Below are 72089 nucleotides of genomic sequence, written 5' to 3'. Positions count from 1 at the left end.
CCTGACCAGGGGCATTGGCCTGCAGTGGTTGCCTTGCTGCTGAAGGAGAGGAGAAAGACTACTAAAGACTTTGCTTCAACTTGTGCTTTAAAAAGATCCCCAAGGGCTTGAACTGAGCTTGCCCCCTGAACGAAGTCCCAGGACCAGTGGACTTCCCCCCTCAGCTCCCCAGAGTCTTTAGGAAGTGCCTGCTGCTGTTGTTGGGCCTTCTGAGGGACTGCGTGTCGCAAGGAGCTGGAAGCGCGACGCAAGGAAGAGAAGCGTGCCGCCGTCGGAGCCGCTGTAGTCGCATCTCGCAGCGAGTGTCGCCGCTGCATCATCGCATCAAGTGGAAGCGTCTCGCATCATTCCGGAAGTCTCGCAACGCCGAAGAAGCGTGTCACCATTGCAGCCATCGTAGCTATCGCATTGCACCGCATCGAGGAGGAAGCGTGTCGCCATCGCAGTTGTCGCATTGCACCGCAACCAGAAAAGTGCCTCGCATCCACAGAGAAGCGTGCCGCCGTCTGAGCATCTCGCAGAAGGGGTGTCGCCGCTGCAGCATCACATCGAGCGGAAGCGTCTCGCAACGTCGGAGAAGAGTGCCGCTGCCAAAGCCGCTGTCGTCGCATCTCGTCAAGGGTGACGCCGCTGTAGCTGACGCATCGAGTCGAGCCTTCTCGCAACATCGGAGAAGCACAACGCATCTGGAAAATCCCGTCTTTATTTCTTTTGCACCAAGAACTTCAACGCATCTGCATCGCTGCAACACTTTTGTTGCCCTGCGTGTCGCATCTAAGGTACATTGACTTTAAGTGTCGCATTTAAGAACTTAAGAGAAACTAAGCAATCTTCTACCAACTAAGCAACCGTATTGTGTATTTTTAATCGTTTAATGGTCTTGTGATAATCCTATATAAAGAATCCTTATTTTTAATATAAATACCTGTGTGGTGTCCATTTGTAGTGTTGTCACTTGGTTACTGTATGTGTTCACAAATGCTTAGCCTATAACGCTCTGCGATAAGCCTTGTCTGCTCGCGCCAAGCTACCTAGAGGGTGAGCAGGGGTTATTTTAGTAGTGTAACCCCTTACCCTGACTAGAGGAAAGGTTCCCTGCTTGTCACAAGTACCTACCTGTGCCAACCAGAGAACCCGGATTCTAACAATATCACACCCCGGCAAAGGTAGCAAAGTGGGGTGGTAGGGTTGGTGGCACATGTAATAAGTGTGGTTTCAAGGTCGCTGAAATTATTCATATTTTTTTTCATGGCACAAATTGGATGCATTTCTGCAGGAGATTGGGAGGTTTATGGGGTTAATTATTGGCAGGCAAGGTCGACTTACTCCAGCGTTGATTATTTTACATGTGATTGATAGCACAGAGGACAACAATGTTTCGAGGCAAGAAGTATATCGATTATTTTTGGCTATGGCAATTGCCCGCCTATATATTGCGTCAAAATGGTTACGCCGGACCCCACCCCCCCCCCAACTTTTTCAATGAGGAGAGCAAGGCTATGAGCAATCTACCATATGAAAATATCTCTGTATAAATACAAAGGGCATAAGAAACCTTAATGGGGGTCCAGGATATAGGTCCCAGTTAATACTTGTATGGAGGGGGGCAGCAGGGGAGGGGGGAGGGGGGAGGGGGGGAGGTAACGGAATCGAGGGCCTTTGGGTGGTTGTGAGATTTCATCTGCTGGCTTGTTCAAATCCTTGGCCATCACTGTAGATATAAGATCTCATGGCACCATGAACATATTTATCTATTATGCATTTAACTTTAATGATTGGTGGATATCTTAAGGGGTGATGGGAATGCTGCTTTTATGTTAAGGCATTTGTGCCTTTATGATCTTTCACTATATGCATGAATCAAAGGGAGGGAGAAAGAAGGGGTTGCGACTCACTCAGCTTCTTTAACAAATGTCTAAATATCAAGTTGTGAGTGGATCACTGGTCCTGAAAGAACCAAGGTTAGCATCAACAGTTCGTAGACTGTTAAGAAACCCTCAATCACGTTTATCGCAGGTGGTATTGCAGCGGTATGTTCGATTATCCACTTGTGCTTAACAACGTGACAGCATCATCATTGGGTTACTGTGTGCTTCCTCCACCCGGAGGTTCTTGCCTCTGGTTTTTTCAGTAGTGATCGTAGTAGTGAGAATGTACAACCGTGTGTGGTGAAGTGATCCTAGTGAGTGCAAGTTAAAAAACTCGTAGAACCAGTCAATAATTTTAATAGAACTGGGTTCGAGTTTGTTAAAAACGCTTTACGTGCAAAGGCAGACGCTTTAGGGTCTGGTGCACTATGTGAAAATGTCCAGAAAAGAGGTTGACATGTTTCAGCCCTATCTTGTGCCCCTAAGGGTCACGCAAAGCGTTTTTAACAAACTCGAACCCAGTTCTATTAAAATTATTGACTGGTTCTACGAGCTTTTTAACTTACACTCACTAGGATCACTTCACCACACACGGTTGTACATTCTCACTACTACGATCACTACTGAAAAAACCAGAGGCAAGAACCTCCGGGTGGAGGAAGCACAAAGTAACCCAATGATGATGCTGTCACGTTGTTAAGCACAAGCGGATAATCGAACATACCGCTGCAATACCACCTGCGATAAACGTGATTGAGGGTTTCTTAACAGTCTACGAACTGTTGATGCTAACCTTGGTTCTTTCAGGACCAGTGATCCACTCTCAACTTGATATTTAGACTTTCACTATATGCACCATTTTTGATCGGGTTTAAGAACAAGTGTTAGCCTGTGGGGTATTATGATGATTAATTTTAATTAATTGTTGGAGCTATTCTTAATGCCAACAATGGAACAAAAGATTTTTTGATTTTCTGCTGCTGATTTATATATTAATAACTTAAATTGACATTTTGGTACCATTTGTGTCTGCTGTATATTGTTTGTCGGACAGATCATGAATTTGAATATGTCGATATAGCATTTACGATGTGTTGTCTAGATTATGTAGTAGGCAAATTATGTATTACATATTGGAATGTCTGCTGTGTATATAAATACTGATATAATTTATGATTAAAAGTATTGAATAAATTTTTTTTTCCAAAGGGAAAGGTTTACACAAGCACAATAGGAAGAGTGCTCTCATTAGAAACTAGCCAATTCTCAGACTATGGTTCAACACACCTAGAAGGAGAGGGCACATTCCAGTGCGTGAATCACACCAGGGGACCTCTGAAACATTTCTAGCAGATGTTCATGAGCCAATTTATGGGGTGGGGGGAGGAGTAATGATCCTGCAAGGATTAAACAGACTTTCTTGTGCATTTACGGACAACTTTATCACGAGAACCATCATATGGGCACTTTTTTCAGAAACTACACTCACATTACATCAGAATCAATTAAAACCGTTCTCTCAATTTCACTGTGAATGGGGTAACTAACAGGATTTATATTCTCTACAACTGTCAGGCAGCTGTGAAATATTGTTTAGTCTACAAATTCTCTAGGACCTTTTCAGTTCAGAACAATTTCATCACAGACTCACTTTGGTTTTCAACTGTATTGTTGGAAAGGGCATGAGTTTGTTAGCTTTTTAAAGCCAAAAAGTCGAGCATTTCAGTAGTATTGTCTGATCACTTTACTTTAGATGGAATACCATAACCTGGTAAACATCATGTCAAAATGTATACTACATTACATTGGTTTCTTTATTCAAACTGGCCCAAGTGAGTGGAAACCTAGCAGATATTTGGCCTATGATAGCATGAATTTCCCAGCCTAGCGCAGAGAGGTACACACTCATGACTTTGGATAGATAAGGGTTACTTGGGGCACCCATAAAAAGTTATGTTTATTGATGTGTAGAAGGGGTTATTATATTTTAGTGGGGTAATTACTAGAAGGCACTGTTCCAGGGTCGGTATGGTTGAAAGTCAACCAAGACCGTACCTCAACAAGGGGAAAGTAAAGAGAAGGGTCTATGTGTTAGAGGTCTAGGATGGGGTACTCAGGATGGGGGGGAGACAGCATAAGTGTCTCTTGTTGCCCTCACACACCCCGAGGGATGTCATGCTTCATCATCGGGCGGTGCTCCTCGTCGGGCCGGCGGTGCAATGCCCTACGGGTCCCCCGAAGGGTCTCTTTAGCGGAGATCTTTTAAGAGAGCTGCCGATTGGTGCATGCGGGTATGTGGAGGGGGAGTACAAGGGTCGGTAGTGGCTGTGGTGTGTGCAGGAATAAAAATACCTAAGGGTTACCTGGGAAACTAATTTAATAAGAAGGCACCCTTGGTACACTAAAATACGTGAAAAAAATTGTTACTAATCAAAACGTGATGTGTTTAGTAGTAACTGAAAGTACAGGTCAAATGGTCGACATGTTTCGCGCCTATTAGTGGTCAGAGTGATCCATGGCGCTTCATCAGGACCAGTAGAGGTGAAGAGTGTGGGGAGAGATCCCCAGACTATGTGTAGTGGGGGGGTAAAAATATTACCCTCTCACTTGGTAGATAAAGGGGGGGTGTGGAGGTAAAGTGTCTCCTAAACAGGTAGTGTGTGCAAAGAGGAGTCTGTTGTGCCCCCTTTATGTTAGACCTAAGATAAGAGCTGGAATTGCTCCTTGAGTTAAAAAGCGGCGTAGGAGGCCCACACCATCTAGGGGGGGTTGCTCAGGTGACGGCACTGGAAACCTGCCCTGTCCAGACGCCTGCTCGAATTTTAGTTACATATATTTCATCTTTTTCTAGAAAGGCAATGATCATAAATAATTATAATAATTGTTCTGAATATGCATTGGCATGATCACGTTTACATATAAAAAAAATGAAGATATACTGTTGAAAGCATCAATAAATTATAACCGAGTTATTAGAAAAGAATTGGAAAAAAATGAACTAGAACGTGTAGAGAGAACATACAAGAAAGTCAATATATAGGAATTAGGTGATGCATTCTCCGCAGTGAGAGTTAAACTGTCTGGATTCAAATGTGGATATGATCAGAAGGAGAAGGGGTCTGAGAATTGCACGCAGGAAATACAAAATAAGGTCTTAAAATTAACAATAATTAACAGATGACAGAAACAGTAGACTATAGTAAATCCCAGATTTGCAGGAAGTATTCCTCCACGTTTTGATTCAGGGTTGTGAGCAGAAAGACTGGCTCACTGAAAGGATCTCGCCTCTCCAAGCGAGACCTGGCTGCAATATCTTTGTTGGGACAGAAAATAACTAGGGGTTTGCTTGCAATATACTGTGATGAAAAGTATGAAGGGCTGTTAGTAAATCCCTAAATAAACCACTATCATGGGTAATCAATCCCCCAAGGCCACGCTGGAGCAACTAGCCTTTCAAACAAGTCTTGAGAAAAGCAGATTTTTTTTTTAATAGAGACTGTCCTGACGTTTGTCACTATTTACAGGACATGTGCTTGTTATCAGAGTCAGCAAACCTAGCCTGCTTACCCAGACCCGGTTACACCTGTGGCCTGCTGTGGTGTATGTGAACTACGCGGTCTAAAAGTGCTTGCAGAAAAAACGTTGTGCAGTTTAGAAATAAATGCCTCATTGCACGGATTTTGCCAGGGCTAGTAAGCATTTTTCTTGACAAGCTGCTCCACTTGTAGTGACACCCACTTAAAGAAGACATCGTCTACTCAGGATTGGGAAGTGTCTTGTGCTGCTTGAAGTAGATCAAAACCCACTGAAAAGTTACCATGTATTCTTTCTGGGTAAAGATTTTCAACTGCATCCACCGAGCCAGCACCGTTTCCAGCGTCTCTGCAAAGAGAGAAAATGTCAATTGAAGGATCCAACAGCATTTGTGGTCCTCAGGTTCCGCATTAACCATCTAAAGGCAAGGGTTCCTGCTCAACAATATTCAGAGAGACAAAATCTCTTGGGGTAAAGCTATACCTATTAGTGTTTTATAAGTCCCCATGCAAGTGTTACAGTATGCTGAAGCTGCACAAAAGTCTTCAGTAATATCCTGCTAACTGAAAACTGCAGTTGGCTTGACGCGGGTCTTTACTACTCTAGCCTACCTGTGAAAACATTGCATGAGCTACAGATTAATCTCAACATAAAGGAGTTTGTATAATGGAGTAAACCATAACCGAGTCAATCAATGGTTTTTGAGTGATAATCACCCAATCAGTTTCCAGTTAGACATGTAAGAGTACTAACAGATTAAATCGGCTAGAAACCACTACCGGGGTCTAAAACAAAAGTCTGCAAATAATTTCTGATAATATAGTAATGTTTCAACGGTGCTTTCAATTTCAAATAACTTTATTTTGGCTTATGCCATAACAGTAAGCAAATAAATAGAGATGATACATGGGCACAATAAAGTTATCAAATTGATCATACACAACCTATCCATGTCCTTAATTAGAGTCAATAACTCATCCCAATAAATTAACTACAACTGATGTCACACTACAAAATGCAGTAAAAATCATTTAAAAACTGTGCACCGTCTTAAAAATCACTTAGCAGCAATAATAACCATCCATTTTGCCCACATCAAGCCCAAGAATTTTGCAACTGCACAGACATGCAAAGGAGATGGATCAGTACGTAGTATTTTTAAAACAATCATATGGCTTGAGGCGCCCAGAAGTCTACACACTGGTGCAATCCAAAAAAGAACTAAATCTAGTATACACTGGGCACACAAATAACACGCTCCTGATGGTTTCTTTTTGGCTTACACAAAACTGACACTTCTCACTAGATACACCATCGCATTTTGTAGTAAATGCCTTAACGGGGAGTGTGCCCACTCTAAACTGATGGCAAAGTTACCTATCTAAAGGGACAGTAACCAAATCCTAATGTTGCTCAAGCACATTGGGAGCCTTAAAATTTAAAAATTCATCAGTAAACATTGTGTCCCCAACCATACACTCTTCCTGCCATAGTAGGGAATAGGTCCAATAGTATTTTTTCAGCACGCCTTTTGGAGATATTTTCTCGACCTCAGGATAGAGACCTAAATCACCAAGGTCAATCGCTTTCAAAAGCGGCCCTACTGAGGAGTACCAAGGACATTTTTTACCTTTGTCCAGCTTGATTATCTCTTCTAGGGCCGCTGCATAGTGTCCCAGTTTTTACATACCAAAGTCCATAAATAGAGGATGCAGGCAGGTTCTAATGGGGAGCGAAACCAGCTCTCTTATAAATGTATTCTCTGACTTCACAAGGCCTGTAATGTTAGCAAGCCCCTAGAGCTCAGTGCCATACATAGCAGCTCCTAAAGCTTTTGCTTTGTAGATTTTCAACAGGCCTATTATGAAAGGCACAATATTATTTTAAAATAACTCCAGTTCTCTGCCTATGCTTTATAGTTGCATTGTAAATATGCTGTCCCCAAGATAAATTGGGAGAAAGTTTAGTACCCAAATATAAATGAGTCCATCTGTTCTACTAGGTCGATCACCAGAGGTAACTAGCCCTTGAATTTCTTACAGTGAATAAATGCCAAACATTTCATTTTTGACATTCATCTCTAAACCACACTGTAAAAACACCAAAACACTAAAGCTTGCCAGAAGTTTTAAAACCGCTAGGAGCTTCAGAGGTTAATAGCAATAAAGGTAACTTACCCTTTGCCAGGCAAGGAGCATCAGCCTTGATTGTTAAAATATAGTGTACCAGGCTATCTACAAAATGAAGAAAATAAAGTAGAGGCCAGTACACATCCCTGCTAGACGCCCTTTAACACAGGAATCTTTTCAGTCTGTTGTCCCTGTGAGCCCAACCGAACTGGAGCGAAGTTACTCTTATGCAGTCTGACAGAGATATGTCAAGAGGCATCCCCATATCTTCCAAAACTGCCCAAAGCCTTGAACATGGTACCAAATCAAACACAGATTTGAGGTAGACAAAGGTGACATATAAATCACACTTACAAATCAAGTTCTTCTACCAATATATTATAGCAAATCTATTGTCCATGTCTTCGGTCTAAAACCTGTTTGTAATGGGCTAATACGGTCGTTACTTTTTACCCAATGTTGGATCTTTACTAGTACCATTTGGCAAAAAAAAAACTTTCTGCAGGTATTCAATTAAATTAATAGGCATATAATAGCTGGAAAGATCTTGTCCCCCTTTTCATACACTGGGACCACTTCCGCACCCTGCCAAGTTGACGGAATAGGATTGGCAATGACCAGTATATAATTTGGCCACTCATCTATATCATGGAGGTAGACATTTAATGGGATACTATCTGAGCCAGCAGCTTTCCTCTATAAAAGGTGGCCAGTGAATTAGAACATCATCCCTAGAGAAGGATGGCAAATTGAAATTAATCAGTGAGGTGTTCAAAGATATTCCACCCAAGTTTGAGACATCATATTATAGGGCTGAGAAGTGATTGAACCAATCTGTTGAAGTAACATTATTCTGGGGCTCAAGCCCTGCTGTAGGTTCTCTTCTGGCCACTCACTTCAAAAACCGAAGGGCATCCTTGGACACACAAGACTCCACTAGATCTCACCATCTCTTGTCATCCCACTCTTTGTGGCCCCACCCAATGACAACTTACACAATTTCCTGGTGGAAGCTATCAGAGGAGAGTTTTTCCTTTTTATGGACTCAGCTAGTACCCGTCTTGGCTTTCTTCACTCTCTAATAAACCAGCTACCCCCACCACCATACACCAACTTTTTACCTACACATGGGGCTCCAAAATGAGCGCCAATCTCCTCAAAGAGCTCAGAGTGCATTTTAACAACCTCACATTTATTCTTGGTCACATCTTTACAATACAGTATCTCAGGTTTCTCACTAATTACCAGCCATTTAAGGCCTTCAATATTTGATATTCTTAGTTCTAGTAAAGATTGAGCAGTCAACCCAAAACCCATTGACTAAATCCCCCATCTTAAGACTTAGAGGGTTATGATCACTCTCTTCCCTTCGTAGTACAGTCATATCATCAACAAGATGCCACAGATTCAGATCAACCATAACATAATCAATGCAGCTTTTTGACCTAGAATTGTCAAATGTATATGCCCCTTTACGATCAGATTTAGTCCTCCCATTTGCTGCTTGCTTAACAAATTCAATAGGAATCGCCTTCAGCTGGAGGTCAGCCCATGTCCAACTCTTAAATGGGGCAATCTCCGGCGGGGAGGGGTGTGAGGGGGGCGGGTAATAGCCCATCTTTAATCCTCCTCTGCTGCGATTTCAACCCAATTCCTATCAAGGGGCTCAGAAGTGGTGTTGAAATCACCAGCAAGAATCTGGTATACCCCTGGCTGTTGTCTAGCCAAGAAGACTTCCAAGGATTGAATCATTGGCAAGTCAGTCCCACCCATCTCCCCTCTCGCATAGATATTAAAAAGTGAGATGGTAGACTTCTACCGCAAATTACTTCAATACCTCATATATCCTCACTGTCGATTTTCAATTGTCGAATTTTGCACTTCAGGGAGGACTTAACTAATGTAATCAAACAACCCGCTAGCCTCCCCCTTTACTATTCTCTGCTGGAATAAACTATGTCAAAAAACCCAATCTATGAACAGGACTTATACACCAAGTTTCTTGAAAAAGCATATATCATAATTGACAATACAATTACACCACCACAGAAGTATCAGCTTAGCCTTCAATCCTGCAACATTCCAAGAAATTATTTAAGTTATTGATGGAACGCAGTTAATGTAGGCACCATTAAGGGGACAAAATGGTAGATAATCAGCACCCTCAACAGAGTCCGCTTGAAAACTCAAAGGGATAAGTCCTATCTGAGTATTAGCAGGAATAATTCCCCCGCATCTTGTTCCCTTTTTAAAAACAATTAAATGACTATTTTTCTGAGATACAAGCGTATCTGTAGATCTTAATATGTAAGAATTCTTTATGGATTCTTCCACCTTCTGTACTAATTGCGACCTCCAACTGCCCTGTTAATCTACTTGCTCTTTGCCCTCCACTCCCAGTAACACCGGATAGTTACACACACGTGCCTACACAGGCCCCTTTTATTTGTAGTTGATGCTGAGAGAAAGTACCTAAAACATCCAAGTCAATCATAGTTATCAAGCCCAGACCTAGTATCTGGCAAGTAGACAGTTTAGCCAGATTGCATCATTCCCCTTCCTCCTGCATCTTTATATTTAAACTGTATACTTAATTTTGTAGTGGGGGCAAGGCCGGATGTTTAACGTGACAAGGCCATCAATGATATGCTTGTCCCTAAACCTTAGTTCAATTGTATCAGAGGGTATTGCAGCATTGGAACATCTTCTAGCCGCCATAATGTCATCCCTGATGACTGAATAACAACCCCTGGTAGGTCTTATCCAGTGGACTACTTTGTTTTTTATGGACTCTTCGTCTTCAAAGTTCACAGGATCTGACAATTTGGAGACGTTAATCATTGCCAATCAAAACCTAGTCTTGAAATGGTTATTTAAATGATTCCTCCTCCTTAAACAGACCCCTTCTCTTTCACCACCAAAGGTTAGGGCAGTGTTTCTGTTTCTACTGCCGGGTCTTGGGACATCAGGGTTAAGCATCGGACTATGGGTCTATAGTTGTCTAGTTGCTACTTGGGTCAAATACACTGGCCTCAACAAGCTCTCCCTAGAGTTAATAGAGGCTAGTGCTAGTGTGGCAGTTGCTCTTGAGTTTCCAATGCTAGGCCTCAACAGCCCCCCCCTTTGTTGTGAAAGTATCTCCCATAAAATCAAAATCTGATAAATGTTACCCCTGAGAAGATCTAGCATCTGTTTTAACACTTTCACTGCAGCTTTCAGTTCTAGAATATGAGCGAGGCAGGTATCCATGTCAGAGGTCAATAGAGTAGGGTGTATTTGACCCATCCCAAGCGCTTTGTAAATTCAATGGACTTTCCTTGCCTGCTTGTTTATTTTAAAGTTTTGTACTTAAACCACATTGAAACAATATATACCAACAGGAATGCTGAATTCTTTTTAGGTTTCAAGGAGAACATCATTTTTCCAAGTCTATAGAATTTAGTCAGGTAATGGAATGAATCCTAACGTTTTTGCTCTATTAACACTAATGTAACAGACCATCTTGAATAGGTCTGAGAAGCGGTCGATGTGCCTGGCTAGCATTTAAAACATGAGACGAGTAAAACCTTTGGTTAACCCATATCCGTTCTTCGCCCAAGATATGTGAGTGTTCAGTCACAGCTCCCATCAAGACCGAGGCTTCTTATCCCTCCCCCTTCCTACTTTAGCATGTCTGACACTTGGAGGTTTACCAGTTGTTATAAAGAAAAGCCCTGCTTAAGTGGGGTTGAAGTGTGGCCATTTGTAACTAACATGGTGAATGGAGCTCAAAATGTTAAAAACTTCAGTATAACACATTTGTCTAATGCATGGAGGCCAGAATATTCGAGAAAACAGCCTAGACTAAAAGGGCTAAGAAGGCAGCCAAGACAATGTTTTCATCTTTTCTAGATTACAATTTGACACACATTTGATTTAGAGGACTAAAACATTACTTAATTGCACATATACCTCTTACTGAAGAAACATATTTAAACAGGCAGATTTTAAGATGCACTTTATTGAAACAAATCATGACTAGAATTGAAAAATGCAAATTTGTGCAATTATGCCAAAACTGAAAAAATAAAACACACACATTAGGTACTACAGTACTTCAGACCTGAGCACAAAATAGTTATTTCAAAACAGGCTTTCCAAATGTTTAAATGTAGGCTGCTGGTTAAGACAGAGAAACATCACTTTAAGATGTACTAAAGAGACTGGGGGAAGTTTTACCTCTGCCTGCTTCTCTTTTATTCTTCAGGGTCACATGGGAACAGATCATTGGATTGCCAACATGCATTTACAACGGCACCTTGGTGCGCACCCTAAGATTATTCTGTTCTTAATTAGAGCAATAAGGTACTGAGATTGAATTTCCTCTTCTGAAATGTAGCAGGCAGTATCAGCCTTTGACTACTAAGCCTAGAATCTGTTAATTCTGGATATATATGGGCCAATCAGCAAATGTGTAGATTTGGCAACAATCTTCACAACTAGCCGTAGTAGAAATATCTTCTGCTTTCATAGATTTTTTTCTCATAAGATCCACCAAATGTCTAACCCATAGGAAGTAGAAGTTTGTGCTAAAGTGGACATATCATTTCACTTGTCCTCATTGTGCAAATTCACTACTGAATGGGACTGGTAATTATTGTGCATCAGTAACCAGATGAAGACTGAAATAAAATGACTTGAAGTTGTTAAACTGTAATAAAACAGAACACACAGCTTTCATGTATCGAAATCCCCCTGGGTGAACGGTTTCACAAAATGGACAAATTGGGACAGTTGAGATAAATTTGATCTACTGTTTCCTTAGCACAGTATATCCTATCACCAATTCATTGCCAAGTTTACAAAATTCGGTTTTCAAGTAATGTCGTAGGACACTGTAATAAATATAAAGATTGTCAAAAAGCAAGAAACTGAAGTCTCTAAATAAGCTTAACAAAACAGCAAAGACAGATATACAAAAACGCTACACTTAAAAAAACTCAATGGTGATTTATAAAAGCCTGCATTTGTCAACAGCACTATTAGAATTGAAAGTAAAATGTCCTACACAGTCAAGTAATGCATTTCCTTTAAATCCACTCGCACCAAATGGCATACAGATAATTTATAATTCACAAGAAATAAGCAACTAGACTTTTTCATCAAACTTGTAAATAAAAATAAAAAATTACAAAAAAATAGCAAGGCAATGTTTGTTTTTCCTTCTAGGGACTTTCAATTGCCACACTCAAACATAAAGTGAACTTTTGAAGGATGAGGTATGTAATGAAGCAATATTTTGAGATTTCACAGTATTAATTTATATCGTACAAGAGTGAAACACAAGCGATATCCACCTGCATATTTCAATGCAGTTTTCCTATACATCTGGTACTATTTTTATTTATTTTTTTTAGGCTGGAGTGTAGGGTAGCACAAAGATCAAAGAACGGTTCAAAAGACAGGACCCAATCAATCAATAACACGAAAAATGTAATAAAAACAATTGAACATTTTTTTACAACGGCTAAATCACCTGCACTCTCCATGGGATAATAATTACATAATGCTACTACTTTGCAAATGGCTTATTGCTCTCCAAACCAAATGCAAAAAGGATATAGTACTGTTTCGCCTTTCATAGGAAATCTTACTTAATGCAGAGTAGGAGAAAACAACTCCTACGTGTATTCCTAATCTGGCAAAGCACACTCCCAAGGCCACACATACTCACCTATTTGTAGGTATACACACAATGCTTGTATGCTTTAATTTCAATGGATAGAGGAGATTGTTGTTTAATTACTACCCAAAACCTGCAAAAAAGATTCCCATTCAAAACTGAAAGGTGCGGTAAAGAGCTGAAAAAACTGTGTGGCTTTAGGAAATCACAAGTTGTAAAAGTTTTGTAGTGAATTAGAAATTCAATGGGGAACGCAGGCCATTTTTTCATACACAAACAGGTGCACTAACTTTGCTTACTTACCTTATCTGCTGTACAACAAAAACGGGCTGCCACAGGTACACTTACTATTAAATAGAGGCAACACGTTTTAACAATAAAATAGAGCACAAGAACCTTATTTACATAAGGAACTAGAACTGTCTGAACCAGACTTTCGGGAAGCATTAGTGTAGCTTGTTTTTGGCTCGGACAATAAACGATGACACAAACTAAGGTTAAGTCAAAAGTCACATTAACATGAGATCAAATATTTCCTCATCACATGGGAACTGTTGGAGTTTATAATAAAAACACACAAAGCTAGCGGTATCCCTCTAGGGCAGCACTGGATTTAACAGTAACCCAACGTATCTATTGGTGATATATTCCATTCACCACAAGTGTGCAATCTTGTTTAGCACCCGCCAGCACAATGCCGTTCCAGTAACTGGAGTGTACATGAAAAAAACAGCAACAAATGCACCACTCAACTTGTACAATGTAATTTAAATAAGTCCTTAAATAAGTCCATATTCTTCGAGTTTTTTTCTTTTCAAAAAAATGTCTTCTTTATTGTTCAGTTTGTCATGTGAATATTAAAACATCCAAAACAGCCAAAGCAGCCGACGCGTTTCGTCCACCTCTGGACATCTTCAGGGCAAAAAAGGATAACACCGTCTTTGTGTTCTTTCTTACTTTCTTCTCCCTCACTACTTCAATTTGTAGTATTGCAGAAAATGATGACACACTGTCATTTTAAAAATTACAATCCAATGAAGAAAGGTTGTCTGCTGAGTAGCTAAAATGAATCATGTCAATATAAGGGTGGTCAGGGTCGGTGTCTTTTTTCATCAGGACAATGATACGGAATCGGGTATCTTGGAGAGTGATATAGCTGCTCTCATCACTGGATGACTTTCTCTACAGGACCACCCTTATATTGACATGATTCATTTTAGCTACTCAGCAGACAACCTTTCTTCATTGGATTGTAATTTTTAAAATGACAGTGTGTCATCATTTTCTGCAATACTACAAATTGAAGTAGTGAGGGAGAAGAAAGTAAGAAAGAACACAAAGACGGTGATATCCTTTTTTGCCCTGAAGAAGTCCAGAGGTGGACGAAACGCGTCGGCTGCTTTGGCTGTTTTAATATTCACATGACAAACTGAACAATAAAGAAGAAATTTTTTTGAAAAGAAAAAAACTCCAAGAATATGGACTTATTTAAATTACATTGTACAAGTTGAGTGGTGCATTTGGTGCTGTTTTTTTCACTGTTGGAGTTTATACCTGCAAATGTAAGAAACAAAGCAGTTAGAGATTACTTCACTTAATACTATTTACTAGCACCACTGACGTTATTAAAATACAAAAAAGTGAAATAAATATGTTACAACTCATTTTCAAACACCGGTCCACAGATTAGCTTTTTATGAGAACGAAAGGGGGGAAAATAAAAACTGTATTTTGCTTCACTCCAACTTGGAGTGGGTAATCAATTTAGAGAGTATGGAGTGAAGTAAAGCTCCAAGAAAAATTTCAACCATGTACCAGAAATATATTGAGCAATTCTGGTCCTAGTGTATTAGTAAAATATTTATGCACTAAAATAAGACTTAGCAATATTGCCTCTGTTTTCACCCGTATTAAAAGTTTACACATCAAAAACTAGTAATGCAAGATTCTTCCTAGTGCATAGTTGTCTTAGCTATACATTTACAATTTTCAATTCTTAAAACACAAATGGCATGATTCAATGTAGGTCTATGAAAAATGCTGATAATTGCACTTTGTTAACTATAACTTGGAAAAAATTTAAGAAATGGAGCCTGTAACTCCCTCCCCTAACAGCAACGTTTAAAAGCACCTATCCACTTTTACAAAAACTGTCCAGTTTCAGCTTGTATTAAATACTGACAGAAATGTTCTTATACAACCAAGTTTCAATCTTCTAAGAAGGATCACTGAAAGGGACGGCAAGTTACTCTGAATTAGAGAGCTTTCTGTAGACACTGTGGATATAATTTAGCAACAGCACATTCAAAATGGCGGCCAAGGTCCCAGAGTCTGTCAGGAGTTTCATAGACTTTCCTCCATTGGTCAACAACCTCATCGTACTGATAGAGCGAATTCTTTCTGCTGGTTCGAAAAACTAGTTCTTCAACACTGACTTGAGTAGCTCGAACAAATAAATGGAGTTTATTCTTGAGGAGCAAGAGTTTAATATATGGATTAGAGGACTGGTCACAGGGTAGATCTTTTTTTCGAATCCACTTGTTCTGTTCAATGTCATATGCTTCTACTGTAAGGACACGTTGATGATTTCCTCTGGTTCCAGCCACATAGTAGATTGAATCCTTGTATACAGTTGCCATGCCTTGGGATCTAGGCACCGTCATTGGAGTCAGATAACCCCAATAATCTTTATGAGGATCATAACAGAGAAAAACCTCTCCTAAAGACAAGACAATAAAAATACATATTATTGCATAACTACAATAAGCATAATTGTAGGCATGTACAAAATGAAGCCGTAACCAGGAGTCTGCATAGGCAATTGTTGTAGCCAATACTATTATGATGAATCTACAAGTGCATACTTGCCACACTACCAGCAAGGGACATTACGTTTTAAATAAACTATTACAACCAAACACATACTCCAAAGTTTCAGGTTGTGTGGAGGTTAGTTACTATATTAAGCATTCTGTTTCGTGAATGATGGGAATAAAACCCATTAAATGAATTACACTGGTTTAATTTTTTTAATATTTGCATAAACATCGTGCTGCTAAACATTAGTAAGCCTGAAAAAGAACAGTAAAAATTACCACAGGCAAAGCCAATCTGTGTCTCCTATCCATTGGCTTTAGAAATGTTTTTTGCTGATGTTGTGCAGTGGCAGACCAAAAGCAAAAGGTTATTGCCAGTGCTGAACAGCATCAGTAAAAAAAAGTGCTGATGTATACATGTAATGCACAAAAAGGCAACCCAATCTTCCCTTTATGAATTTTACACATTAATTGCTTTGCCTCGCACATAGTGTTTTAAAAATCCAAGACGGAGCACCTGTTAAACAAGACACGTTTTCTCTCACTCTAACATGCTATATTGTTCTATACAAATATATTTTCATAAACAATGGTGCATACGTATGAGGCGGTCATAATCTCTGTTCTAGTACGGTAATAGTCTTTTTTCCAAATATCTTTTCATATTACCTGCAGTGCCGGGATGAAAATAATACAGTGCTTTAATCTATACTTCATTATGTAGCCTCTCCCATTCTAATCTGGCAACCATTTTGACCAGTGTTTGCGTTTCACTTCCACAACACATTTTCAAAAGTGTATCATGGAAAAAACAAGGAAAGTGTGGCGTAATCATAAAACGGTCCCAGGTATCCCTTTTAATATATTGAAGACAAAAAGTCTTTGAATATAGGCCGTTAATGTTATCTGTAGGCAAGCGCTAAACAGGAAGACCCACTTCAACCTCAAAACTTACTGCTGTTTGTACCATGGGCATGTGGGTTAAACACATTTCTGAAAGAGAAGTTCAAAACACCGAATTAGCTTTCAGGAAATGAAACATGCCCCTGGCGGTTATACTGTTGGGTGCACTCAGAAGTGCCATGACTGACAAGAGGAGAATCCGCAACTGGGTCCCAAAGCACCACCTCATCCCAAACAATGGCAAACAATATTACACTCACTGTATCTAAACATAAATACCTTGCTAATTCATGGTGCGGTTTGTTACCCATGGCCCAAAGGTACTGCAAATACTTGCAGTGGACGAGGAAGCAGGTGTCTGAGAGTGCTATACAAATTCAGACATCTCTACCCAAAACATCCTTGTAGAATACCTTGCATCGTGCCAAGATTGTCCTATGTTGCATATCTTTCTGTTCTAGGATTCAGAAACCTTCTGGAATGCTTCTTTTAGCATTTTTAATATGTCCTGTAGTTTTGCTATAAGTTGGTAAGGTTTTATCTCTCAGATATGGATGGAGGTCTGTTGATAAAGTCTTATAAGTAGCTATAATGGATGATCTCCGGAATCCTTGTCAATAGTAACGTATTCACATTATGTGTTTGATTTTTGTCCCCCTTCTTGCTTGGTCAAGGAAGGAGTATGATGGTGTGTGTAAATCACATTCCTCATTCCTTGTCAGCACCTTTGTTGCTTGAGGCACTTCTATTCCTTAGCGTAGAGTTGATGTTCTGTTGTTTATGAGAAGGACTCGCTTGTTTGATTCGATCCACAACTAAAACATGATTTGAAAAGAAAGTGTTACATTGGGATTTCCCATTCCTTTCAGAATTTCCTCTGTATTAAAATTAATATGGACAACTTTAGAGAGTAGGGAACAGACTCGTTAGATAACGGAGAGAGCCAACAACATGTTTTCTAAATAAGGTAATTCCATCAAATTTTTTCATTTGAACCTCCGTTCTAAAAAGAGAACATTTGAGGAAGCCTTAACCACTCAAAATACAGCTGTGATCGACTTTTCCCTAAAATTCAAGTGAACGGCATCCATAAAAATGTTTATGATTGAAGTGAATGTTAGTTTGCCTTCACCTAGGAAGGCAAAGTCAGTTTTTTCCTAATCATAAGAGGTTTTGAGAAAAGGGGAAATAAGATACCACCTGTGGTTTTGAGAATTATCGCACTGGAGGAATGAGTTTCACCGTTCTCAGTCAGTTAACTTTCTTCCACCTTGACATGGCACAATATGGCCATTTCTTTTTAACATTACAGAACTGGACTCCAAATTTTTAAAATGTAATAGGTTTTCTTGTAGACAGTACAGATAGCTCAAATGTATTCAAAACTCTTTCATGCAGTCTTTCAAATTGTTTTAATATCTACTAGGGAGTGTTTAAAAATAAGACGTTCAGAGCTACACAGATCTCTCAATTGCCTTGCAGTTGACACTGCTGCTCTTCCAGCGAGCAGTTACTTCATAGTCATGGTCGCAGACAAATTAATCTGTTTCTTCATATAACTTCCCTTTCAGCAATGGTTGCCGCTGTAGGAGATAAAGCAATGGGACTTGTTAATGTCCGGAGTAGAAACTTTCATTATTTGCTTTTAAATATATCCAGAAAATCATCTGGAACCACCACCATTAAAAGCTGTCCCCGGTAACTTGGTTGTGGAGGCTTGAATGGGATTCCCCAGAAGGGATAGTCTATGTTTTTTCTATGTGAATCTATTCATGTCTTTTCTTCACAGAAAAATAAAAAGTGGATGTTGAGGTTGTTTGGATCACCTGCTCCCACAATTACTCATGAGCTGAAAATTGTCTGTTTATATAGAAATCCTCTTCCTTGCCTCCATATCTTCAAAACTATTTTTCAAGGTTCTGCACAAGAGACATGTTAATTTCTAGTGGTGACAGCTCTCTCGTAAATGTTTCTCAGAACACCTTAAATATTACTCTGATATATTAAAATAGCTGAAATTATGGAAGCCCTGCGAAGTGGCATACATTGCATCTTAATACCAGAGCTCAAACGGTCCATTCCCCGCTGTTTTGCACTCAGAGTTCTGTTGTATTGAACAGGGTGATCCTCAGGGCTCTGCTCGGAGTCCTACTCGGTTTAATATCTACTGGAGGCCAATTGCTCAGCTAAATCACAATCAGGGTGCCATCTTCATGCATTACGTGGATGACACACAGCTTATTACCTCTGTGGACTACACTCATCTGCTCCTTATGAGAATTTACAACGATTTATGCATGAAATTACCAGCTAGTTCACCTCCAACTCCCTCAAATTTATAGAGGGTAAAACAAAGGTTGTATGCTAGGCTTTGAACAAGATTCCTCTTACTCATCCTCGATGACTTTTGGCCTTCTCAGTCCAACGTTCCTTCAGTGACTTCATCTGCAGCCAGGAACCTAGAGTTCCACTTGGACAGCAATTTATCTTTGCCAGCTCCACTAATCCAGTTGGCCTCAATTTTTCTCCGTTCTCAAAATGTGCCATAAGATATTACCCCTTCTTCCTGCTTTTCACCGAGCACTGATAGGCCACTATTTAAAGTTTTTTTTCCCTAGGCTGCCATGATTATTTAATTAAGGCCTTGTTTCTAATTCAAAACAGTAGCTGTCTGTTTGGATCTCACCCTTCCTTGGTCATCCTCTGCTGCTCTTAATAAACTGCATCGGAATACCTTGCAAAAGAGAATTCTTTTTGAGTCTTTGTGCATTGTTCACAAATGCCTTCTATCAGGTTAGCCCTGTATATCTTTGTGACAAGTTTAAGTGATCTTGTTCTGGTCATCATCTGTGCTCCTCAAAAGCTACCCATTTGGTGCAGCCGAAATTTAGACTCTCTCATATTGGTGGCAGGACATTTACCATGCAAGCTTCTCACATATGGAATAGCTTGTCTTCACCTCTTAGAGTCTACGATTTAAGTCAATTTCAGGAAATTGTTTAAGACTTAGCTGTTCACAGAGTAGGAATATCACTATTAATAATATTAATAACCAAAAAATAGCCTCGCCTTGGTATCCAGGGTTAGGGTCACATGACAAGGTGGATTTGTACAATGCTGCACACCATGTTAACCTAAGTGTTACCTTTAACTGTTGTTTAATAGTAGAACCAAAGATTTGTGAACTAACAGCAGAGAATAAATCAAGCATAGGATTCTTAGAAAGGTCTGATGGCGAATACAGAAAGAAAATAAGGCATATAGAAATCCTTCTCTGCTTTTATTTCCAGAATGCTACTATAGAAAGTCAAAAAGTTATTAGCCAGATCCATCAACATGAGCGTTGAAAAATCTCCAACCGCTAAAAGCTACAACGCAGACACTTAACAAAATTAAATTCTACAGAACCTCCATTTGTAAGGCAGTCCCTAGATGTCTGGACTCTTGGCCATCGAAGGCAAAATCCATGATTGTCTGGAGGAAAACAAGACAAATACTAATAATTCACTGCGATAAGAGCCATTCTTCTGAGTATGTATAGCAAGTTTATCCATCAGACCTTCGTGGAATGCTTTGTTTCAGGCAGAATGTGTCAATAAAATATATCTGTGCAAAGAAATAAGAATTAGCAATGGAAGCACTGGGACTTCAAAGCCATAAATACAGATTTTGAGGTCAAGTACACTGATTGACCAGGATTTGTTTATCATACTGAAATTAAACTTCTGAAAAATTTTGGACTGCACTTTGTTGCCCTCAAGTATACACACTCATGCAGAGCTTGCTCTAATGAGGTCAGATAATACTTGGCTAGGAAGGAGAACTATTGCAAAAGAATCAATTCTCGAAACGATCAATAACAATCACCTTTCAGCGGAGACTTGCTGAAAAGCTGTAATTTCATTCCATTTACATGATATCGAATTGGTGGAACTAGACGAGTACAAAAAACTAAGCAAAAGGAAGAATATCAGATTTCAGCACAACTATCAACACCAAAAATTGCAAAGAAAACACTTTTGCTTGAGCACAGAATCAGTAGTCATACAAATTTTAAGTGGAATAGTGATGGGACTGCATTCTTAACAGCCAGTTAAATGCACCTCTTGGAGATACAGATGGTCGATGACTATGGGAGTGTGCTTTGGTAAAAGAAACTGGGGACGGCGTTGAAAAAAAAAAATATAACAGTTCATGTAGGGGGTGATACCATAATCAAGAAGTACATCTCAAATCACGCCCAAGATAAGATGCACGGCTAACCGCTTGTTTCACAAGATTTTAAATATCTGAATTACAACTTTTGCTTAATTTGCAGCAAATGCACAAGGTTTCGCTTTTGAAGCAGAGGAAAGGACTGGGAGGGTAGGAGTGCTGGAGTTATGAGGGACCAGAAAGTTATATTTTTATTTTTGGGATCCACAATACTTGGGTGATATAATCCTTACTCTTGCATTATGCTCACTTGGAAAGTAATACACATATATAGATATATACATATACTAGGACTCCTAGATATATCTATACTGTTTTTTCTGCATCCTTAAGGTAAGGTGAGATATTCCACGAACGAAATAGAGCAGGCAGGTCCCGCTTTTTAGGTCGAGCATGCAAGACCTCTTATGTGTATGTACTTAGTGGGCTCTGGAGATCAGTCCTAGGACTGGTCTGCTTTCGCTTAGGGACTTTTTTTCTGTTCAACTGCCTCTATTTAACTGTCTTGATAGAAAATTACCGGTAGAAGTCAGTAAAATACCAGAATTGCTTTCTGCTGAGACTTTTTTTCCTCTCTCTGGCATCTGCCGCTATTTAACTTTGTTGATAGAAAACGACCAGCAGAGGTCAGTAAAATACCAGAATCACTTTAGCATTCTCTAGAATCCAGTTCATAGAAATAGTCTTCTACGAGCACCCGTAGACAATATTTTTTTTCGAATCTTGTATTTTCAGTGATATGACCACCGAAGGCCCTGATTTTAAATTAAAAACAGAGCTTTGGACTATACCATTTCCCACTAAAAGGCAATATTTCTCTCCATGTGTTTCCATACCTGGCATGTCACGCAGTTTGGTGCTTACTGTTCCTCCAGGTTAAAGAGCAGTAGATGTTTCAGCACCCAGGCTAATGTGCTGCATAGCTAAATACATATAAGGTCCCATAGGCGAAACAAATTGCATTGCAAAAGCTGGTTTGCTTTGTTGTACCAATTGATCCTTTGTGACCACAGTAAGCTCGTAGGATAGGGACCAGGATGGGGGACAGGGGAGGGAAGGGAAATAGAAAGTGATAGAAGACTCCAATGTCTTATTTGTAGTAGACTTAACATTTGCCTGTTCTTACTCACTATGTGGGATGAGATAAACATTTGCCGAGCTGGCTCAAGAAACTGGTCACCGTTCACCAGCAAGGAAGCACAGAAGGTGGAACCCAGATTAAGTGGATGGCTACTCGGAAGTGGTGGGTGACACGAGCTCATCCCTTGCTCAAAGAGCACTCAACAAACTATGACATCTCTGGCTCTTAAAAAGAAGGGACAAACAGAAAGTGACTAGTTCCAGATCGAACACTGGCACAACCATCTTCAGAAAGTAGCAACCCCAGAAGGTTTAGGCTATAGCAGTAATATCAGTCCTAGAAATACCACACAAGCAAGGTGAGAGATTTATAGATTTTCTGCCCAGCACTTTTACAGACATATTTCTTTTTCACTGGGTCAAAGGGTGCATTGCAAGAAGTTTCTTTTGATAGCTTGGCTAACAGGCAATACACTTTGGAGGCAGATCTGAATATGGAGACAAATTGAAAGGAGGCTCATGAAATAATCTAATACTTTAAGGACTGCCACAAATTGGCAGACTCCAATGTAACAGCAAATCTGTTCAATAAGTGCCAGTAAATTAACCAACTGGAAGGATGAAATGGCGTGAATCAAAGGAGCTTATATGTGATGTGGGCCATACCTTTAACAACTGGACTACAGGCATTCCCCAAAGACAAAATCAAATGTGAAGTCATAAAACATCTTTTTACTGCCCCTTAGTAGAGCAAGTTAAGTTCGACTGTTACTACTGGGATGCATTAAAGGAGTGCTAGAGTACAACACCTCGCACCACAATGCATTTAAGGAACAAATAAAGTATGGCTCGACCAGACTTAATATAAATAAAAAAATATATTAGTAGCTAACCATATAAATGCAGAGGAAAACTAATCAACAAAAAAGGGGAGAAACATGGGTTAAACAGTCCCAATGAAAGTAAACAGGAGGTGTCCCAAATATAGGGTAGTATAAAACACACTGAGGTCTACTCAACAAAAAGAATAGTGGAAACAAAAAAAATTCTATCAACATCACCAAGAAAGCAGCACAAAATCAGTAATTCCCTGATAGGTTGAAACCATAAAAGGCGAGGTCCAGCTGGAACCACAACACGGCATGATGCTCTTCCGGACTTTGTGGCGTTTTACACTGCTATTGATCGGTGAAGGACAACAACACAAACCGAACTAAAGCATAATCCTTACATTCGTTACAGTGAGTATTACTTGACTTGCATATTAAAAACAGAGCAACAAATGTACCCATACACGTCTGAAGTCTTACCTTGTAAAACATAGATTAGTTCTTTATGCTCCACAGCACTATGAAACTCCATTGCAGAAGGCATCATGCTTACAGCACTCCAGCAGTTGTCTCTGCTGTCATAACATTCCACGGATTTAAGTGGATTACGTCCATCTCCTTCATAAACACGTCCACCTATTGCGTACAGTTTACCACAGCAATGAACCAACTTGCAGCCTATGCGGGCTCTTAGTAAAGGGGCTTTCTGTAGCCACCTATTGCTGCAATGATCATACAACCAAAAATCACTCTCTGCTTTATGATCGATGCAGACATCGCTGCTGCTTGGCCTGTAACCTCCCGCAATATAAATATCATTGTCTGGAGTCACCACTATTCCAACTTCCCGCATGTCATTTGGTGGTTTGCATAGTTTGTACACTTTCCCTGTGACAGTATCCAAACAAGGCACAGTTTGCTTCTTTCCTGAGTGTTTGTTTGCTGCTTCAAAACACATTATCATTTCAATAGCAGTCATACCAAGTCGCTGAGTGCAGCCATTGGCACTATTTTTCCCTCTTTGAACACAGATTGTTGGCATAGCCTGTGCAAATAGTGGAGGGATATTTTCCACAAATGCATCTTCCATCAAAGGCATCCGAATGCATTTGGCAAAAATTTCTGGAAGGTGGATTTCTCTTTTATTTCGTTCATGTTCAAACCACCTAACTATTCCATCATAAACATGCTCCTCTTTCTCAATGTTCAAGTCATCACTATCCAGTATACTAATGAGTTGGTCTTTTCTTAGGTGAAAAAATTCTTGCTCTTTGGTGACACATAGAAACTTCTTACGGATGTAATCTTGGGCGCGATCTTTAAGCTCCTGATGGCCGTAATGATCAGCAAAGATGAAGACTCCAGTGCAATTTTGGGGGTCTAAACGACTTATCATATATTGAGCACACTGGTCCTGCAGGGAAGGAATTTGGAAGATACTAGCTGCTGTGAACAAAGCTTGGACATTAGCCTCAGTCAGTGCAACTCTGGAGGTATAGGCATAGTCCAGTACCAAATGCATGGATTCTGCTTCAACGCCAACTATTCGAACTTCTTTTTGAGTACTCTCTGTAAGGCCACTAGTGAACATAGATCTAAAATACAAATAAAAAACAAACAAAAAAAAAAAAAAACAGTAAAGTTAAAAACACATATTAAGCATCAATAATAGACTTTAAACACTGAATTATAGTCACAAATGGTTAAGACCGATTTATTTATTAATAGCATTTATAAAGCGCGACTGTCGGAAACGAACTTTGAGAATGCACATGCACAACATCCGGCCATAACCGCTTACTTCAGGAAGAGCCAAGTCTTCAAGTCCTTTCTAAATTGTAACAATTCCGTTGAAGCCCTTAGTGATAGAAGTTCATTCAACATCTGAGCCGCCTTGACTGAAAAAGTCCAGCCCCCTTGCCTAGGCCTTCAGTACGTAGGGGTACAGACAAGGTTTGCCATACTTGAGCGCAGAGATCACAGTGATGCATCTTTTGAATCAGTGTTGTAGTGGCACAGGGCCTTTTCCTGTAGAGCTTTAAAAACAATACAAAAGGCTTTAAAAGTAATCTTTTGCTTCAGAGGTAGCCAGTGTAATTGCTTCAGGGCGTCACATGCCAAGGACCTACGAAGTCTATTTAGCACCAGTTTCGCTTTACCAAATAATCAGTTGCTCCAGGTAGTAAGGCATTGCAATAGTCCAGTCTGCTGAGTAGAACACTTCGCACCACCAGGGATTTGGAGTTGGAAGGCAGCAATGGAAGCACCTTCCTCAGTCCATGGAGTAAAGCGAAGCACGTACCTGCCAATTTAATCATGTGGCTCCCCAGAGATAGTTTATTGTCATAACACAACCCCAAGACTGTGTCTGATGGCTGGGGATCCTCCCCAGCTGAAAGAGCCCAGAAATTATGGGGGAGCGTCATAGGGATTTTGCCTCTCAAGCAACATAAGAACTCAGTTTTATCCCCATTCAGTTTCAAGGAGTTAGTATTTATCCACTCACCAATTTTGGTCTTGCCTCTCTGAAAGGCAGGGAGTGTCTCCTCCTGGTTGTTAGTAAGGGACAGAATCAAGTTGTGTGTCTGACACATTAGTTGACCAACTTCAAGCCATGCTCCTTTAGGAGTGTAATAAGGGGCTTCATATATACATTTCTCAACTATAAAAGTACTTGGCAATTATAGTTTTTTGTTGAGGTCCAAGAAGGGAGCGATTGATAAAAAAAAAAAAATCTGCAAATTAATGTGTTGTTGAACCCGTGGTTTGAATCTCTAAAGATACTAAACTTACAAAGACAACCCAAAAGAGTCCTGCCTCATTCTCAGAAACCACAGATGAACAGTGTTTAAATGCCAACCTCTCTTCCTACACACAGCACAAATAATGCTAGTAACCTGGGACATTAGGCCACTTTATCGGGCTTAGAAAAGTCAGATTTTAAGTTTGAAAACAAAAATAGGAGCCTACGGCCCGGATTATCTTGCTCTGTATGCAAAGGTGGAATTGAGGACTGTTTACCTTGTGTTCTGTGAAATACAACATTGACACCAAATGGACCCAATCCCATAGCGAGAGGACTATATTAAAATAAGACTGTATAGATTTATCAATATAATGGAGGGTAGTAACTCGAGTGGAAGCAACATACGTTGTCAGCTAAAATGATTAGTCATCGGACTTTAACAAACACACACTGAGCATATACAAAATACAATAGGTTTCATCTTGCTTGACCCACTCTCAAAAAATTAAGGCATTTTGAGGGAGGGAGAGAAACACTAGTAATTCAATTTTTTTACATACATGTGTTGGCCGTCAACAACATGCCATCTTTATGCCAGGGTAGGCACAATCATGCTAAGGCATATCACTAACTTGTCATTAACTACTAGCATAATCTGGACACATGGCCCCAACTGTGTTTCACCACTGCAGTAAGTGGTGGTTCGCAGAACACAACTAGGATTCCACTCTTTAGACAAACACTATGATAATACATTTTTAAAAACTAGGAAGGAGCAAACTGACACTGTGGCTCCATGAACCACAGCGGACATTATGTATTTGTACTACAAGGTGCATCTCTGCTGCCAAAGACACCTGGCTGTGGCAGAAAAGCATGTGCAATCTTGGTTTGGACTGGACATGACCTGTGATACTTCTGACCTGACCAAATGACAAATCTCAAAAGATTTGGATTGCATCGATTTTGCACCTGGTTACCATCGACTTTGGGCAGTTAGGAAATGCTATTGCCAGACTCAATTTGGATTTAGGTAATGCTTTGTACATGTACTTTAGGAATCGCAAATAGGTAATCCCCATTTGTGATTCCCAAATCGAGGTCGCAATTTGCAACTTCTACCAAGTAGAAATCGCAAATTGCGACCGACTTCAGGCCTTTGTACATTTGAAAAGACCATTTAGCATTTAACGGGCCGAATTTGCGAATTGGCCCGTTAAATACTAAATGACTTGCTACATCTGGCTCCGGAAGTTGAAAAAAGGTCAGGGAGTAGTCTTTCTTTCACATCATTCATTTTTTTCATGACCTTTATACAACTTCCGGGCACGCCATAAACACTGTACGTGCATTAGATCCACTTTCTCCCGGACTGAAATCCGGTTACTTACACGTCGCATACACGGCATGTGGGTGAGTGTTTTTATTCCACTGTACTTTGTTAGGGGAGCTTACCAACGGGTTGTGCAGCTAATTTATACTTGCCTTGGTTTATTCATTTTCATAGTGAAATCCACAGATCTTCACTACGCGTTTCTGTATCCAGAGTATATTTCGCTACGCAAGTTTATGTAGCCCGTATCACATTTGACAGCCTTTTGGAACGTTGTTCGCCACACCATTTACCATATCATTCGTAATTATAGATCGTTTACTAACAGGCACCGGCTTTCGTCTTTCGCTTTAATTTTGGTTTCCAATACAGCAGGTCACTCACTGTTGTTCACGCTGCACAATCACCAGGTGTGTTTAATAGTCACTTATCGATTTGTTGTTCCATCGCATTGGAATTAACATAGCGTTTGAAGTCATCACATTGAATCACTAATTTGATTTACGTTCAGCATGAACACGCTTTTACTCTTCAGCATGAGTTTTCAATTCTCGTTTCACTTCGGCCAACACTACTTCAGTAAATTATCACTGCTACAGAGGAGTATTATCACACTCTTAATCCTCAGCATGAACCTTATCACGCTTTTTACTTTGGTTATCACTACTATAGTGAATCATCTCTGCCACAGACTAACGACTCAATGACATCATCATTGACGGTACTGATACCAGTTTCTTTTGATCTCTACAGACAAAGCCCCTGATGAAGGTCCATTGCCCGAACTGCATTGCATATTGGTACACACCATAAATATTCAAGTTGAGTGAACTCTAAAACTGTTATGATGGAATAACACAGGACTTTATCAAGAAGTACGTCACATGAATATATACAAAATAAATGAACACTAGAAGTAACTACAGCAAAAGTGCTGGCGGGGGACGCCCTTTACTAAGTGAGGTCAGCGCACTGTTCTACGAATACCGTACAAAAGACACATCTTGTGCGGATTGATTGCAATTACATAGTACATAAAATCTGATTCAAGACTCCTGGTGCTGGACTTCAAGTATTGCCTTACCAAACAGACCATAAAGGAACAAGCATTTGCAATGCAATAGGTCTCGCATTTATTCAAGTTTAAGCTATTGGCATTGTAAATAACAAAGCCTTATATTTAGGTTTTAAAAAACAAAAATAAAAAGGCATTGTCATTTGCAATGTCAATAGCTCAAACTCGCGTAAATGCATTGCAAGTGCTTTTTATAGAGGGAGATTGGATATGTGGGGGGTGGGGCTCGTACAACAGCAACTCTTAGCTTCTTTCCTTTTAAAGGTGTTATGTTGGTTTTCTTTTCTAATAAGAATGTTTGATTTTTGCATTCATCGAGTAGGGAAATGCAAAGGCTTGGATGTTTGCTTCTCTTGTGTCGGGGGTATGCTATACAATAATGCCGTATCCATGTCCCAGAGGCCTCTGTCATTGTACTTGCCTCACCTTTGAAGTGAAAATAAAAGTAAAGAGAAAGATAGACAGATAGAAAGATAGATAGTATCGGTATACAAATACGTATATAGGCATACATATAAACAGCCATGCTTATATCTACATAAACACAAGCAGGTCTGTGAAATACAAATCTGAACACTGAAGTGAAATAAAAAAAATCAGTCTTTAAAATTGTAAAACATCTATTTAAGTCGTCTTATAACCCTGCCCAAATCAACGTAACATGTCGCTCTATGGTTCAACTGGGAAGCAGCAGTGGGCAAACGGGGCTCCTCTTGCAGGCATGAACGGGTGAATATGCAAGGCAACATATCAATATCCCTAGCAAAACCTGCTGCATGGAATAGCTGCCTTGATTTACAATGAAAATCAGGAAATGAAGTGGCAATTCTGAGACTGCCAGCCACCTCCAACAGCTCATCCAATTAATTTTACAGGAGGCAAAGTTCTTGAAAATAACTAGGAGATCAGGTGCACTGAAACACCTGCACCCCCAGTGTTCAAGACTCTTACTGTAACATTCCTAATTGACACAAATGACACCTTGAAGATGTGGGTGCAGATAATAGCATGAGAATTCACAGGAAACCGACAATCAGACAGGCAAAGAGATAGACCGGCTGATGTCCTTAAATTGCAAAATATTCCTTGGAGTTCCTACTACTCGTGGGTAGCCAGAAAGGCTCAGTATTTCAAGAGTGTACATCTATTGGGCAAAGTTAGTCTCCCAGTTATAAAATGTGTACTCCTGTACATAGAATGAAAGGGAGAGAACACGGAAATGCAGGCATGCATGCCTCTACAGAAAATGCTCATGATATATGGAAATGTATATACGGGAATTTATACACGTGAACCATATTAATTTATCCACATGCACAATATATATAGCAGTTTATGCCTTTACTTGTACACATATCTGTGAATATATATATATATATATATATTTGACAGATAAACTACATCCGACTCAAAACTATAAAAAAAAACGACATCGTGAGTGCATGAACAGCTCCAGCGTCCACCAGCTTTTCGGTCTCCACTACGCAGAACCATCTCCTCGCACTGCACGGTCTGCACTGCATCCCGAAAGGGCATCCTGGCCGAATACCTATTTATTTTTGTTTCCACTCACAAGCCTTCTTATGGGAAGGAGGTACGAGTTCCTCGCGAAAGGCAGGGATTGAGGGATTTTGGCACCCTTCACCGTGACTTTCCAAACACGTGCAACGAAAAGCAGACATGTCAGTCAGGCAACAGCAAGCCTCTGTTTAATAATAGGAACCCTGCTTTTCATCTTCCGGTGACAATTCTAGTCATTCCTTCCGAAATAAAGAAACACGCTGGGAGTTCAGGTTTTGAGTGCAAAAAACATAAAAACCAAAATTGCATGCACGGAAATAAACAGAGCGCATTAACCCTTTTGCCACTTCGCAAAGCAGGGCATTTGTCGTGTTTAAGGAAGGACTGTACGCATCAGTGCAAATAAATACAAAACGCGAGTACTTATGATCAGTGCTGGACCACAAACAATCGTTTGGTATTTTAAATGGATTTAATTTGGAAGTGATTAGGCGCATTGGTGGGTAGATATGTGTCCAGCCCTACGCGGGGACAGGAGCTGTGCACGCGTACGGAGTGCACATATCCTGTCCGAACACATGCACATCTCCTGTCCCCCTTTAGCAGAGAAAGCGACGACAATAGATCTCGCTAAGGCGAGCAGCGCCTGCACTGCATCGCTAGGCGAGACCTATAAAAGGAGACAAAATCAAGCATCATAAAGCATTGAGTTCCATGTAGTTTGAGAAAGCTTTGCGGTTTGTAGTCAATTGGTTTCACAAATTGCTGAGGAAGTACCAAAAAGTGGTGCTCGGTCAGTAATTACACAACGTCACGATGAAAAGATTGGCTTTAAAACATATTACAATGATCTCGTCAAACAGATGCCTTTAGAGTATAACGGTCAGACGATAACACCGATGAACATCTTGAGGCTTGCATGGTGTCCCAAAGAGGTTTTAAACCAAGTTAAAGTGGTACAATGTCATCAAGAAAGAGATTCACATGGTTAAGTACAAGGTCTCTAGATATGGAAATGCTCAAGACCCAACTCTAGCCATTTATCAATCACAACTAGTAAGGGATGGGTCATCAGCAGTTTCCCCAATGATATTTAATTATCACAAAACTCCTTAGTGGGTATAAACATAGGCTGGTGGTAGCGGTCTAAAGCAGATGCACCAGTTTGAAATAGATGGGAGGCTGTTCGAAGGCTTTAGTAATCTGGTGATCCCAGAAGCCTGGTTACAATAACACTCAGATATTTTTTTGACAATTAGCTAGATGTCTCTTTTGCAATTTCAGATGTTTAAGATAGAGTGAACCAGTATGCTTAATGGAATGTTTTTCTAGTTTTAGTTCTAGTTTTTTTAACAGTAATATGTTGGTCCAAAAACACTTCAAGGTATTTGAGAACAGGCCAACAACATCTTCACAATTAAGATTTTGCTTCTTCCGTTTGTCAGACCAGTTTAAAAGACTACTTAATTATTTTCCATTACCGGAGTATGTGCCAAATTAAGGACCTTGATATTAGCACTGTTAGCTTTTTTGTACAGTATGGTCCAAGGAGAAAGCATACGCACTGCAGTCAAAACAAAGATATGGATTTATAGATTAGACACCAACACAAGGATTCTTGTTGAAGATTTTGTCAGGAGTGTGTTCTTCACTGCAGATGAAACGTGTGGGTGGAGAAACCAAAGCTGTATTATTATAAAACATTTAGACCAGGACCGAGGAGACCGGTAGGTTAACTGCAGAGGCTATGGAAGGAGAAAATGACCACTTGGTAGTAACAATTCCATGTGTCCCAGGGGATCCGAGTACCATAGGCGTGTTCTAGCCTATACAGGTGAAATGGAGTTGCAAGTCAGAAACAGATTTTGTCTCAAATCAGAGTACTGATCACTATTAAGTGGGCGCACAGAAATGTTATGAATCCTAGACCCGCCATAAGCAGATTAGGTCTACATTTAGGTCTTGATGAATTGTTATGGATCCTGTTTAGACTTTTACGGGCATGAAACACGTAGACCAAATTTCTGAATATTAGGAAAGTTGTGTACCCATATATTACCCTGTGTTTTAACTCATAGCAGAGGCCCCTAAAATAAACTCATCAGGTGGGGAACCTCTTGTTAATTTTACCCATCACCCATTAGACCAATCTACCTGTTCCTATTATAAGAGAAAGGCGCCATTTCCTTTCTCACTTCCTGTACACATACGAGAACAGTAGGTTTTTATCATTTTAGACCTAGAGGCCAAAAGAAAAAAAAGATGTCAAAAAGCCCCTTTGGGGTCCTGTTGGAAATTGCCTGCCAAACAAGGAGCACAGCCCAATGCTGAAGCAAGGCACCTTTGTGTGGGTGAGGTCTCATGCTTCATAAAGATGACGCTTCATATGACCTCCTTACGCCAAGGTAACGAATGTAGGAACCTGGACCGCCATCAAGGAGCTGCACACTGAATTGTTTAACTGTATATATGTCGAGTGTGTGTGCTAAACAGAAACTTCTCACAGTCACTCTTTTGATATATGGTCTCCTTCCACAATGTCATCTTTTCTGGACTACAACCCCCTCATAGCGTGCTACAAAGTTCACTGTTATTATCATCATCTTGATCAGTGATCAAAGGAGTTACACTACCAGGGCTTTAGGCAACTAATAAAAACACTATACTTAATGAGAAGTTACCAATTGTTCGTCCAAAGACATTTGCATTCACAAATTTCAAATGCATTCCAAAAACAGAAGGATCGCTCTTTGGTTATTTACTTTAAGAAATGCTTTATTTTTCAAGTAACCAGTGTTCTTACTTTTAAGAGCTTCAGGAATAGTCGAGCTGGCGATTTCCCCAATCCTTTCAACTGAAGGAATCTCCACCTTTAAGTCAGTGGTGATAAGTAGACTAGAGCATGAGCTTGCTTACTTGTTTTAGTGGACTACAGGGGTAGGGCCCAATCACATCTTTCAACTGAAGTATCTTCTACATGACATCAAGGTCTTATCCAAGGTCTTGAGGTGCAAGTTGACTGGTGGCTCGATAGCAGAAGTGGTCATTCTCAGGTGATTTGAGCCCAGCACTTGAACCCCCTCTCAGGTCTTTATAGGGACTACATACACTAACTGTAGGACTAGATTTCGTTTTGAATTTGACATTTTCTATTTTTTACTTCACTGAAAGCAAACCAAAAAATACAAATTTACTTCATTGAATGCAACAAAGAATCTAGCAGTCGGCTGATTCCTGTGCATTGGATAAAACTGTTGGAGAAAAGTCCAACCAGTTTAATACTTGCACTCTTAGAAGTAACACTTAAAAAAACTAATTTGTGTTCCCAAAGACTTATTAATTCCAAGTTAAAGACATAGCTACGAGGGCGCCTAGGCACTGATGTTGCGAATATATACATGGATAACTATGAACATCTATACATCTTTCCTGACAATAACCCATATCTAAGCAACCACAAGGAGATGGACGGAGTGCTGAAACTTTTCAAACACTCCCCTCCCCCCCCAGTCACAGATCTGGGTTGAATCCATCATCATTCTTAAGCTCACTTTGTCACCCCAGTTCAGACACAGCTATATGCAAATCAGTCTTGACCCTGTGCCTCATGGGAACAGTCCAGCCCGAACTGCCAAGTCATGTCTTCCCTGGACCGGAAACAAGTATCCTGGGACAGGTTTCGGGCAAACAGCCCTGGACTGTTCCCATGAGGCACAGGGTCAAGACTGATTTGCATATGGCTGGGTTCAAACTGGAATGGCATGCGAGCAAAAAAAACGATGATTTAGGCCCAGATCTCTGCACTGGGGTGAAATGGGTAATTGATCGCAAGCCAGATATAAAATGTATAGTGACCCAGAGTACTTCAGAGATTAAGATTTTGGACATCATTATCAGGCACTCTGAAAAGTTGTACACCACTCTGTGTAGAAGCTGACAGAGCACAACACTTTGCTAAGGTATTCAATTAACAACACCCCCAGCCTTGGGGATAACCTTCCATACAGAACATTTCTAAGGAACTGAAGGAATTGCGTTTGAACATAAATGTTTTCAAAGAATCAGGGACCCCAATACACAACGTGTTAGGAAGGTTTTCTCAAGGGTCCACTCAAAGATCTAGGATGAGATATTTCCCTAGAAAATTAAGGAGCCATAAAACTAAAACTGATCATTAGAAACGTCTGGTATATGTCACCATCTACTGCACAAGCAGCAATGGGTCAGAAAAGTGGTACACAAACACTGGAATTTGGTCTCAGATGAATTAGACACCGAGGCAAACCTGTATATGCTTTCAAAAAAGGAAACAAGGTGAACGACTCTGTTGTAAGGTAATTACTATCCAGTGCAAAGCAGTCAACTATACAAACCTTAAGGAACCTACCACCGAATACAAGTAATTTCCATTACACTGAATTTAAGGCTTGCAAATTGTGCCTAGAAACCAAGGCGTTTGACTCTCAAAATAAAAAGTTTCACTCATTGGAACAGTATGAATGCAATCTATGCCATTATACTCCCATGCCATTTCTCCAATGGAAGTCAAACTACACAAAGAATAAAAGCAGCCCATCCTACAGCACCACTGTGACACTAGGAGTACCACTTGTGGAACATTTAAAAAAAAAAAAAAAAAAAAAACGAACAAACAAAGGATTAAATGAATATAAGTCAGAATGAGTGGACAGCTTACAACTGATTAATTATAGTTATCTCTATAGTGCCCAGGTCTACCAAACCCTTTTTTTAAAAAATATGCAACGTTTTTGCAATTAACAAACTAGCGAGTATTGAAATAAGAAATCCTTTTCTTTTGCAAAAATTTGCATTCATTACTTTTTGATCGGTTTTTATTGATAGCTACAAAAGTAGCCACACAGTACTGTTTCTTTACATATGTAATCCCCTTTTTTTTCCTAGTGATTCAGCAGAATTCTCTAGTTAATTTTTTTTGTGTTTCCTCATACTTATAAAGTAGACACACAGTGCTTTTTACACAGGTATTTACATTTTTAGATATTAGCCTAATGGCCACTGTGCGAGTTTCACACTTGCCACATTCTTCAGTTCAGCCACTACATTCTGGGTTTTCTGCCATGCGAGGAAGACCTAAAGTATCTATTTGTGTCTCTTCTAGTATGCACATGGATGCCTGGCTACTGCTGAGGTTTGTAAACAAATCACCTCAGGCAGCGCACGTTTGCAGGTCTTATCGTTCTAATTCCCAGTCAATACTCTGCCTCAAGACGCCATTTGTCAATTTGGCTGACACGTGTGTGCAGCACAGTGTCAACTTTTGTACACCTGCAGTAAAATTATTAAGTGCGACAAAACTGCTTACAATTGTTACATCACCATGCACTGCACACTGAGACTTACATGTGAAGCATGGTGCATTGTTCACAATACAGGCAAATTCTGTGGCAGTCAGTCTTCATGATTTATGAATTAGGTGGGTCAAGTGGATATTCTTACAGGACAAGTGGATTTCAGTAACATTTTGTCCCTCGGACCAGTAGAATTTTTCTACAATTCTACACCCCTTATTGCATACAAAGAGTATCTTTCCATGACCTCTTTTTCCACTTTAAATATCCCTTGAAAAGGCTCACCCAACAGAATTAATTTGCATTTATAACTGTCTTGATTACCCAGATCTATAGGCATACCGGGATTCCCCATTGTCAAAATGTGTTGGATAACACACATTCAGGGAATCTTATATTGGTCCATGAGAGCAGGGGCTGTGCCAGATGTTCAGGACAATCATTGACTATATAATTAAGTAGCATTAATTAGAATTGTGGGTAAACAAATTGTGTGTGGATATCCTGAAAATCCAGCCCATCAAGGTTTATGTTGGACGTCATTTCTTTAAATGAAATAGCTTTCTTCAGATCCTGGCTATATTCAGCCGGCAATGTAATTAGCTTGATTTTGTTTACTAAATTAAATAGCACTAGAGCCCTAAAATGCAGAAACTCTCAAGCAACAAAAAGTAACAATTATAATTAGTTTTTACTCATCACTTCATAGATCAATTCTATAAATCATTATAAAAACACATTTCAATATTGTCCCAATTTATGGGAAGCAGAACACGCATATTACCATGAACAGCAGACAGAAATTTGTTCACTTTAACTAGTGCGTCATATATGTTATGAAAAACGTTAGACTGAGAAGATTTTAACCACCGTTAAATCAATTTACCTTCCATGGAAAGATGTATTGAGGAATTTGCCTTGCCTGGATTTAAGTCAGTGTCTTTGAGATCACCACTTAAGGTAGCGGACACCATTCAACTAACTGAGCCAGCCTACTGGCTTTCAGTGATAACAAAGGTAATGTCCATCAATCAAACCAAAAGGCTTCACAAAATTCCTGAAGCTACAACCCAAACATAACATTTTTAAAATACTGGGGAATTTTCTAGGAACCAAGACCCTTACCACAACTGCTACATTATCAAAACAACCCTGTGAATACTCTTGTTGTTACTTTCCCACTTAAGGAAACAGGATACATAATAATATCAAGGTAATATTTGGGAGGTCTGCACTTGAGCTCAAGTAGCCACCCACACTTATCAAAAGCACTCTGTCAGTAGTGTATTTTCACCTTGGACAAGGACTCAAACCAAGGTACTTGCGGCAAAAACAATTGCCTTGGTGTCCATTATCAACTACTGCTCATAATCCCATTCTTACATTTAACTAAAGGAAAGTGTGAAACCCAAGTATCTCCCTCAAACTAACCAATAGGTCCTCCACAGTATAGGCATGCTCTAGATATACCATCATAAAAAGCCATCCTTAGATTGATTTGGGAGAGAGACATTTTAGACAGATTTTCAGTCAACCCCAATTTAAAAAAATTCCAAAGCGTTTCACATACAGTTTATCTAAATAAAATCATCAAATAGGCCATCGTACTGAAGCATCTAATAATGAAAGAAATTGTAGAAAAAGCAGTCTACGGTTTCCTGCCTTGCTGGATTACATCCACGATTACACCAGGAAAAAAATGAAATGCATGTGTAAAATCCAGCAGCTCGCAGGCCAGAACAAAAACTCTTCTCAAAGAGCATCATTTCCACAAATAACCCAAGGCGTGCCAACAGTTATGTTGCTTGATTACACGTAAGCCTAGGCTACCTAGCTTCCATGGAACGAGTACATTTGATTCATGGTGATTGTTAGGAGTCAGTTGGAGGAAGGACAGTCTACTGCGAGCTGTGTCCCTCCATGCTCCTCAGCTTCAATAGACTCATTACTGGAGCCTGCACTACGCATGATTCTTTCTAACACTGGTGGCGAGTTCTGAGGAGCCCTTCAGACCTACGTGTTTTGGGAGTTTCTTTTATTCAGGAACTTGTTCAAATGTAATTTGCCTGACTGCTACAGACTTCATCCCTCTATTTGTACTGTTCACGGACCTACACCGGATGTGCGATCAATGCTGATGTCGGATGTATTTGGGCCATTTGCTGAATTGGGTAAATTTGGCTGGGTGCACTAACTGTGGCAGTTCCCTCAGCACGTGTGCTTAAAGCTACAGCCAGGGCTAGGCTAGTGCGTGAACCACGGCCATTGTCGGCGCAAGTGGGCCACACCCATTGCCAGTGCTTACTGCGCAAGGGCTTACCGCCGTAATCCCTGTACAGGCAAGCTGCCTGGATTCTTTATTGATCGCGCTGGCTTTTACAGGAAGTAGGAGTTACCCCGCATGACCTCGCATGGCAGAGACCATTTTAGGTATGAATTCGGCAATTGCGATTGTCACAGCTGTAACTGAAGCATTTTCATCCGCCCAGTTTCCTTTTTACAGAGTTTTGGCGGGAATAAGGGCATTTTTAGCCCTTTCGACTTAAAGTGCATTCGATCTGCACAGTTTCTATTTCACAGAGTTTGGCTGGTACTAAGGTATTTTACGACATTTTGATTTTAAGATAAATTCAAGAGCACATTTTGCTTATTTCAACATTTTGCTGATTCTTAAGGCAAATTACTTTAGTCTCACGTTCAACGTAACCTTTGTGCTCCCTGGGTGGTGAAGTTTGGACAGTGAACTAGTCCTTCTGTGAAGAGTAGACACAGGACAAATCCATTCAGTATGAGCACACAAAATTACCGCATTTCTCCACCTCAAGCATTTTGGTCAGCTGGGCTGGAACATTCCTTGAATGACTAGAATACTGGTTTCAGGGGAGATTAATGTTTACGACGTAGCACTGTTGAATTTAGACAATTATTTTGCTCCCAAGGTCTGCATAGGCATAATAAGGTTCATATTTTTACAAAAGAAACAGAGTAAGGCAGAATCAGTAAACAATTATGTTTGAGTTTAACAAGAATTGCATTGGATTGTAAATTTGGTAACTTGCATGATGACTTGATAAGAGATCAGGTTGTCATGCATGCATGCATGCAATCCAGCAATTCAAGAAGGCCTCTGGATTACTGGTGACATATCTTTGGAGGAAATCCTTGCCATAGTACACAAGGCGGAGATTTCTAGTACATGTGCTGTCACTGTCAAGCAAGATGCACGAGTATCTGAGGCTATGAGGAAGGTTAATTCAAGAGTAGATAAGAAAATGGATTCAAACTTTAGTCGGGACAAAGTTAAATTCAAAGACCAGGCAAGAGGTTACAGATGTGGAAATTTAAATCATTTAGCCTACAGTAAAAATTGTCCAGCGGTCAATCAAAAATACATTAATTGTGGCATTCTGGGTCACTACGTTAAAGTTTGCAGGAAAAGGAAACCACAAGTTAAACAGGTGAGTGATCTGGGAGTGGGTAGCGATATCGGTGATGAGTAGGCATATGGTAATGCTTCTGTTAGTAATCTGGTCATAAATGTGAGAAATAATCTTGTTAAACAAATGATGATTTATGTAAAAACAAAACAGAGTGATGGAGATAGGTGGTGCAACAATCACATTTTTTGCAGATTCTGGTTTGTAGTATACCATCTTCAATGGAGAACTATGGAATACGTCATTTGTACAGAAAGTGGGCGTGGAATTGTTAAAGTCTCACATACATCCTGAGGGTTACAGTGGGGAACAAATTGACATGTTGGGGTATAGATGGGTTACCTTCAAGTTAAAAAGTAGGCTGACCAGAGGAAAGTCATATGTTGCCATTAAAGGTCCGACTGTATAGGGATGGTTTGATCAGAAAATGCTGCATTTTATATTGGATCCGGATAGTAAGGAGCAGGTTCTAGTGGTGGACGAAGGCATTATCATAAGTAACAGAACGTTAAAACAACTTCCCTTGGTGTTTAGCAAACAGATAGGTAACTTGCAGGGATTTGAGCACAAGACGGTTCTAAAGGTGTATGCAATTTCTAAAGTGCACAAGAGTCGTAATATACCGGTTTTGGTGAGAGACAAAGTGTCTAAAGAATTGGACAAGTGGAGCCCATAGAGGCCTCTGATCAGATTTCTCCCTGAGTGATCTCTAGACATAACAGTGGCAAAATGAGGTTGTGTGGACTTGTGCCACTGGAATAATATGGTCCGAAAACTTTTCTTTCCTTAAAATAATTGAAATGATCACTTGTTTGAAAGGTGCAAAATGGGTCTCTACAATTGACCTGTCTTCGCCAAACACCAGGTTTCTTTGTCTCCAGAATCAATGAAATTAACCTTGTTCATCACATCTTTTGGTTGCTATCAATTTACGTGCGTACCTTCTGATCAGGCATCGACTGTGGCCATATTTCAGCACTTAATGTTCCAACTTTTTTGTAAAGAACAAGGGGTGAACTACTTCCAGCATGACATCTTGGTATTTGGCTCTAGTAAAGAGTAACAGGATACTAGATTATTGAAAGTTGAGAGGATTTGGGATCAAAGGGGGTCTTACTGTAGAGTATTCTAAATGTACGTTCGCAAGTCAAAGTATTACCTATCAATGGCAGGCCATAGGTGAGCAGGGAGTCAAACCTAAACCCACTTTTGTGACAGCCATTGAGAATATGTAAGATAGTGTTTGGGGATGGCTGAGTTTTGTGCAAAATGAAGTCCCAATTTTGCAGACAAAAGGTACAATGTGGAGTAGCCTAGGAGCACATGGGAAAATAGGTGGGAAGAATGAGAGATGTTGGTAGGGGGGGGACAAGGAACATATAGGGACAGAAGGGTGGAGGGAAACTAGAGGGGGTGACAGATTGGCAAAATATCAAGTTAGACACTGGAGGGAGCCAAAAGATAGCTTAACGAGAGGCTTGGAATTGTAAAGCAGTCTTGCATGCAGTTCAATGCACCCGCTGCATTGAAAGTGGAAAGGAAACACCAACACCCTAACATTACACCTCATCAGGTAGAACTGTAATGATGATCTTGGCTGACCAAATGACAAAGTCTAAGATTAATGGCTAAAAGGGGTAGGCAGAAAAATAAAAGTCAATAATTGGAGAAGAAAGATCCAAAGATCACTCTACCAACTTTGTAAGCAAAATGTGTGTTTAGAGCCGCACTATCACACCAAATCTCACAAGCAGTGGTCAATTTAACAGGTCCTATTTTTTAAGTAGTAATGAAATTCGCATTTTCATGCACTTAAAAAGCTACAGTTGGCCCTTTCCATTTTAAAGTTTTCCATACTTGGCAACAGATAGGTTGTCTTTTTCAACACATACCAAGAGTATACAGGGGCTTGGGACATCCCATTGCTTATCATAGGTTGGCTTTCCCATCACTCATTTGCCTGCTCCTAATTCACACCCAATCAGGTCAATCTTGTGTTTGTTCCTCCCATGGAGCATTGCCTCTCTACATCACTACTGATTGGATGGCTCATATGCTTCCACTACTTGCTTTTTTTCAAGCACTATATTTTTCTTTTTGGTCAACTACTCCATGAGAATCCATGTTTTCCCCAGCTGTTCCCCTTGTGTACTTCGCTTACCCTGCACTCCATACTGCTCTGTTATCCGTGTGCTTCTTCCCCGCCCCATGTTGCAATCGCCCCGGTCTACTCCCTCTGTTGCTTTTTTAATCGTGTGCTTGCTCTCTCACCAGTAGCTTCCCCTCCTCATTGTATCCCTCTGTGTTGCTTACCCCACCCTCCTCTTTCACCCGTTGCTTCTCCCCCTCATCCAAGTACTCCACTATTGCCCTTCAGTGCGCTTCTCCCCACCCGCTCCATGTTGCTCTGTTATCCGTTGCTGCTCTTCCTCCACACCCACGAACTCCCATGTTGCTTCTGCTCCGCTTTTCTACTTCTATCCAAAAGTTTCTTCCCAGTTTTAAAGAGAAAAATAACCTACTTTCCACGTTTATCCTTTAAGTAACTACTCAAACCTGGATCAATAACCAACAGAAGCACCAGCATCATTTTGCCACTGCGTGCATGCATTGTGTGCACACCTGCAAAGGACGTTGGTAGCTGCGTCAAAGGCTTTTTAAAAATGTTCGTATTCTTTAGCTGCGCTGCACAGCATGCCAAAACCATTAGGTCCTAATGGCGAGATCCATTTGCTTTGACAATGCTTGTTGACAAAGCTGCCTCCTTAATGAAGGTGTAAAATATAGACACTGCTGAGGTGAACAGTATGGTAGGTAAAATATGGGAGGTAGACTATGTGTGCAAGGTAGTCATGGCCAATGGAATTATGCAGCAGGAAGGACCAAATTATGTGGCAGAGTTAATTATGCAGCAAGAAAAGTCAAATTATGCAGTGTGCTACAGAACTCTCTCAATAATACGCCACTACGTTGTAATTTTAACACTATCTAGGCAAAGTTTTCACCTCCTTAGTTTAATACTTAAAAACAGCAATAACAATCAGCAACTCAAAAGGAAGCCATCACTGCACAAGGACCTGTCACAGCATGCCAATATGCATGGCTGTATATTTAATAACTTCAGGTCCTTTCGAGCTAGAAACATTTTAAAATTTGCGAATTATTCAGAATATGCAGCAATGGCCATAAATTCACAATTATGCATACATTGCCACATCACCACATCTAGTGGCCCAGGAGATACGTTGGTAGGTTAGGTATAGTAAGATACTATAGTATGTTTGATTACGTAAAGTAGGATAGGTATGGTCAGTATACAGATATAGTAGGTATGATAGATTATTATAGTAGGGAAGGTACAAATCCTAGCATTGTTGTTGTGAAGCACTAACATGTACTCCAACTAATAAAGGACATTTGCTGTGTATATTAATTTATATATTTGAGGATACAAAAGGTTTATAAAAAATTATATCTTATCACAATTTAGTTTGTGTAGGAGTTCCATGACCTTCAGCCTTGTTCCTCCAGATGGTCAAACTTTTTGGGGACTTGCAATATCATTATGCTGTACACCCAGGGGTACTTTATCCGATAAATATATAGTGCTTTTCTGTTCCAATTCTATCGTTGACCAAGTCCTAGGCATGGCGAAACACATGTCTGCTACCTCATTCATAGTTTCTTCTCAAACCATGCACGTTGAAAAATATGAAAATCATTGTTTGAAACCAAATCGTCTGAACAAAACGAATTCAAATGGAAAAATAAATAAATAAAAAGCAGCATGAATAATGTTAAGGTAACCCATGACTAGGAAGGGTGCTCTGCTTTTCTGCTTTAAACAAGTATATATGAATATACGGAGGCTGAACACAAGGTTCAGGAACGCACTCCAATTAAATTATCCATTCCAAATATCTGAGAGTTGGGGAATGTGCTACACCCTCGCATGATTCTCAAAGCGCTTGTCTTTTTTTACGTTCTTTTACCAGAAGATTAAAACTGTTGTATGGTGAAGATAGGGGGAGAGGGCTGGCTTATGATAGGAAGTCTCTTATAACCTTCAAACCGGTATAAGGTGGTTTCATGACTGCTACAATCTTCCCCAGGCGATCTCCGGTAGGACTCTAAAGCAAAATAGCAGTGTGGTCAACTGCTGGATGCAGACAGTCAAATAGGAGAAGTTCCATTGACTTATCTCTAGGTCTGAAATAAAAATAAAACTGAAAACTTTGAACTGCCATATCTAGGCATGCCAATGTCATTATTGGAAGGCTACAAGTCATCCAATCAAAAGGATGGTAGAGAGGATATGCTCCAGGGGAGGGGCAAACAGACGATGGACAGGTAAATTAATTGAATGAAAAGCAAGCAAGACTGACAACAAAGGTAACAAAGGTAACCAATGGTAAGCAGTGTGTTGGACCAAAGTATATTTGCCTGTCTGACGACTAAAAGCTATCTCCTAGGTGAGACCCAAACACATAAGGTACTGAAAAGGCATATCAAGAGAACACTATTCACAAGGCATGTTACATAATACCCAAACCATTGGTTGCACAAGGGAAGTAATACAAACTAAATTACAGGTTAATAACCCCCACAAACCAATCAAAATGCTCACAGCATCGCTATCTCAATTGCTGCATGCAAATTTTGTTTTTAGTAAGAAAAACAACGGAAAAAAAAAAAAAAACAAAAAAAAAAAGACAGTGGTGATGAAAAATTGTTATTCACATGGTACCTGAAGTAAGGACTGATTGCAGCGAGAACATTTCTGTGACAGGGAAACTGTTTACCGTGATCCACTTCTACGATTATATCAGTCAGCTGCCCCTCATCATACATGATTTTGAGCTGTTGGAGAATACTGCATGCATGCAAAGGGTCCATGGTGCTGCTGGCTGCATTCGAAGGAGGAATTCCATTTTGGATTTGTAAATGACTGCCTAACTCTGCAAGGAGAAAAATATAAACAACATGTTATAGAATCCATTTAAGATATCTTTGGAAAACATCACCAAAGCTTTACAAAGCTCCAGGCTTACAGATATGAGGCCATAAAACAACTCACAATTAAGTGCCCATTTGCATAGTTCCTATGATCAGTGCTTTATAAAACTCCAAAATACATCATGCATGAATGGCCATCTTTTGCACAGTGAACCCCTGTTTTTTCGCTTTGACTGTTTCGGCTGGTTGTAGATCTTTGTGCACTTTACTCCTGCTGATCAGGGTCTGTGCTCCCCCTTTTAACAGGATACAATTGGATACTCCTAATTGCCATATTTAACTTACCTACGAATCTCTAGCATATGGTACAAAGTAAATATAGGGTTCGAAAGTTAAATGTAACTAGTGGACTGCAGCACTGATTGCGTCATCCACTACAGTGGTAGTCTAAAACATGGCTTTATGCCTACCATAGTCGCCTGACTAAAACAGCTTTTAAACTGCAATTCGACCTCTTAAACTTAGCTGTTTTTAAAGGCATTAAGTTTGCATTTAAATAATAATAAGTTAACCCGCAAGTATGCCTTACTGTCCATACGACAGGGTGCATGGATTTTAAAAGTAGGATATGTTCTTCCAGTGAAAAGGTGCCAAAGCTATTTTCATTGTAGCAAGGCTGGATGTTCCATAGGAAAACACTGGGATGCAATATTACATTTAATATAGTTCCCTCTGGCTAGAAAATACCTAGAAACTTCATACTTTGACTCTTCGAATTTTTTACTAGAAACTAAATTCACTGGTGGTCACATTTTAAATAAATATTATGGAAAAGGTACTTTTAGAAAAGTTCTCTTTTCCCTGCCGAAGCCTCTGGAAACCAATTTGCATTGGCCTCAAGCATCAGCCCTCTGAGTAATTAAACCTGAATGAGGTTTGAAAACTGCTCAAGAGCAGGAGGCAAAAGCTTGGCTGCGGGGAGAAGCTTCTATTCCTATGGCAGGATGGCCATTTGGGCCTTGCCCAGGAACTTAATTTCAAAGGGGCCTGCGCTGTCGAAGGACAGATGTCAGATGGCACCTGGACAGGCTCCTTTTTTGTTCAGCCTGGCACCAATCACAGTGGGGAGGGAGCTGCTCCCAGAACTAGTTTGAAGTGACCATATAGGAAGTTGCTTATTTCAATAGCCACACTTCCAGAGTGGGCACACAGGCTCTGCACAAGGGGAAAGGGTTTCATCATCCTGGATTTAGCCAGAAAGAGGCAATGAGAGATTATGAAGCCAGTATGCTCTGTCAGTTACTGAGGGTCGAGCTCTGGTTTATTTAGTGATTCACCCTGACATGATTGTAATTGCTTGAGGTGGATACCTACCCTCCTCAACTAATGCTCCAATTTCTTATAAATTATAACTTTAAAAAAAATGTATCTTCAAGAGCCATTTCAATAAGAGAGGAAAAGAAAGTGCAATAAATAGAAGATATGCACTCAAGTACACACTTTAATTTCCCCAATCTGAAAACTACTTGCAAGTTACAGGAAAAGGATAATAAGAGTGTATGTGAAATGTGCTGAAGTGGCTTTTCTTACCCTATGGACACTACGGGACTAAAAGTAATGTGTGAAATGTAAGGTTTTAGAAGGACTCTAGTGCTTATACATTAAATACAACAACTGAACACCTACATATAAAATAATGAAAAAATGTCAAGACCATTTCAAACAAACTATGCAATCATACAAAATATAAACAAACGCAACATAGCTCGTGTTTTTCTTAATAAGTATTTTTTTTAAATAGCGCACATGTAACCTTAATGCGATTTGATTAAACACTACCATACAGTACTTCATACTTTCAGTACACAGGATTATACTAAACGAGAGGTCCCAACCTTTTGTAAGCAATGCACAACGTTTGTGCGCCAACAGAAATGATAAGCGACATTCAAACTATCATGGAACATATGAGCATAGATGTGATGGTAAAACAACTGAAACCTGAACCAGTGTACTAAATAAAAATTTACAAAATTAACACATAAATTAGCAGTAATTAACAGCATTTGCGGGACCATTTAGAGTAAAAACAAAATGCACATTTCCTATTTCCGTACAGGTTAGTGGCTGCAGCCAAAATGTGGGCAAATTTAAGGACTATGGTGCAGTTGGTGTAGGTTCTTCCCGAAGAGTGGTTTTAAAAATAATATCAAATTGTGAATTCTACAAGGCGTTTGGCCAGAAAAATGGGTTAATACTGGAAGGACTTATTTTTGTCTCTTGGCAATGATCTTACTAAGTCAAGAGTTATACGTGTCACTGTATTTGCAAATAGGGATTGAAGGAACCCCACAATGATCTTGATGGCAATCGGCTTGAAATAGGATTGATTGGAAGACGTGCATTTGTTTTTGCGTTTGTTACTTTTTTCCTGAATAAAGACTTGAAAAATATTGGAAGGATTTACAAACCAGTCTGCAAGGGAGTTGTTGGATCTCTGTAGAAAAGCTGCCTTTCTTGTGTGGTCACTCCAGATTGGACCCAATTTTATATTATTTTAGAACTCTGTGCACTTTATCCCGGATAAAACAGAATAAAGTGACTGCACTTTCTCTTTAAACATGGTTAAATTGGTTAATTCCCGATTGGCACACTTGCCTGTAAGTCCCTAGTATATGGTGTAGAAGTTGCACCCAGGACCTGGAAGTTAAATATAACTGGTGGGCTGCAGCAGATATTGTGCCACCGACTACATTGGCAGTGCAAACATGGATTTAGGATATAGGACTGCTCAAAGTAATTTTACTGCTGCAGTGGAAAAACTGCAGTGGGACATATCAAAATAATTATTTGGACAGGTAAAAACCACCCTTAGCCAGAGCTACCAGGGGATTAAGATCATGTTAAGTTAGTGACTTTAAGGGTTTAGCTGACAAGAGTTTGGATTATTGTTGGGGGAGGGCATGGAATTTTCAATCGCCTCAGTTAATATTTTGAGTTACTACAAAAACACCTCAATCTGAAGATTCTAGCTGCCATTCTTACTCTTTTAATCTGGCAATGGTCTGTTGTTCAGATGATTACAAGAGGATCTGCTTCCGCTTGCAGAATATAAATAACTACTTCAGGATTCTCACTTCCCATTCCTCACCACTGAGATGTAGCCATCTGGAACAAAAGAGCTTTACAAAAAAATGAAATAAAACAAATGGCCTAAAATTAATGGTCATCAGTACATACTTTAACAATAGACTATCACACACTGCTGTACTTATTGTGTTTTTAGAATCATTAGCCAGCTGGAGAAACAATTAATATAATGGCTGGGGATCGTCTAAAGTGGAGCCATAAAAAGAAACTAAAGAATCTCTCCCTGTTAATATGAAATTCCAGCACCACCACCCATCTACTAAATCTATGCGCCACCACCTGTCACACCCAACCCTCGAACCTATTGCTGAGAGTAGCCGTTCCCCCTCTATGAGGCGCTTAAGCCGAGGAACGACATAATAATTGGAAAGGCAACCAATTACGTGAAGACATTCTGGATTTTCTAATATGCGTCTCCTAAAGTAAGACTTGAGATGCCATCTTCTCAAAAGGCCAATCCATCAATGCCTGGTTCTTTCGAGAATTATTTATGCCAAAGACATTAACACTCTAACCTACAATTCCCCACATACGGTCCACTTTATATATGCATTTCTGAAAAGCACCAGCGAACATCAGCCATGCACACCGTCCACGCTCCCTACTTAACTCACTTGGACTAACCCATCCCTGCAAGAATCCATTTTTTGCTCTGCAAACATCTACCCCAGTCCCACTTTGGGGTTAATAATAATAATAATAATAATAATAATATGAAATTTGTAATGCGCTCAGCTTACCCAGGGGCGTCCCGGCGCAACAGACCAGAAGGGGAGACTCAGCTAGTCACTACTGAGGAAACAGGTAGGTCTTAAGAAGTTTCCTAAATGGTAGGATCTTGGGCTCTGAGCGAATCCTGATGGGCAGAGAGTTCCAAAGAGAAGCCACCTGCACCGAGAAACGCCTACCCCCAGAACGAGCTTTTCTTACTCTGGCTGACTGCAGAAGGTGTTTTTGATCCGAGCGCAGCAGACGTGGAGGTTTATAGGGACGGGCCATATGCGCAAGGATAGGGGGGCCTTTGCCATGTAGAATTTTGTGGGCAGTACATAGCGCCTTAAATTTCACCCGCTCCTTCACGGGGAGCCAGTGAAGCGCTCTGAGAGCAGGAGCAGCAGACTGCCTTCTGGAAACATCCATAAGGATTCTCGCAGCTGCGTTTTGCACCTGTTGGAGAGTTTTAAAGGTCGCTTCGGGGGCACCGAGAAACAGCGCATTCCCATAATCGAGCCTCGATAGAATTAGGCCACGTATCAACAGCTTCCTTGCTGGATCAGGAAGCAAAGGTAGCACCTTTCGGGCTGATTTCAGTAAGCCAAAGCAAACCCCTGCGGTCTTCCTGGCATGAGTCCGGAAGGACAGATCTTCTTCCAACCATACTCCCAAGGACTTGATCTCCTTCTTGGGGGATGGTGGGTCACCAAGAGACCGGGGCCAACAGGTCGCAATAATGGAGGGACTGGTATTGCCCAGGAGCATCAGCTCGGTTTTACCTCCATTGAGCTTTAAGGCAGAGATGGACATCCAACGATAAACATTGGCGAGGCAGTCGTGTAAAACCTCAGGTTGTTCCGCCAGCTGAGTGAGGCCGACCACCAGCTGAGTATCATCAGCATAGCTGATGATCTTCACCCCCGAGGGGGCGACCACTCTTTCAAGTGGAGTCATATATATATTAAATAAAGTAGGGCTCAGCGATGAGCCCTGCGGGACTCCACATTGAAGAGGGATTAGGGCAGATTGCTCTGACCCCTCCCAGACTTGGTAGAAACGGTCAGATAAAAAAGATCCCAACCATTTCAGGGCCGACCCTGAGACACCTACCTCTGACAGACGTTGGAGGAGCACTTGATGACTCACAGTGTCAAAGGCAGCACTCAAGTCCAGGAGGATCACTGCCACTGACCCTCCTGTATCTAGAGGAAGCCCACAATTCCTCAAACCTGTGCCAATCACTGATTAATACATCCAAAGCCTCACGTAACCACTCCCCAGTGCCCTCAACCCTTTTGCTGGGACCATGTCGCCCTGTCAGGATCTCGCCCCTTCCCTGCAAACGGCGAGTTGCTTGCACCTTACTCTGGACCCCAAAGGGCTGGTCCAATTGTTCTTTCAATTTCTACCTTCCGGGCACCCAAGTATGCATGAAAGAATTCCGACAAGCTTCAACCGCCTGTACTTCGGCCAACATAGTCATTAATAAAGTTTCACTCTTCGTGTCAGCCAGACCATTCTCAACACCCTCTTTCACACGTCAGCGAAGAGAAACTTTGAGAGGGGGAGGCAACCCTCTACAACTGTTTCCAATTCAAAGTGGACTGCTGCATTCTCTGGAATTAAGGGAGTTTGAGATGAGCCTATATCACTTAACTGATTAGCCTGTTGGGTCCCAGCCACTGAGCTGTTGCCCTCTTTAGCCAGAGCAGCTTACTGAAGTGGGGGATTGTGGAAGCTTTGCCTGGTTTACTAAAACCCGGAAAAACCTTTTCAGCGCCTGCCATAGTTTGCTTTTGCTGAGAAAGCTCAGGTGTTAAGGTTGTTACCAGAGGAAAAGCTGTACCCCATTCCCTACGGGCAGGCCCAGTAATATCCTGCATGGCACTAAAATCCTTATTACAGCCTCTGAGTCCACCTCCATATTCTCCCTTTCTGAACAGTCAACAGGCGACTTTTTACCTTGCTCTGAGGAAGCCTCACTTTTTTGTTGGCCCACGTTCATTTTATAAACGAGAGCACAAGGTCGTAGTTAGTCAAGGAGGGATCAGGCAGATCAAGGCATAAAGAGGAAGAGGAGATATCTAATGTTACCAAGTAGCTGACTTCAACTTCCATTTCAAAACTGCTCACTTCCTTTGTATTTGATAGGTTTAATTTATCGTTCGACTGGGATGAAAGGGTACTTTAACAGGGCTGAAACGCATTATGTGGATTACACCACAATAAAAAGTTTGCTGTCGTTTTTCGGCTGGTGTGGCACGTTTCCTGCCCTCTAATTGAGTGTGGGGTTTCTTTCAGAGATATTTAAACAGTACAAGCTACCCCTATCGGGGGAGCTGAAATGTTTACCCATAGTGACTACAAGCTACAGGTGTAGGGTGTGATGCTAGAATGGGTGCTTTTGTTTTGAGTCGAAGAGGAAGTGTTTTTATGCAATGTCGGATGACCACATGAGCTGCGGTGATTGTGTTAAAGGGTGCAGCGCCTGGCGGTGTAATGGGTGAGGCCATGTCAGAGACAAATATACAAATTATAAGAAGGATGAACAGCTTAGCATGTGGTAGAGGGATGTGGTGTTCTTCCAGAGTGGGCATACAGGGTTTCATCATCCTGGAATTAGGCAGAAAGAGGCACTGCAAGATTGTTTAGGTCTCGCAGACCTGCGTTGCAGCGCGCATGTGCTGCTCGCTCTGTGAGGCTTCTTGTAAGCAGGATATTTCAGAAGTGGAGTTAAGCCCCGCCCATCTTTTTGATTAGCTGGCGTCATCCACCATCCTAAATGACGGCTTCCGATTGAAAAGGAGGCTTGTTAGTCCCTCCTGGTTACCGCCCTGTCTCATTTTGGGACGACCATCCAGACTGGATTGTTTGCTTGTGGCGTTACACCCACGGTCTCCATAAATCGGTGAGCACGTTTTTTTTTTTTTTGGTATTTGAAACACGGTCTTTCACTTTAGGGACCGCGCTTGTTTATTTAATTGAATTGCCGCGCGGGCCGCTTTCACCGCGCTGGTTTATTTAATTAATTAATTAATTTGGAGCGCAGTCCACGGACTTTAGCGGCCGTGCTTGGCAGTGAATGGGCCGCTCTGTAACTAACAGCAGTTCTCAGAAGGCTCGCGGTCAGCGTTAAACCAACCCCTTGTTTTCACCTAGACAGCAGCAGGATAAAGCCAGGAACGCAAGCTGTAAGCAAGTAATAGGGCGGATTTTGGTCTGCAGGGTACACAGAGTCCCATTTTGTACTCCGGGCCTGGCATTGCCTAGCAACAAGCACTTCCCGGACAGCAGGCCTAGTCATCAAACCGAGGCTTGAATGTGCACGGATGCGGTTCAAATAGTGGTTTTTTTGTCTTGAGGTCTGTTTGTTTAGACTTCTTTTAAGCTCGCATAAGATCTATAAATAGACCACCGCAAACTCAGTTTTGTATTCACTTCTAGGTCAAAGTGACTGGCTGAAATATGTGAGGGCATGAGGTCACCCCTCCCCCCCAAAAAAAACAATAGGAGGCTGTTCTGTTTCAGCTTAGCTGGTCCCATGAAGGCCCGTCCTCTAATCCCAGGGTTGTCTGGGTGCCTTTCCAGCTGGGACTGAGGTACATGCTGCAGCGTGGCTGAGCACCCACTGCGGAAACGTGTACAACTGTCATGTCACAGCTCTGAATAGGAGCAAGCATGGCTCTGCATTCATTTGTTCAGTTGGCTCACCCTGTCTTTCTTCCTTCTGTGGTAAAGAAAATGAAAACCGCTGTGGTCTCTGAAGACGCAACGTGTAGTGATGGCTCACCAGCAAGAATATATTAAATCTTTACACTCTTCACATGCTTGCGTATAAAGACTCTTGCCCCCACCCTAGGAGCACAGGCATTCACCCTCCGCAGGGCCCACCGTGTGGATAATCTGCACAGTACACTATGCTACCCTGTGCAGGGCACTCCACTGATGCAACACCCACACAAAACAGAACAGTGCACATTACAGAACACTCACACCTCTTTTCTTAAAGAGAAACACACGCCACACTCATCCACACCTACCAAACAAAGACCAAACACAGGAAAAAGAAAAAAAGTATTTCAAATAATATCCGAGGCGTCCATTTCAGACCCAGCACACAAGGAACAACTCAACCCATGCTCCTTCCTAACACCCAGGAAGTGTGCATCACTCAAACTGCAATACTTCTCATCAGACAAAGGCAACATTACCTACATTCCAACAGCATGCTGCCACCAAACTAGCCACATTAACAAATAGTGTCTACACTGAGGCTTACAGCTATTCAGTTCAGGCCTAATCTGCGCATTGTCTTCCACATCCAGCCCTCCTACCACAACAAAACAGTACCAAGCATAATTTAACAACCACACCACTTAACATGATGAAAAGCATGCTATGAACACAGTCACATAAAAGCATGCCACTAACTGACATCATAGGGCACACGCAACTGAACTGGCTATTTCCCATAACAAGCATTTACAATGCAATAGGTCTCGCATTTACGCGAGTTTGAGCTATTGACATTGCAAATAAAAATGCCTTCGCGTTTTCGTTTTTAAGAGATAAAAAAGGCATTGTCATTTACAATACCAATAGCTTCAACTCGCATAAAATGCGAGACCTATTGCATTGCAAATGCTTGTTTTCTCTAAGTCGGAGTAGAAATGCTGTGAAAGTGGGTATGGTACTCCCCTAGGAACATTTAACATATTGGTTGAGGATGGGCCAGGTGTAACCCATAAGCTGGTGACCGGCATAAATGTGGTATCCCCAGTACACTCCTCAGAACACTAGTGAACCAAAAAGAGTGGTAATCGGAGAAAAACAAGAAATCCAGAAGGTGACATGCACCAGGCAGAGACATGGTTGAACGAGTAAATCTAAATCACTAAATCAAAAGAGTAAGATCGGAATTGGTGACATAACTAGTATATTATGTTATCATTCTTTCCTGTACGTGTCTAATAAGTGCTTCGTGCAAGCTAACATTTCTGCGTTTGTTGTTTAGTAGGCATTTGCCAACATCATTTTACATATCTTGGTGTAGCTTGACATTTGTGCGAAAAGGCACTCGAGTCCCCTCACATGGGGGTTATTAAACGCTCTACAAGTGCTGCCTTACTATATACTATCCCACTTACAAAACTTTCTGCAGTTATACATACTCAAAATTATAAGCTATGCCAAAAACTCTCCTGCCACTAGGTTTCTGAACCTTACATGAAAACGAACCTTGACTTCAACTTAGCAAGTGTTCTTTGTTGTTTCTTTATCCAGTGGTTTCTTGTGAGCACAATAGTAATCGAAATAACCAATAATAAACAAATATTAAACAAATAACCATAGCATGAGCACTAACCTTGAATTTCAGAGTAGCGTGCTAGCTGCCATAGGGCGCTTCAGTGCCTCGTCAGGATTATTAAATACTATACAAGTGTAACTAGAATAAAATGCAATGCACTTTTAAAAGGGTATAGTTTGGGCTCTCTAGTCCTCTGGCCAACACCTCTGAGAGCCTTGCAAACGAGTTGTTATTTCAAGGCAGCAGAAATGATGCCAACCACTTAGGCTGAAAGACAGCACCTAAGAAAAATGCCCTATCTTGCAATGAACATTGTTTGAAGCATAGCAAAGGTTTAAAATCTGTCATAAATTAAGACTTGGAGTCCAAATCAGTAAACTTCAATCAATGAGAAACATTTAGGAGCAATTTACTAAATCAACACAGACTGAAAGAAGTGAATTTTAACATAAACTGAGCAGGTATGTGCCAGTCACTGAATAACCCATACAGTTTAAAAAACACTGACAAAACCAGTAGGACTGGCTGGTTTATAAACAAAAGTGAATTTCTATAGACTGGTGAACATATGTGGGTGTCTATAGGGGTTTATTGGACTGAAGAGGAGAATGGCTCAATGATTTGATAGATGATGGAATAGATATATAAAGGTCTTGATGAATGTACACTAGTAACTCCCGGCGAATAGGCTGCAAACTCAGACAGCAAAAAATGATAACCATATAAAGGGTTAGTTACAGATAAAACGTCTTTACTGGAGTGAGGACATAGAAGCATGTGCTTATTGGTACAAAGCTAACATCAGCACTATGGGGCCAATTATGAGGTCAGTGGGGCCGAAATCTATAACTGCGGTCTGACCGCCGCAATACGATGCGATCGGTAGGACCACATTGCTCCAGGGACTGACCAACAGCTTCAGACAGGCTCAAGGAGCGCATCGGGAGGATCGCATTCCCCACAATGGAGCCGGTGCGTTCTCTGGCACCGCCATGGGTGATTACGATCCACCTTTCCTTCAGCCATTTCATGTCAGTTTTTCCGACATGAAAAGGCTGGCGGAAAGGATTTTGGGGCACCTAGCAAAGCCCCTGTCCCCTATGGCCCTCTGCTATGGGCCCTGGGGGGGAATATGTGGCAGGCATTGCATCCTGCCTGCCTCAGGGTGCAGGAATGTTTACAAACATGCCTTTTGGCAATGGGGCTTGTGCTGCGGCCCTTTTCTGGGCCACAGCACAATACAAAGGGGCATGTTTCCGACCACCTCCACAATGGTCGGATTGTAATTTGGCGGGCGGGGCCGCCGACTACCTGTCAGTCGATTCCGTTCCTACAACGATGGCGGTCGGACGATCGTTTGACCATCATTGTAACCAGCCGCTAGGTCTCTCAAGCCTACATAAATTAGCACTCGACTATCAGATTAAAATTAATTGTGTGCAAGTCTTAAAACAGACATTTTGATCAAATATACATTTTCATATTGGCTAAATAAACAACATTCCTAAATATAAAAGATATTGATTTGGAACATCAACATTTTTTTTTTTTTTTAATGAATACCAGTTTTTCATTTAAAGTACATCCAGCCCCCCAAACATCAGGATGTCATTTTGATGAATTACTTTCATAAAATACTTGCACACATGGGCAGATCTTGCTTTACAATGCCATAGTTCACTATCACCTTCCAAGGGTTCCCACAGCTATGCTAAGAATGGCCACAGACTATCAAGAATAGACACCAATATGTCAGAGCCGGCATTATTTCAAGAGTGCGCACCATCATGTTTAAAATTAATATCACAAATCCAATCCACCCATTACACCAAGAATGGGGTCAAGATCATGCCAATGAAGCACACAATATGGTAGGAATTACTGCCATTATGCCAAGGCAAGCATAAAACCATGGTCGTCCACTACTGTGCCAAGAACGTCATAAATATATGTCAAGAATCACTACCATTATTCCAGTACTCACAGTACACAAGGGGTAAAAACCATTGTGCAATGGAAGCCCAAAATATTTTTTAAGAATTACCATAATGTCAGGGTCACCATGATTGTAGGGTTGGTGGCACCATAGAGCCAGTGTTGTACCAGGCACGACACTAGTGCAAGGGAATCAGTATGACGGGTGCTAGGGACACCAACACCCAGACAAGAGCATGCACCCATGCAATGAGAAACATTTGCGCATGCACATAAGAACCTCAACAATTAAAATGTTTTTGCCTTTGTCTAATTCTCCAATAGCGGTCCAGATACTGGCTTGTGCGAAGCCTTGCAAAAAGCACGCCGTTATCCTCTTGTTAATTTGTCTGAGTCTGCATGTCAGCCACATGGAGGAGAGCATGGGAGATGCAGAGAATGCAGATTTGGTGGAATCTCTTTGGTAGAGAAGCAGCTACACAGAAACTGGGGCCTGGGAACAAATGCAGAGCATAGCGCAAGCACAGGTGGTACTTTAAAAGCTGTTGTTGAGTCTAAATCCTATAAGACTTGGCCACATTTGGAGCACAGCTACTAATATACATTTGTCACTGGATATCAAACAGTCACAGTGCAAACAGCAATTTCAGACACAAGCACACAAAAGATCCAGGAGCAATGGGCATGGCACATGGATTGCCCTAAACAAGTACATCTGGATAGTTGAGGCCGTACTGTTCATCAGCGAGACTTGATTGGTTCAATAAAAACAACTACTATATTTAATTGGGACCAAAATGGCACGTACAACCGAAAACACAGAATAAGGACCACAGCCGCACACACAATATTGAGGTACATGCAATAAAAAGAAACTGCCCAACTTGACCTCAGCAATGACGTGGGAGCCCAAATCAAGTAATGACACAGCTCATCAAGGAAAGAACGTAAATGCTGGTGAATATAGGTCTGGCATTATTTTTTAAAGGAAACCATTCATTTTTTATGTAGTGTTTTCCCAACACCAAAAACATTTTGATTTGTAAACATTTGACCTATAATTAAATACTTTCAGGTCTTCAAATAGATCATTTGCTCATAATGCACAACACGTTTTAGAGATGGGAAGCTTCTTTTCAAGAATGTTCTGTGATCTCAAATTGGTTAATACCATATGCCGAAAGTAAGGCACCTCCTTCGTTCCCACAGAAGGACTTACTAGGAGGCAGACTACATCTAACAGCCAATAGCATGACATAAGAAATAGTTACTACTCCTTTTAAAACCACTATATATTTATTTTATAAAAAGGATAGTGAAAAAAGCGTCAAAATAGTGGCCCTGTAAAGCAATGACTAAAAAAAATTAAAAAAAAATGTAAAACAAAAAAAAAAAAAAAGAACACATAGGGCACCCGCTGCTATGCAGACTTACACAAGTGATGTTCTAATGAAATATCTGCATGAGTGTGAAAAAGAGGAAATTCCTCATATGTATCAAATACAACAAATATGACTAATGTGGGTTGATGAACATGTGAATTACACTTAAAAAACAACAATTAATTACTGGGGAGGGCTGTCCTACTGCCTCTCTGTGTATAAACGGCGTAAGGTTTGTCAATCAAGTAGGGCTGTAGCAAGTCAGACAAAGAATGTTTTGTATGATTTCCAAGTAACGAAACAAAGCACCTTGAATTATATATTTTATAAACCTGCGATAAGATAAAACCGGATTCTCACACAATTTCAGGATCCAACACATACATGGTGTAAATATGAGCAACAAATGTTATGATCTTTTGAAAATAGCACGACAAACATAACTATAACCAAGCAGCTTGTTTGTTATTAGTTTTTTTACATTAAAAAATAGGGAGAAATCCGTGTTATCCACATTTTTGAAGTGCTTAATATGACTCACTAAATAATGGTGACAGTGGGACCACCTACGGAGCACCTTTCCACTATTAAATCATGAGGATGCCCATTATACATCCAGAGATAAAATGACAGGAAAAGAGAAAAGGTGCACAAACCTAAAGACTAGAGAACTCAACAACTTGTAGTCCCACTGCGTCGATCCTCACTTTTCTGATTACTAACTTTCTCGGAACCAAGGATGCTCTCGTCCCCAGTGCAAGTAAGGGCACAGAGTCCCGTAGCTTTGTAGCAAAAAAAAAGATTCAGCAATTGGAGAGAAGTGGGGCCCTGCTATACCGAGTACCAGGGCCACAGTACCTTCTCCGCTATCAATAGCTACACTCCTGCTGGGGACTCCCAAACTTCACCTTTATAAAACCTTATGGTAGGTTTAAAACCATCTCTAAACACAAGGCAAGCTCGCAAATCTTACTGGTTTCATAATCTTTTAGAAAGTATTACGTGCCTCTAGGACAAAAGCTATGGAATGTGCCATGTGTCTCATCAAAAAGGAAGACATTGCCTTTATGAGGAGTACCTCTTTCCAAAGCGGAGAGAAACACAGTACTTGTTTTGAGGTGCCAACTACTATTTGAAAATAACTTCTAAAACCCAATATTACAATAAGGCAAGTATATAGCACATTTCAGATTCGTTCCTACTTCTAATCAGTATAGTCTTAAGAAGTCTACTAACTCTTTGGAAAACGGCTGGCATATATAATTTTGTGAACTGCATAATTTATTTAAAAAAAGGAAAATGCAAAAAAACTTTTACAAAGAATATGTATTAACCATTATAATTGTGAATGCATAAAATGTTTTCCTAAAAAAATTGGAACTGTTGAACAGAATTTGCTTTGCTTAAACAGCACATAACAGATGTCCATAAATATTCCAGTTGGTGCACTTCTGGTGCCTTCCTTCATCCATCTATCTTGGAGCCTTCCTTAACTGAGGAAATAACCACACTAGTGTGCATAAGTCCCTCACCAATATACACTGCAACACACAGATACAACCTTGGTTTCCCAGTTAGACCTACTTTCCCTATTACACAGAGTGCCTTCAGCCACACTGGTACACATAATGCACACCCCCCATTCCCATGCAACGAGTCTTCAACCATACCTCCATTTGTATGGTGCCAGCATCCACAGCTGCGTGCCGTGGTACATGCAAGACCATGCAGCATTGCTAACTTTCCCTGGTACATTAAGCCATCTTCTCCTCCTTCCCTAGTAGAAGTAATGTGTCACCATCTAAACCAAGTTAAAAACAAACCTAAAATAAACGTACAAATAAAATACGAAGGCGGACTATCTGACTTCCGAGGAGGAGGATTATGCTGCTAAAACGATGCAAGGTCAATTCCCTATGTTTAATAGCTTGGAAATTCTAGAGAGCGTTCCAGGATACCAAAGACCAATCTTGGTAGCATGTCATTAATTGTTGTGTGCCTGAAAGTAACATAATTACAAAAGCATTGGCGAAGCCAATAGGTGTGGTCTCTAGTGTGTATTTTATATGGCGATACTGATTGAATTATAATGTAATTTATAAAAAATAAAAAGAATAGGAATGTGTGTACGTTTTAGGTTTCACGTGTAATGGTGCTTGTACCATATTAAGTTTGTTGTTGAATGGCGACAGCTCCATTTTCGCAAATACATTTAAAACATACATTTAACAAGCATTTACAATGCAATGGTCTCGGCATTGTTAAAGTTAGAGCTATTGGCATTGCTCAGGACATTATTTTTGTTTAGGTTTTTGTTTTTAAAACATTTAACCCTTTCGATGCGCATGACGGAACGGTTCCGTCATGCGCATCGGTCGCGCTGTGCGTATGACGGAACCGCTCCGTCACGGCCCCGCCGCGCAACGAACCTTCAGCACGGCGCGGTAATCCGCGCCGCGCTGAAGGGGTTAAAGAAACGGCATTGTTATTTACAATGTCAATAGCTTAATCACTCAAATGCGAGACCTATTGCATTTGCACCCGCACACAGAGCCACACACAGAGCCACCTACACACACAGTTACCCACACAGAGCCACCACGCATAGAGCCACCTACAAACAAACAAAAAGCCACACACAGAGCCACCCACACACACACAGAGCCTCCCACACACGAAGAGCCACACATACATACACACACACACACATTGACTCTGTAAATATTTAATATGTATTTGTGTAACCTTAATCTCTTTAACTTTTCTAATATGTAATCTGTAATGAATATGTAACTTAAAAATATGTAACTCTTGTCATGAGTACCGTAGTACCTATACGTATTGTCACCTATTACTCAGAATTTCAAATGTAACGCTCTTTGCTCTATTGTAAAGCGTTGGGACACCTTTGGGTAATGTCAGCGCTGTGTAAAAACGCATAATTAAATGGCAGTCCCAGATCTTTAAAAAAATTAACGCAGACAAGGATTTGTAATTTTAGTTCACTTAATTGCATCCATTTGAACTAAAAGTCTTAAAAAACAATCGAAATAGAAAAGTACTAGACTGGAGCATTGTGTCCATGGTGACGAGGAGGCATCAGCTAAGAGTAGGTGATGGTTGGCAGTCATGGATAGACAAGGACTCCTCCTACGAGTTGGCATCCCGTGGATTTCACATTGTGGGCAGCAGAAGCAAGGGGGAGTCTTAACAGCCCCCCCCCCCCCCTCTCCAATGCATCAGTTTTTGCACTCTCTGGTTCATCGACCAGCTTTGAACTCGCTCATTCATTAATTTTCACAGAACACGGTGAAACGCTTTATTTTTATTTGCAGTTTTAAACAGGCGAACTAGGCCCAATGGCATTGGAGCACTTTACATACGCACCAGATGACTTTACACAAGGTCAGATTCACTATTAACGTGTTTAAGGTGAGATTAGGTGATTTGTCCAGAATCACAGGATGCTGAGCCGACGCCAGGACTCTGAAGCTGATTCCAAAGTCGATAGCTCTAGCCGTTATCCCACATCTACTCCCACATGGGTCAATTAGAGAGCTCTGACAGCGAAAGCAGTTAAATTATCTTCATGCAAGTAGAACACCACATTAATGTTTTCCTAACAAATGCCAAAGGGGTGGGGGCGGCTTTGTGCTATTATGCAAGCACCCCCTACCTCGCCTCTTATTCCACGCATGGTGTGGTCTACTCCAGAGCAGCCCGAGTGGGAGATCAGTGCCCCCCTACATGGACAACCCTAAGCCCACACCTACGCACCACGACCCTCACTCATCTGCCACCCCTCCAAACCCCAGGCTGTCCATACATATGGACAGAGGGTCGTAGCTGGGCCCAGCAGGAGAAGATTGCCTCTTTATCTCGGTGCCCTCCCTCTCCCCACACTCCCCCCAACCAAACAAATAACTTCACAATGTCCCACTCGCCTCCCCCAAGCCTCTCACAGTCCCCGGGAAGTCTGGGGCAGGGGTGGTGCTTGGGGCCCTCCTCATCACCCATTGGCTGTGACTGCAGTGGGCGGGACCGGCTCAGGAAGTGGGTGTGTCCGGAGACTGCTGAACTCGAAAAAAAAAAAAAAAGGTGACGCGGGGGGGCTCACGTATGCTCCTCGTTATTTGACAAGGTACAGCGGGGCATGGGGAGGGAAACGGGGACCAAGGCCGTCCTTCCCGTCACCCTGCCTTGCCCTCTGTTCAGGGGGTGCAGCTCTGCACTCCTCTAGCACAGCGCCCTCTGTTTTTTTTCTTTTCAGATTTATATAGCGCATACTCGACACGAAGGTATTGCAGCGCTTCACATGAGCACCAGTTTAGAGCGTACATTTCTATAGTTGCATTTGTTTCCTCGTTGCACTACTTAACCCCTACTAATCCCCCGGTACTGCAGAACTTCAGAGGGGACGAGCACCAGCCGGGCCGTGTACGGGGTACCATGGTGAACGGGGATGACGCCATGAACACCACCATCTTTCTCTGAGGTCAAGCAGAAATGCCTCGGAGAAACGCAGCGTCATTTTCGGATTCGGGCGTGTTTTTCTTTCTCTCCTCTTCCCATTGGCTGGAATGTTTACATTACAGAGGAGATAAAGAAACTAAAAAACACACCCCCGAATCCAAAAAAGACAGGGCTTAAATCGACATAGGCCCCTCTCCTCCAACGCCTGGCCTCCATTTAGGAAGCCAGCCAATGGAGAAGAGGTGCGGGTTCAAGCCCCACACTAAGAAACAGAAGATCTCGCCGGCGAGACTGCGCAAGCGCAGCCTACGCAGGCCAAGACCTAAAAAGGGGCTTCAGGTCAGCTTTCACTGCCTTTTGTCAAAAGACATTGTTGGATCATCCTACTGTAGCATTTTATTCTCACGTCTTTCCATCAGGTTAGATGTGTCCTTTTTCCTTTTGGGGAATACATGAGGTACTATTTTATATCCGAAAAACAGACCATTATAACACTTTTAATTCATTATCTAATTTGTCTATTGTATATAAAAAGCAATTTTATGTTTGCACACCAGCAGAAATTTTGTACCTGTTTTTTGTCATTGTCAAGTTAGGATACATAAGTCTCTGCATAACCCAAAGATGTAAGAGGCCAGTCCACCTTTTACTCCGAGTGCCATGTGGTTGCTGCTGACAACCAAGCTGGGAACAGGAAAGCTGTAGTTTTATTAAAAAGCCAATAGATGTCCTCAAAGGAGGGTACAACTGTGTGAATGCAGAAGCTGCACTATATAGCCATAAGATGTCCGCACAGAAGAATAGAATGCAGATTGAAAGCAACATTTACACTATTCTCCTGACAGATCTCCTAAGAGAAGATGGGGGACTGCAGTTGTATTAAAAGAAAGATAGGTATGCTCACATAAAAATATAATAGGGGGAGAGAGCTTGCGCTATGCTAAACGGTATCTTATAAAACATTAGTGCTGATGCAGGTGGGGCAAAAAATTCAGAGGATGGCAGTATTTAAGTGTCACAGCTCGTCCTGGTTGAATACTTAATGGTTTATCCAGTTCAACTTTCACCCTGAAAGCTGTTATTGGCAATTTTTAGGTTGAGCAATGAAGACCTCTTGTATATACTTATATGTGTATGTACTTTGTGGGCTCTGGAGATCAGCCCTAGGACTTGTCTGCTTCCGCTTAGGGACTTTTTTGCATTTCAACAGCCTCTATTTAACTGTCTTGATAGAAAAAGACCAGTAGAGGTCAGTAAAATACCAGAATTGCTTTCTGCTGAGGGACTTTCTTTTACATTTTTCTGACAATTGCCTCTATTTAACTTTCTTGATAGAAAACAACTAGCCGAGATCAGTAAAATACCAGAATCACTTTAGCATTCTCTAGATTCCAGTCTATAGAAATAGTCTTCCACGAGCGCATGTAGACAAGAATATTTATTTCAAATCTTGTATTTTCAGTGATATGACCACCGAAAGCCCTGATTTTTTTTATTAAAAACAGAGGTTTGGACTATACCATTTCCTGCTGAAAGGAAATATTTCTCTCCATGTGTTCCCATACCTGGTGTGTCATGTAGTTTGGTGCTTACTTTCCCCCCATGTTAAAGAACAGTAGAGGTTTCAGCACCCAGGCTAATGTGCTGCATAGCTAAATACATATAAGCTGCCCAGCTCTCCTACGCCGTGGTCCCCCGCACTAGAAAGACCAGATCGGGAGGCCACTCCTTCTCCTTCCGCACGACCAGAGCCAGGAACGACCTTCCGCTCCACCTCAGACAGATGACATCGCTCCCCATCTTCGCAAGAAACCTCAAACCCGGCTCTTCGACAGACCCCCTCCTCGATGGATTGGAACCTGCGACCCCCCCCCCTACCCCCCGCCGGCAGCTTGAGACCCTTATGGGTGAGTAGTCACACTTAAAAAACACCTGATTGATTGAAAGGCGAGAGACTGTATTGCAAATGCTTGTTTTTTTATTAAAACGTATGCACAGGAAGAGAAGTACGTGGCCAATAAGAAAATAAATGTGTGATTCTTGCACTCTTCAGTCATAGGCACTTGAAGCATAAGTTATGTAATCTCTCGTATCTATTCTGTGTAAACAAATATTAAACAAAGACATGAGTGTGCACTGACAAAGATGGCATCTTGAGAGATACATACAGCACTGAACTGCATATAGGTGTTTTCCACAACCTCAGACAAGTGTTGGAAAGCTGAAGTGTACCTATGCAGATGTCCTCACAAGTAAAATGGAGATGGAAGACTTGTGGTACTGGACTGCAAACAGTTGCCTTCTGAGGAAAATACAAGGGTGAATGAAAGCTGGATTATACTACCAAAAGGAGGTCCTCGCAGGAAAGCACAGCTGAGATGGAAAGCTGCAGTTGCACTACATTACCACAGAAGTACTCACTTGAGGGCACAATAGATACGGAAGGCTTGTTGTACTCTACTACCAATAGAGGTCCTCACAGATGAGTTCAATAGCGTGACAGCCCTTCCTGAGCATATACTAACATTTTGGAAGTGAGAGTTATGCAACAGGCATGTGCCTGGCAAACTGTCAACACTGTCCATAGGACAGGGAGGGGTGGATAGTGAAATAAACAGCTCCTTCGTGAACATACAAGGTCATCAGCCATAAAAATAAGAGATACAAATATCGAGGGAAAAATACCACCAACCACTTAGTGACCCATTTTCCAAATGCTATTTTAAGCGTGCACAGTCATATTCTGTGATATCTTTCCTAAGAAGTTACTTTTTTTCCCCCTGTGATTAATTACCAAGGGAGAACAATCTCAAAGGATTATATGGCTTCACAAACAGTATGATCAAATTGCCACTTTCATAATGCCAACCCCAATAGGAGCTTCGAGAAAATTAGTTTCACAAATTTGTAAATATTTTTGCAATCTATGATCACAGAGTTGTGCACTAGTATCCTTACCAAGTTTAAAAGCAGAGAAAAACAGAGCTCCATGTTCATTATAATGACACTGCAGTAATGTGGGAGCTGAAATCTGCGGAGGATCATGGTACATACGCATAGTAAGCATGCGCAAGTTGATTAAAAGTAATAAAATGCAAATTACACTTTAGGGGATGAAGGGGAGGGAAAAAGGGAGATGGAAATGACTTTTCATTCTTCCTACGGATATATTCTACTATGCATTGAAAGTTTAAGGCTTTTACAGTAAGCGAAATTTAAAAATGATGAATCACAACCTGAAGGCCACTTTACAATATGGTACACATGCAAACCATTCTCGAGTACACTATTTCTGCTGTAGGCACTAGGCTATAAAAACCCAAATGAATTATGGGATGAATCCTTACATTTATAACGGTGGAATCAGTGTAACAATTATTTGACCGCACCTTTCCCATACTTAAGTGTTTGGATAGTGACACCATAAATATGTATAATGCTCACGCTCTAAAACAAATCCCTCGGCCATACAGTTCTCTTGTCCATCCATCTTGGCATACATAAAGGTCCCAACCAACTACCCAGATACACACCATGGCCACGTCCTAGGTCTAGTGGCACACCCCACTTTCCTTTCCTGGAACACACAGTTAACCGCATTTAACTTATTGTAGATTTGTTGATATAGAGCTGCCTGAGCACTAAATATAAAAGCCTGCTTTCAAACAAAGTGTAATAGGACAAGAACTTGCACAACATTCCCAAGGGCAAGAGCAACATCATAACCACGTTAGTGAGACAAGTGGGAGTTTTGTACATTTGTGGTTGGCATCAGTGTAACATCAGAGCATTAAAAAGAATACATACTTTTGTAGTCATCTGTGACTACACATACACAACCGGAAGGTGTGCACGATATACAAATTTGCATAAGGAAGCAATTTGGGAATGGAGTAAGGGTGTTGGTGTACGAAGGAGAAACGGATAGCACATGAAACTCTGCTTGGTGATAATAATGTGACACAATATATATCTAGGAAAGCGACATATTATGACCAACAATCCCTTGCCCATTCACCTCCCATTGTTCATACAGAGCCGTCACCTGCCTCACACAGCACCTTCATCCTCCTGTCACAGTACACACAGTGGTTTATCTAATCGGTCTGGTAAACTGTACCCTTATCTACCTCTCCTGTATAAAACATAACCTACAGCTCTGAAACACGCTGTGTTATTATGACCACTACACTTGTAAATACGGTGCAATTATCCTCTTCGGCCTCCCCCCAAGACTCAGTGCCATCACCGACCTGAATGGTACACCATGCCTCACACACATCATAACCAGTACATCGTTCTCCCACCGTTTGTGGTAAAGGTAATGCCACCGACCTACTATTTTGCTTTTAGTACTAGAACGCACTGCCATAAACACACATTCCCAAAAGTCAACTACCCTGACACAAATAGCACTTGTCCAAAAAGCGCTTCACTGACCCGATCCTCATCTATTTATCCTTATACACACTGTATGCCCAAGCCAACACATGCAATGAAACATACTATGCTCCAACACCACGGCTCAGGGACACTGTAGCTTGCCCTATACATCTTGCACACACGAGGCCAATCAGGGTCATAATGCAGACCCCTGCAGGATCTGGTATTTAGCCTCTAGGCTTTAACACACAGTCCCCTCCTCTACATGTACTGGTACAGAGTAACTTCTGACTGCTGTACCTCAGTGCCAGCTCTCTACTCACCTGGCATTTAAAGTGCCTTTGTCATATTCTCTTAATAACAGCGTGCCGCAGCACCCAACAGGCCTAAACTCGCCTTTACTGATAGACATATGGCCGTCTTCATGGTACATCCAGACCGTCATACAATTATCCATTTAAACACAAAAGCACAAAGGTTTCCTCGCCGAATCTAATACAACTACTACTTTAAGACCCATTACCTGGTGTTAAAGATACACCCACATGCCCCTGTAAGAGAAATTACACACCTGTCACTGTACTGAATTGCCATCACCCACCGCATCGATGCACTCAGCGCTCTGCTCCACCTCCCTGCTACATAAACTATTCATACAACACACAAATAGTGACCACAAACAAGGTTCTTTCATAAACCATGATCGCCTACGACGCGCTTATAGACAACGCTTTAAAGCGCATAGTAAACAAATCCGCGGAAACAAGCTGTCAGGGCCTCGGAAGCAGCGCCTCAGCCCCTGTCTGAACCCTCGGCCCGGCACCGACCTCCTAATGCGGCCATTCTCCTTCGGCAGACTACAAGCAGACGTCATCCGCCTTGCTCACAGAGGCCGGATATTTAACCACAGCCAATACAATTCACGGAAACTGGCAGTCCCATGACGTTAGGCGTTTCTACTGGTGAAAGCTCGCATGGGCTCCCGGGGATTGTAGTTTTCAATACTGCTATACGACAGGTTTAAGAACAGTGTACTTCCGGGCTCTTGTTGACATATTCGTGCTCAGCATGTGGCACTTAACAGCCAAGTCAAAGAGAGCGAGTGAGGCTGCGCGTCAGTCAGTTTGCGGGACCCTTTTCTAGACGGAGCTGTTTCACATAGGCTCTTCAGCTCTGGATCTGCTTTCTGCATCTGTTAGCGTGTTTTTTAGAGCACTTTATTTTTTTTAAACTACAGGAGTATTTTGTTATCATCTTGCAGATGCGTGAATATTTCAGTGATATCAAGTGGTAGTCGTGTTATTTTAAAGTGATTTGAGAAGACTACTAGCTAGAGTTGCCACCTGTTCATTTTTTTACCGGCACCACCGCTATTTTGGTACAAAAATAAACAATAGCACCGAAAGCTGTTATTGTTAGCCTTTATCTGTGCGTACTACAAACAGTAAATATAAACGGACAGCACTAATAGATATGTTCATCTGTCAGTATATTTTTAGGTCGAGCATTCAAGACCGCTTGTATATACTTTAGTATATACTTATATTTTGTGGGCTCTGGAGATCAGCCCTAGGAATTTTTTTCTGTTCAACTGCCTCTATTTAACTGTCTTGATAGAAAACGACCAGTAGAGGTCAGTAAAATACCAGAGTTTCTTTGTGTTGTGGGGCTTTCTTTTTTAATTTTTCTGGTAACCGCCTCTATTTAACTTTCTTGATAGAAAACAAACAGCAGAGATCAGTAAAATACCAGAATCACTTTAGCATTCTCTAGATTCCAGTCCATAAAAATTGTATCCACGAGCACCCATGTAGAATGGAATGAATAACAAGATCCAGACAAAGCAATGTTGAAGTGAAGTCTTGTTTATTCCATAGAAAGACCCACGACCTCCAGTTACAACAGCAGAGCCTTCAATGGGCTAGAGATTCCAATGCAACAGAACATTAAAGTAATATACTTTCCACTAGTGACCTAACGCAAAGAACATTCTACTAATGATCAAATGATTAAAGTAATACAGTAAACATTAAGGAAACACAATACAAAATATATAATACAACACCACATATTACCCCCCCCCTTTTTTTAATAAACAAAAATAGACTAATAATATACATCATCTCTGGAGTGAATGGGAGCTGATCTTACTCTAGAACTACATCTAGTCAAGTTGTCTCCGTCACCTCCAGAAGTAACATTTGACTGTGTTGCAGAATTTATCGTGGGAATATCGCCTCTATCCAAGTTAACACTAGAAGAGGTTGCTCCACCAATTTGCAGCCTTTCATGTCAAGCTGCATGAGTCAAAGTATCAAGGTCATACCAATCACTTCTTTCATTCTCTCTTGTAGAACTGATTTTTTGTAGGATTATTTTAGCTTGTTCACCTGTCACCTTAACTAAAGCTTTTCTATTCCACCATCCCTTATTCTGTAATAAGACTGCCATTCTAGTTATTTTCAATACTTTCACTGGTTCTGAAAACTTCGAACAACCTTTCCCTACTCTAATAGGTTTTTTAATTAAAACCCAATCACCAATACTGAGAACACCTTCTTTCACATGCATTCTTTTGTCATAATAGTGTTTATGCAAATCTTGTTTCCTTTTGACATGTTCCCGAACATCTTGTAAATCGATATTGTGAGCTTGTTCAACTTTATCCAATAACCATGTTGGACTAAGAGCTGAAATAGGTTTTCTCCCTCTCAATAACACAAAAGGAGCAACATTAGTAGTGCTTTGTGGAGTGATATTATAATTCCATACTTTAAAATGTAAATATTCAGCCACATCTAAGTTATTGGCAATTAGTGTCTGAACTCCATCTTTTATTAAGCGATTAGCTCTTTCTACTAGACCATTGGAAGATGGACTATACAATGGTGCAAGAATATGTTTAACATCATGTTTATCCCAAAATTTAGAGAAATCTTCAGATACAAAATGAGACCCATTGTCCGTAACAATTTCCTTTACTCTACCTTCAATACAAAATAAGTGCTTCAAAAATGAAACAACAGAAGCTGAGTCTGCACTTTTGACAAAAGAAAATACAACTACTTAGAAAAGTAGTCAATAGCAACAATAAGAAATCTTTTGTCACCTTTAAAACATTAAACGGTCCAGTGAAATCAAGACCTATTTTTTCCCAAGCATTATTCGGCCAATTCACAGGACATAAAGGGACTGTAGTTGTTCCCCAATGTTTGTCAGAACATAAACATTCAGAACATGTTTCCACAAATCTTTTAACTTGGCCATCAATTCCAGGCCACCAATACATTTGTTTAATTTTCTTTGCAGTTGCAGTAATACCGAAATGACGATTGTGAACCAACGAAATAATTTTAGCCTTAAGATTAGTCGGTGGAACAAACAAATCCTGCCTAACTAGAATGTTATTAACTACAGATAACTCTGAAGCACCCTGGGAAAAAATTATTTTGACATCTGTAGACATACTCCTTTTACATGGCCAACCTTGAATCAGAAATTTCTTAACCTGAATAATACAATCATCCTTATCACAACTATCAAACCATTCTTTTTCTGAAATTTTAAATTGTTCATTTATATCACTAACTGTAAAAACATATTCCAAATCCATTCCCTCATCACTATCAACACAGTCACCGTCTAGAGGTAACCGTGATAGACAACCCGCTCTGACATTTTTGCCTCCTGGAATATACTTTATCTCAAAATTAAACTCTTGTAGTCTTGCTAATAATCTAATGAGTCTAGAGGAAGCCTTATTAGAAGAACTATCCCCTAACAAATAAATTAAAGGCTTATGATCTGTATGCAATTGAAATTTTGTACCCCAAATATACATTTTGAATTTCTCAGAAGCCCATGAACATGCAAGTGCTTCGCGCTCAATTGTACTATAATTATTTTCAGCATCATTAAGAGTGCGTGATGCAAACGCAACAGTGCACTCCTGACCATTTACCATTTGGCTTAATACTGTGCCAAGACCTTTAGCACTAGCATCTACTGTAATGATACATTCCTCACCATGAGTAAAAGGTTTAATAGCTGAAGCAGTAGTAATTAACATTTTGACTAAAACAAAAGTGCTTTGACATTCATCAGACCATACATGCTTAGCGTTTTTCTTCAGAAGATTTCTCAAAGGTTGAACAATGACTGCATAGCCCTGAACAAAACGTGCATAATATTCACTTAAATAAAGAAAGGCTCTAAGTGAATCCTTGTCTGTTGGAATTGGTGCATCATTAATACTTTTCAACAACGAAACTTTAGGTTTAATACCATCTTTAGAAATATTATGCACCAAATAATTGACTTCTTGAGAAATAAGTTTGCATTTATCAAAATTGATGGTCATTCCTTGAGAACCCAGTTTAGTCAAAACCTTTTCTTACAAGATTATGTGTTGATCATAATTTTCAGTGTAGATTAATATATCGTCTTGGAAAGCCTGTATACCTTTCTCACCCCCAAACAGTTGATCCATTAACCTTTGAAAAACACTGACAGCGGATGCCAGGCCAAATGGCTTACGCTTGTACATATACACGCCAAAAGGTGTCACAAATGTTGTAAGAGGTTGCGAATCTTCAGATAAGGGAATTTGATGGTACGCAGAACGTAGATCGATGGTAGAAAAATATTTGCTTCCTCCTAATTTGGCCAACATTTCATGAATTCGGGGAAGGGGAAGGCAGTCTACAAGAATGTTTCTATTGAGAACTCTCAAATCCGCACATAGGCATATATCACCCATACTTTTGCGTGCAACGACAGCTGCCGAAACCCATTCTGAAGATTCTAATTGGTTAACAATACCTTGGGAACACATATCATCTAATAATTTTTAGGTCTCGTCTGAGACAGCGCTTTAGCGCTGCTCTGGCGAGACTTATAGTAAGCGAGTTTTGGAAGTGCAAACAGTGGCTTTTCAGGCCTCCAAATACAGTGCATGTGCCCTGTGCGCGCGCACCATTTGGCAGCCTGAAAAGCACTGCCTGATCACTTGCTTTGATGTCCTCAGTGAGCCGCGCGGCCACTGAGGACATCAAAGTGCACACCATTTGCCACCCCCTTGTTTTTTCCTTTGATCCCTATCTTTCCCTTCCTCAATCTCACCCTCTCCCTGCCTTTTACAACTGCGGCCCGCACCACTTCGCCCGCCCCCACTCCCGCCTCCCACTCCCTCCTCGTCAGCTTCAGTGCCTCTTGTTATATCCTGTATTCAATATTCGTCTACCGGGATGTTGTTACTTTCGATATTCCATAATAGATCCTTGAAGAACTGAAACGTCATAGCTCCTAAACAGCTTTCCCTCACTTTCCATAACGTTCGACACTTCCACAACCTTTCAACTCCATTGAATGAATTTCAAGTCAGCCAGGAATGATTCAGCCACTGTTTGGCTTTGCCAGCCACCGTGCTCAGCGAGATTTTTTTTTTTACTTTAAGCGCGAGGCGCGCGTGTGGCCAATGCTTGTCCTTTTTGGACCCTTTCCCACTCCTGTGTCCATTCTTTACCCTCTACAAACGTCTATTCGGGTTTACGTTGACCATTCCACAGGCAGCCACATTCTAGTGCCAGTCTGACACCCTCTGTTTTACGTTTCTGTAGCCAGCCACAAGCATTTTCAGGCCCTCTGATAATCTGTTGTAAATCCTCTAACATACTCTGGCAGAATGATCGTGCCACAGCTATGTTGTGAAGCAATTTTCTGTTTGCAACCCACGGAGCTGCGTCTGCTTCTCTCCTTCCACAATGTGTTCCAGATTTTACTGTCCCCCGTAGTCAGGCTGTGTTCAAAAGTCTCTCAGCTTTTATTCTCCATGGAGGTCCTCGTATGCCACATGACTGGTATCTAGCAGAGCTAGTATCGGCTCATTGCTCTTTTGCGTATTCATAAATGATGGGGAAAAAAGATGAACACACAGTCCATCTTTCTGACATTGTAAAACTATATATGATTTTAAATAACAATGTAGGACTAGGAAACATTAACGGTATGACTGCATAGGGGAACTCTCAGGGGAAATAGGCAGCCAAGAAAATCGCGTAGAGTTTGTGAACAAGCTGTGACTGGTCGCTTCTAAAGCGCTTCAGAATCTTTGGATAATGTCCGGCGCTATATAAAACTTCACACATACACTAATAAACAACTCGCGTGATTCAATAATGTCTAAACAAACAAACAGTATGCCCGGCAAACAGGTACATCACAGCAAAATGGAGCAAAGCCAGGCAAAGTCCCAGCTAGCGCCGTGACACCGCTCGGCGTGTATCTTATGCTACAAGTGACTTAAAGAAGAACAGCCATTCGTAATATTAGGGTCCCTTTATTCTCCTGCCCCACAGACTCCCTGTTCTCTCCCTCATCGCACTCCGGTGTGCCTTGCTCTGGGATTTGCTTATTTAAATTTTTTGAACTATATTCCCTTTGATTACGGGAGTCTACTTTTTAAACAAGGAGGACAAAGTATATATACCAGAATGCATTATAATTTAACACGGAATACTAATTACCAATAGGACTTCAGGTTTGTTAAATACTTTTGGCTGGAAAAATATGTTACGGCCTGGTTCCTGCTAAAACTTCTCAACATGTCTGCTGGTACTCCTCTGTTGACAGATGCCCTCACAGGGTAGTGCCACTTCACAGTAAAAGTAAATTCCCTCTTCTGAAACATGGCCCGCTGAGAAACACTGGACCCATTTGATTAAAACTGTATCAGTCATATTAACAAACGCTGGTCTTGCCCCATTAAATGTATTGCAGCCCTGCCAGGCAGATTTGTAGCGCGCACTGTCACCCGGGAGGGTAGGGCCGGCTTTAGCGCTGGTGGGGTGTTATCATTATGGGACCATGTGTTTCAAACACATGGCACCATAAAGACAAGAGATCGGCTTTCACATTAAAGCAGGCACAGAACGCACAGGGTCACGGGGAGGACAGGCTGCTCTCGCTGCCCACCCCCTCTATCACTGGCTGGGAGACCTGCACACCCTTACAGGCTGCTGTCTCCACTTCCCTTATTGTGTGTTTCAGGTCGGCGCATCTGGAGGGGGAGTCGCCAGGTTCCCTTCCCCGCACCTCACTGGAATTATCAAGGACGCAGCCAGCCCCCTTGCTTTCTGTGTTTGCATTCGCAGTTTGGACCAGGGTCGGGGTGCAGCTCCTCTCACCCCAAGCGTACACGACCACGATGCTTAGTCCCTGCCCTCCTTTCCAGTACCTTAGCAATAGACGTCTCAAAAGGGTGGTGAAACAGATGCATTTCTTTTTTTAAACTCCCTGTTCTTTGCAGCTG

The 72089-nt window shown here is 41.0% G+C and overlaps 1 protein-coding gene across 5 annotated transcripts; it reads right to left on the bottom strand.

Moving 5' to 3' along the window:
* Positions 1 to 11511: 11511 nt before the first annotated feature.
* Positions 11512 to 65695, bottom strand: KBTBD8 (kelch repeat and BTB domain containing 8). Of its 5 annotated transcripts, XR_014968510.1 has the most exons (6): positions 65608 to 65642; positions 46481 to 46617; positions 43227 to 43437; positions 23518 to 24632; positions 14811 to 15912; positions 11512 to 13940 (listed from the first exon to the last, which is right to left on the bottom strand). XR_014968510.1 is itself a non-coding variant. In XM_085624768.1 (4 exons), exons 1-4 carry the CDS (start codon positions 65621 to 65623, stop codon positions 15449 to 15451), a joined length of 1806 nt encoding a protein of 601 aa, XP_085480894.1. In that variant the 5' UTR covers positions 65624 to 65695; the 3' UTR covers positions 11512 to 15448. The 5 variants fall into 5 exon arrangements, 3 of the variants coding, with proteins under 3 accessions (XP_085480894.1, XP_085480896.1, XP_085480895.1); XR_014968509.1 differs by lacking the exon at positions 46481 to 46617 and having other exon boundaries at positions 65608 to 65695; XM_085624768.1 differs by lacking the exon at positions 46481 to 46617 and having other exon boundaries at positions 11512 to 15912; positions 65608 to 65695.
* Between the last annotated feature and the right edge of the window lie 6394 nt (positions 65696 to 72089).

Source organism: Triturus cristatus, chromosome 9 (genome assembly GCF_964204655.1).
Source record: "Triturus cristatus chromosome 9, aTriCri1.1, whole genome shotgun sequence".
Lineage (NCBI taxonomy): Eukaryota > Metazoa > Chordata > Amphibia > Caudata > Salamandridae > Triturus > Triturus cristatus.
This window is presented reverse-complemented; position numbering and strand designations above follow the sequence as displayed.

What these genes read in the sequence shown, in the direction of transcription:
- KBTBD8 (XM_085624768.1), bottom strand. An exon ending in GCAATCAGTCCTTACTTCAG is followed by an intron (nt 24,633 to 43,226) that starts GTACCATGTGAA and finishes TTTGTATTTTAG; the next exon opens with ATCTATGTTCACTAGTGGCC. An exon ending in ACTAATCTATGTTTTACAAG is followed by an intron (nt 15,913 to 23,517) that starts GTAAGACTTCAG and finishes TCTTGTCTTTAG; the next exon opens with GAGAGGTTTTTCTCTGTTAT.